The sequence below is a fragment of the Cnephaeus nilssonii genome (assembly GCF_951640355.1).
Source record: "Cnephaeus nilssonii genome assembly, chromosome: 16".
Classification (NCBI taxonomy): domain Eukaryota; kingdom Metazoa; phylum Chordata; class Mammalia; order Chiroptera; family Vespertilionidae; genus Cnephaeus; species Cnephaeus nilssonii.
In genome coordinates this window covers 870797-942885 of record NC_137087.1, presented here as the reverse complement: position 1 = coordinate 942885, position 72089 = coordinate 870797, and positions in this window count along the sequence as shown.

The window sequence follows — 72089 nt, the reverse complement described above, 5'->3', positions numbered from 1 at the left end:
AAATATTTAGAAATGTGCTTCACACAATAGGAATACATATTCCAATAGACTGAATATCTGAACAGCACAATTTTGTCACTGGGAAATCTTGTTCAAACAGCTGAGAAGCGAGTGTGACACTGTTTACATTTATTTTTCCCGCCAAAAGGAGTTGGCGTTTTCGGGAAAAGGTTTTGGTGAAATACTGAAAAACTCATTTTCCTAGAGATATCGAACAGTATGAAAGTATTGAGAACACTATGAAATAAAAATGTTAGTTAGGCTAGGGTTCCAAGTAATGTGTTACTGTGCCTTTAAAAAGCCGGTATGACACCCGTGTTAAAATGAAAAGTCTCATTGCTCAAAACAACAGACCAGGGCAATGGCAGAGTGTCTCTAGAAATCCTGGAATACCTTTCAGAACCCGAACATCTCTACTGAATTTTAAAATACTGAGTATTTGTATCCAAAGCACTGTGAAAGGTAGGATAGACTGTCAATTGTAATAATGTTGAAAGTGCTGGTATATTTGTAAAAAAAGGTTGTTTTACCAAATTAGAATTCACAATGAAAAAGCTTGAGACACTGGAAGAGAGAGACTCCAACTCGGGAAATTCACAATGATAACCTAGGTTAATATCAAGAAAGTGCTTCAAACACTAGGAATACGTGAATAAAGGGCCTTAATATCTGTAACACATTGTTTCCTGACAAGGAAATCGTGTTCAAAGAATATAGAACCGAGTTGGATAATGGTTACATTTATTATTCCGGGACAATGAGTTGGCGATTTTGAAAGAAGCCTGGTTAGGCCATTAAACCGGATGTGATGACGTCACCAAGGGGGAGGGGCCACGTGGGCAGGCTTAATTGATCCCAGGTGATAATGATTTGGCCAGGGGACCAGCTGGGAGTGATGACGTCATCGAGATTAGTTCTGGTATTAGGGTTAGAGAATTGGGGCTCTGTTCATGGTTAGGGTTAGGATAAGGTTTTGGGCTAGGTAGGGTCCAGGCTCAGGTGTGGGCTAGGTTTAGGGTTTGGCTTTTAGTGTTAGGGACAGCGTTATGGTCACAGTGTAGTAATGTTGGCTATTCACAATGAATGAGCTTCAAACACTCGACAATTTGGTGTGTAGCACTCAGAACTTACGACTCCAGACAAGGGAAATATTTAGAAATGTGCTTCACACAATAGGAATACATAATCCAATAGACTGAATATCTGAACAGCACAATTTTGTCACTGGGAAATCTTGTTCAAACAGCTGAGAAGCGAGTGTGACACTGTTTACATTTATTTTTCCCGCCAAAAGGAGTTGGCGTTTTCGGGAAAAGGTTTTGGTGAAATACTGAAAAACTCATTTTCCTAGAGATATCGAACAGTATGAAAGTATTGAGAACACTATGAAATAAAAATGTTAGTTAGGCTAGGGTTCCAAGTAATGTTTTACTGTGCCTTTAAAAAGCCAGTATGACACCCGTGTTAAAATGAAAAGTCTCATTGCTCAAAACAACAGACCAGGGGAATGGCAGAGTGTCTCTAGAACTCCTGGAATACGTTTTAGAACCCGAACATCTCTACGGAATTTTGAAATACTGAGAATTTGTATCCAAAGCGCTGTGAAAGGTAGGATAGACTGTCAAGTGGTAATAATGTTGAAAGTGCTGGTATATTTTTTAAAAAGTTTGTTTTACCAAATTAGAATTCACAATGAAAAAGCCTGAGACACGGGAAGAGAGAGACTCCAACTCTGGAAATTCACAATGATTACCTAAGTTAATATCTAAGAAAGTGCTTCAAACACTAGGAATACGTGAATAAAGGGCCTTAATATCTGTAACACATTGTTTCCTGACAGGAAATCGTGTTCAAAGAACATAGAACCGAGTTGGATACTGGATACAATTATTATTCCGGGAAAATGAGTTGGCGATTTTGAAAGAAGCCTGGTTAGGCCATTAAACCGGATATGATGACATCACCAAGGGGGAGGGGCCACGTGGGCAGGCTTAATTGATCCCAGGTGATAATGATTTGTCCAGGGGTCCAGCTGGGAGTGATGACATCATCGAGATTAGTTCTGGTATTAGTGTTAGAGAATTGGGGCTCTGTTCATGGTTAGGGTTAGCATAAGGTTTTGGGCTAGGTAGCATTCAGGCTCAGGTGTGGGCTAGGTTTAGGGTTTGGGTTAGAATGATAGGGACAGGATTACGGTCACACTGTAGTAATGTTGGCTATTCACAATGAATGAGCTTCAAGCACTCGACAATTTGGTGTGTAGCACTCAGAACTTACGACTCCAGACTAGGGAAATATTTAGAAATGTGCTTCACACAATAGGAATACATATTCCAATAGACTGTATATCTGAACAGCACAAGTTTGTCACTGGGAAATCTTGTTCAAACAGCTGAGAAGCAAGTGTGACACTGTTTACATTTATTTTTCCCGTCAAAAGGAGTTGGCGTTTTCGGGAAAAAGTTTTGGTGAAACACTGAAAAACTCATTTTCCTAGAGCTATCGAACAGTATGAAAGTATAGAGAACACTATGAAATAAAAATGTTAGTTAGGCTAGGGTTCCAAGTAATGTTTTACTGTGCTTTTAAAAAGCCAGTATGACACCCGTGTTAAAATGAAAAGTCTCATTGCTCAAAACAACAGACCAGGGGAATGGCAGAGTGTCCCTAGAACTCCTGGAATACGTTTTAGAACCCGAACATCTCTACGGAATTTTGAAATACTGAGAATTTGTATCCAAAGCGCTGTGAAAGGTAGGATAGACTGTCAAGTGGTAATAATGTTGAAAGTGCTGGTATATTTGTAAAAAAGGTTGTTTTACCAAATTAGAATTCACAATGAAAAAGCTTGAGACACTGGAAGAGAGAGTCCAACTCGGGAAATTCACAATGATAACCTAGGTTAATATCTAAGAAAGTGCTTCAAACTCTAGGAATACGTGAATAAATGGCCTTAATATTTGTAACACATTGTTTCCTGACAAGGAAATCGTGTTCAAAGAACATAGAACCTAGTTGGATACTGGTTACATTTATTATTCCCGGAAAATGAGTTGGCGATTTTGAAAGAAGCCTGGTTAGGCCATTAAACCGGATGTGATGACGTCACCAAGGGGGATGGGCCACGTGGGCAGCCTTAATTGATCCCAGGTGATAATGATTTGGCCAGGGGTCCAGCTGGGAGTGATGACATCATAGAGATTAGTTCTGGTATTAGGGTTAGAGAATTGGGGCTCTGTTCATGGTTAGGGTTAGGATAAGGTTTTGGGCTAGGTAGGGTCCAGGCTCAGGTGTGGGCTAGGTTTATGGTTTGGCTTAGAGGGTTAGGGACAGGCTGACAGTCACAGTGTAGTAATGTTGGCTATTCACAATGAATGAGCTTCAATCACTGGACAATTTGGTTTGTAGCACACAGAACTTACGACTCCAGACTAGGGAAATATTTAGAAATGTGCTTCACACAATAGGAATACATATTCCAATAGACTGAATATCTGAACAGCACAAGTTTGTCACTGGGAAATCTTGTTCACACAGCTGAGAAGCGAGTGTGACACTGTTTACATTTATTTTTCCCCTCAAAAGGAGTTGGCGTTTTCGGGAAAAGGTTTTGGTGAAACACTGAAAAACTCATTTTCCTAGAGCTATCGAACAGTATGAAAGTATTGAGAACACTATGAAATAAAAATGTTAGTTAGGCTAGGGTTCCAAGTAATGTTTTACTGTGCCTTTAAAAAGCCGGTATGACACCCGTGTTAAAATGAATAGTCTCATTGCTCAAAACAACAGACCAGGGGAATGGCAGAGTGTCTCTAGAACTCCTGGAATACGTTTCAGTACCCGAACATCTCTACTGAATTTTAAAATACTGAGAATTTGTATCCAAAGCGGTGTGAAAGGTAGGATAGACTGTCAAGTGGTAATAATGTTGAAAGTGCTGGTATATTTGTAAAAAAAGGTTGTTTTAACAAATTAGAAATCACAATGAAAAAGCGTAAGACACCGGAAGAGAGAGTATCCAACTCGGGAAATTCACAATGATAACCTAGGTTAATATCTAAGAAAGTGCTTCAAACACTAGGAATACGTGAATAAAGGGCCTTAATATCTGTAACACATTGTTTCCTGACAAGGAAATCGTGTTCGAAGAACATAGAACCGAGTTGGATACTGGTTACATTTATTATTCCGGGACAATGAGTTGGCTATTTTGAAAGAAGCCTGGTTAGGCTATTAAACCGGATGTGATGATGTCACCAAGGGGGAGGGGCCACGTGGGCAGGCTTAATTGATCCCAGGTGATAATGATTTGGCCAGGGGACCAGCTGGGAGTGATGACGTCATCGAGGTTAGTTCTGGTATTAGGGTTAGAGAATTGGGGCTCTGTTCATGGTTAGGCTTAGGACAAGGTTTTGGGCTAGGTAGCTTTCAGGCACAGGTGTGGGCTAGGTTTAGGGTTTGGGTTAGAGGGTTAGGGACATGGTTAAGGTCACAGTTTAGTAATGTTGGCTATTCACAATGAATGAGCTTCAATCACTGGACAATTTGGTGTGTAGCACTCAGAACTTACGACTCCAGACTAGGGAAATATTTAGAAATGTGCTTCACACAATAGGAATACATATTCCAATAGACTGAATATCTGAACAGCACAATTTTGTCACTGGGAAATCTTGTTCAAACAGCTGAGAACCGAGTGTGACACTGTTTACATTTATTTTTCCCGTCAAAAGAAGTTGGCGTTTTCGGGAAAAGGTTTTGGTGAAACACTGAAAAACTCATTTTCCTAGAGCTATCGAACAGTATGAAAGTATTGAGAACACTATGAAATAAAAATGTTAGTTAGGCTAGGGTTCCAAGTAATGTTTTACTGTGCCTTTAAAAAGCCGGTATGACACCCGTGTTAAAATGAAAAGTCTCATTGCTCAAAACAACAGACCAGGGGAATGGCAGAGTGTCTCTAGAACTCCTGGAATATGTTTTAGAACCCGAACATCTCTACTGAATTTTGAAATACTGTGAATTTGTATCCAAAGCGCTGTTAAAGGTAGGATAGACTGTCAAGTGGTAATAATGTTGAAAGTGCTGGTATATTTGTAAAAAAGGTTGTTTTACCAAATTAGAATTCACAATGAAAAAGCTTGAGACACTGGAAGAGAGAGACTCCAACTCGGGAAATTCACAATGATAACGTAGGTTAATATCTAAGAAAGTGCTTCAAACACTAGGAATATGTGAATAAAGGGCCTTAATATCTGTAACACATTGTTTCCTGACAAGGAAATCGTGTTCAAAGAACATAGAACCGAGTTGGATACTGGTTACATTTATTATTCCCGGAAAATGAGTTGGCGATTTTGAAAGAAGCCTGGTTAGGCCATTAAACCGGATATGATGACGTCACCAAGGGGTGGGGCCACGTGGGCATGCTTAATTGATACCAGGTGATAATGATTTGGCCAGGGGTCCAGCTGGGAGTGATGACACCATCGAGATTACTTCTGGCATTAGGGTTAGAGAATTGGGGCTCTGTTCATGCTTAGGGTTAGGATAAGGTTTTGGGCTAGGTAAGGTCCAGGCTCAGGTGTGGGCTAGGTTTAGGGTTTGGGTTAGAGTGATAGGGACAGGATTATGGTCTCAGTTTAGTAATGTTGGCTATTCACAATGAATGAGCTTCAATCACTGGACAATTTGGTGTGTAGCACTCAGAACTTACGAATCCAGACTAGGGAAATATTTAGAAATCTCCTTCACACAATAGGAATACATATTCCAATAGACTGAATATCTGAACAGCACAATTTTGTCACTGGGAAATCTTGTTCAAACAGTTGAGAACCGAGTGTGACACTGTTTACATTTATTTTTCCCGTCAAAAGGAGTTGGCGTTTTCGGGAAAAGGTTTTGGTGAAACACTGAAAAACTCATTTTCCTAGAGCTATCGAACAGTATGAAAGTATTGAGAACACTATGAAATAAAAATGTTAGTTAGGCTAGGGTTCCAAGTAATGTGTTACTGTGCCTTTAAAAAGCCGGTATGACACCAGTGTTAAAATGAAAAGTCTCATTGCTAAAAACAACAGACCAGGGGAATGGCAGAGTGTCTCTAGAAATCCTGGAATACCTTTCAGAACCCGAACATCTCTACTGAATTTTAAAATACTGAGAATTTGTATCCAAAGCGGTGTGAAAGGTAGGATAGACTGTCAATAGTAATAATGTTGAAAGTGCTGGTATATTTGTAAAAAAGGTTGTTTTACCAAATTAAAATTCACAATGAAAAAGCTTGAGACACTGGAAGAGAGAGACACCAACTCGGGAAATTCACAATGATAACCTAGGTTAATATCTAAGAAAGTGCTTCAAACTCTAGGAATACGTGAATAAATGGCCTTAATATTTGTAACACATTGTTTCCTGACAAGGAAATCGTGTTCAAAGAACATAGAACCTAGTTGGATACTGGTTACATTTATTATTCCCGGAAAATGAGTTGGCGATTTTGAAAGAAGCCTGGTTAGGCCATTAAACCGGATGTGATGACGTCACCAAGGGGGATGGGCCACGTGGGGAGGCTTAATTGATCCCAGGTGATAATGATTTGGCCAGGGGTCCAGCTGGGAGTGATGACATCATAGAGATTAGTTCTGGTATTAGGTTTAGAGATTTGGGGCTCTGTTCATGGTTAGGGTTAGGATAAGGTTTTGGGCTAGGTAGGGTTCAGGCTCAGGTGTGGGCTAGGTTTATGGTTTGGCTTAGAGGGTTAGGGACAGGCTGACAGTCACAGTGTAGTAATGTTGGCTATTCACAATGAATGAGCTTCAATCACTGGACAATTTGGTGTGTAGCACACAGAACTTACGACTCCAGACTAGGGAAATATTTAGAAATGTGCTTCACACAATAGGAATACATATTCCAATAGACTGAATATCTGAACAGCACAATTTTGTCACTGGGAAATCTTGTTCACACAGCTGAGAAGCGAGTGTGACACTGTTTACATTTATTTTTCCCGTCAAAAGGAGTTGGCGTTTTCGGGAAAAGGTTTTGGTGAAACACTGAAAAACTCATTTTCCTAGAGCTATCGAACAGTATGAAAGTATTGAGAACACTATGAAATAAAAATGTTAGTTAGGCTAGGGTTCCAAGTAATGTTTTACTGTGCCTTTAAAAAGCCGGTATGACACCCGTGTTAAAATGAATAGTCTCATTGCTCAAAACAACATTCCAGGGGAATGGCAGAGTGTCTCTAGAACTCCTGGAATACGTTTCAGAACCCGAACATCTCTACTGAATTTTAAAATACTGAGAATTTGTATCCAAAGCGCTGTGAAAGGTAGGATAGACTGTCAAGTGGTAATAATGTTGAAAGTGCTGGTATATTTGTAAAAAACGTTGTTTTAACAAATTAGAATTCACAATGAAAAAGCGTAAGACACCGGAAGAGAGAGTATCCAACTCGGGAAATTCACAATGATAACGTAGGTTAATATCTAAGAAAGTGCTTCAAACACTAGGAATACGTGAATAAAGGGCCTTAATATCTGTAACACATTGTTTCCTGACAAGGAAATCGTGTTCAAAGAACATAGAACCGAGTTGGATACTGGTTACATTTATTATTCCGGGACAATGAGTTGGCTATTTTGAAAGAAGCCTGGTTAGGCTATTAAACCGGATGTGATGATGTCACCAAGGGGGAGGGGCCACGTGGGCAGGCTTAATTGATCTCAGGTGATAATGATTTGGCCAGGGGTCCAGCTGGGAGTGATGACGTCATCGAGGTTAGTTCTGGTATTAGGGTTAGAGAATTGGGGCTCTGTTCATGGTTAGGGTTAGGATAAGGTTTTGGGCTAGGTAGGGTCCAGGCTCAGGTGTGGGCTAGGTTTAGGGTTTGGGTTAGAGGGTTAGGGACAGGCTGTCGGTCACAGTGTAGTAATGTTGGCTATTCACAATGAATGAGCTTCAATCACTGGACAATTTGGTGTGTAGCACTCAGAACTTACGACTCCAGACTAGGGAAATATTTAGAAATGTGCTTCACACAATAGGAATACATATTCCAATAGACTGAATATCTGAACAGCACAATTTTGTCACTGGGAAATCTTGTTCAAACAGCTGAGAAGCGAGTGTGACACTGTTTACATTTATTTTTCCAGTCAAAAGGAGTTGGCGTGGATTCGGAAAAAAGATGGCGACCGGCAGGAAGGTAGGGAGAGAGAGAGTGTGAGTGAGGAACCCATAGAGGAGAGTGTAGATGTGTGTGGTGTGTGTGTGTGTATGAGATAGGGTCAGTTAGATTCTGCAGGTCTTCCAAGGGGCTCCCGAACAGGGCAGCCCTAGACGGCGGAGCCCCGCGCACAAAGCGGACACTTCTCGGGGGCTGGTGCGGACACAGAGACCACGCCATCTTGGGAAACAGAGCTTCCCGAGACTAGGATCCTGGCTTCTGACACAAACCAGGACCCTGCAGCCACTGGGAACAGAGAACTGCTATCACAGCTTCAGACAAACAAACAAGAATCCAGACTTCCAGGCAGATTTCCGTGAGTCAAAGAGCCTATCCCCCTCCTCGCAGGCGCTGATAGCGCCATAGTAACTGATAGACGCGCCCCTCCCCCAAGCTGCTGAGCGCCCACAGGCGTGCTGAAAGCGCCATAGAAACTGATAGACGCGCCCCTCGCCCAAGCTGCTCACAGGCGCGAGCACAGACAGTGCCATAGTAACTGATAGACCTGCCCCTGGCCCAAGCTGCCGAGCTTTGCGCAGGGATGCGCTCCCTCTTAGGGAATTTGGCGCGCACTCGCGCACGGGACAGAAGCAGCTCCCCGTCGGGGAAATCTGTCAGTGCGCACAGAGGGCTCCCCTTCGGGGAATTTGGGGGAATTTGGCTCGCTGGAAACAGCGCCCCTTTCGGAGATTCTTAAAAGCGTGCACAGAGGGGCTTCCCTTTGGGGAATTTGGCGCGCAGGACGGACTCCGCCCCCCTTCTGGGACTTTGGGAGAGTGCACTGAGCCGGCTCACCTTCAGGTTTTTAAGAATGTGCGCTCTAGCCGGTTTGGCTCAGTAGAGAGAGCACACACAGGACGCAGCCCCACTTCAGGGAATTTGGCACGCCGGACACAGCTGCCTGGGATCCCTGACTCACAGCGCATTCACACTAAGAGCCAGCGACCCCAATTGTTGGTGCGTGCACACACAGGGACCCTGATTCTCAACGAGAAACCGCACAAGGCAACAGAGACTTTGACACTCGAGTCTTGGTGCAGACACAGGGAAACTCTGACTCCTGGCACATGCTAAGGATCTCATTCTCGGCACATACCAACAGTGTGGTGCAGACAGGGCCCCTGATTCTAAATGTGCACACGAGACCACACGGAACACTGGGGACACTGATCCTGGGCAAGTTTGGTTCCCACCAACCAAAGACAGTCACACGTCCTAGTGTCAGAGCACTTCAGTGAAACTAGGGTGGAGCGAAGTCCCCACAGCACACGGCCCAGGTCCACGCAAACAGAAGCTTGAGCTTTCTGGTAATAGCCAGAATGGGGAAACGAAATAACTCACAGAGGAAAGAAAATGTGGAGTCGCCAAGAAAGGAAATTAGTGAAAATGAAGCTTGCAACATGACCAAAAAGGAGTTCAGAGTAATGGTCATGGAATTTATACATCGGATGGATGAGAAAATCAACAACTTATGCAAGAATCAGGAAGAAATGAAAAGTGATATAGCTACAATCAAAAACACCATGGAAAGTTTCAACAGTAGATTACAAGAAGCAGAGGACCGAATTAGTGAGTTAGAAGATCAGGTACAGAAACAAGCTCAAGCTGAACAGCAATTGGAGAAAAAAATTAAAAAGCAGGAGGAAAGCCTAAGGGAGCTTCGGGACAACATGAAACGAAGTAACATGCGTATAATAGGGCTGCCAGAAGGACAAGAAGAGCAGCAGGGATTAGAAAATCTATTTGAAGAAATAATGACAGAAAACTTCCCGGATATGGGAAAGATAAAAGTTACGCAAGTAAAGAGAGTCCCAAGCAGGATCAACCCCAAAAGACCCACACCAAGACATGTCATAATTTCAATGGCAAATATAAATGATAAAGAGAGAATCCTAAAGGCGGCAAGAGAGAGACAGAGAGTTACCTACAAAGGAACACCCATCAGATTGTCAAATGATTACTCATCAGAAACACAACAAGCTAGAAGTGAATGGAAGGAGGTATACAAAGTGTTGCAAAGCAAAGGACTGAATCCAAGAATACTATATCCAGCAAGACTATCAATCAAAATTGAAGGGGAAATCAGGAGCTTTGCAGACAAAAAAAGCCTCAGGGAGTTTATCACCACCAAACCAGCAATGCAAGAATTGCTAAAGGGAATACTGTAAAAAGAAGAAATAAACAGGTAAGAAGGAATACAGACACAAAAATAGATATGACTGCAAACAAATACCTTTCAGTAATAACTTTAAATGTAAACGGACTAAATGCTCCAATCAAAAGACATCGAGTAGCTGAATGGATAAAAAAACATGACCCATATATATGCTGTCTACAAGAGACCCACCTCAGAACAAGAGACTCACACAGATTGAAAGTGAAGGGATGGAAAAATATCTTTCAGGCAAATGGAAATGAAAAAAAAGCTGGGGTAGCAATACTTATATCTGACAAAATAGACCTCAAAGTAAATGCCATAACAAGAGATAAGGAAGGCCACTTCATAATACTAAAGGGAGAAATCCAACAAGAAGAAATAATTCTGGTAAACATATACGCTCCCAATATAGGAGCACCCAAATACATAAAAAAACTCCTGGAGGATATCAAGGGAGAGATTAATAGCAACACAATCATAGTAGGAGACTTTAATACCCCACTATCACCACTGGACAAATCCTCTAAACAAAAAATCAGCAAAGAAACAGCAATCCTAAATGACTCACTAGACCAGATGGAATTAATTGACATCTTCAGAACATTTCACCCCAAAGCCACAGAATATACATTCTTCTCAAGTGCACATGGGTCATTTTCAAAGATAGACCATATGCTGGGTCACAGGCAAAGTCTCTTCAAATTCAAGAAGATAGAAATTATATCAAGCATCTTCTCAGATCACAGTGGCATAAAACTGGAAATCAACTACAATAAAAACAATCCAAAGAAATCAAACACATGGAGACTAAACAGCATGCTATTAAACAAGGACTGGGTCACCAGAGAGATCAAGGAAGAAATAAAAAACATCATGGCAACAAATGACAATGAAAACACAACAATCCAAAATCTATGGGACACAGCGAAAGCAGTCTTGAGAGGGAAGTTCATAGCTCTACAGGCCTATTGCAAAAAACAAGAAACAATGGTAATAAATTACTTAACCCTACAACTCAAAGAGCTAGAAAAAGAGCAGCAAGAAAAGCCCAGTGTAACCAGAAGGAAGGAAATAACAAAGATCAGAGCGGAGATAAATGACATAGAGACCAAAGAAACAATACATAAGATCAACAAAACCAAGAGCTGGTTCTTAGAAAGGATAAACAAGATTGATGGACCTCTAGCCAGGCTCACCAAGAAGCAAAGAGAGAGGACCCAAATAAACAAAATCAGAAATGAAAGAGGTGAAATAACAACAGACCCCGCTGAGATACAAAGGATTGTTACAAAATACTACGAACAACTCTATTCCAACAAACTGGACAATCTGGAGGAAATGGACATATTCCTAGAAAAATATAACCATCCAAAAATCAATCAAGAAGAATCTAAACAGCTCAATAGGCCAATAACTATGGACGAAATTGAAGCAGTCATCAAAAAGCTTCCAGCAAACAAAAGCCCGGGGCCTGATGGCTTCACAGGAGAGTTTTACCAAACATTCAAGGAAGAACTAAAACCTATCCTCCTCAGACTATTCCAAAAAATTCAAGTGGAAGGAACACTTCCAAACTCCTTCTATGAAGCCAGCATCACCCTAATACCAAAACCAGATAAAGACAGCACAATGAAAGAGAACTACAGACCAATATCCCTCATGAACATAGATACCAAAATCCTCAACAAAATTCTAGCAAATCGGCTCCAGCAGTACATCAGAAAGATCATACACCATGACCAAGTAGGATTTATCCCAGGAATGCAAGGATGGTACAATATCCGCAAATCAATAAACGTGATACATCACATAAACAAATTGAAAGATAAAAATCACATAGTCATATCAATTGATGCAGAAAAAGCATTTGACAAAATCCAACACCCTTTCTTGATAAAAGCTCTCAACAAGGTGGGAATAGATGGCTCATACCTCAACATAATAAAAGCTATATATGATAAACCCACAGCAAACATCATACTCAATGGACAAAAACTAAAGACATTTCCCCTAAGAACAGGAACAAGAAAGGGATGCCCACTCTCACCACTCCTGTTTGACATAGTACTGGAAGTATTAGCCATTGCAATTAGACAAGAAGAAGAAATAAAAGGCATCCAGATTGGAAAAGAACAAGTAAAGCTGTCTTTATTTGCAGACGACATGATATTGTACATAAAAAATCCGAAAGACTCCGTCAAAAAACTAATAGACTTAATAAATGAATTCGGCAATGTAGCAGGATACAAAATTAACGCCAAGAAATCTATGGCCTTTCTATACACCAATAGTGAACTTACAGACAGAGAGACTAAAAAGGCAATCCCATTTACCATCGCACCAAAAAAATTAAGATACCTAGGAATAAACTTAACTAAGGAGGTAAAAGACCTATACACGGAAAACTACAGGACACTGAAAAAAGAGATAGAGGAAGACGTAAACAGATGGAAGAACATACCATGTTCATGGATTGGTAGAATCAACATCATTAAAATGTCCATACTACCCAAAGCAATCTATAGATTCAATGCACTCCCCATTAAAATACCAACGGCATATTTCACAGACCTTGAAAGAACTCTCCAAAAATTCATCTGGAATAAAAAAAGACCCCGAATAGCCACAGCAATCCTGAGAAAGAAGAATAAAGTAGGAGGGATCTCAATACCAGATTTCAAGCTGTATTACAAAGCCACTGTTCTCAAAACAGCCTGGTACTGGCACAAGAACAGACATATAGATCAATGGAACAGAATAGAGAATCCAGATATTGACCCAAACCACTATGCTCAATTAATATTTGACAAAGGAGGCATGAACATACAATGGAATAAAGACAGTCTCTTCAATAAATGGTGTTGGGAAAATTGGACAGATACATACAAAAAAATGAAGCTTGATCACCAACTTACGCCATACACAAAAATAAACTCAAAATGGATACAGGACTTAAACATAAGACGGGAAACCATAAAAATACTAGAGCAATCCACAGGCAGCAAAATGTCAGACATATGCCAAAAGAAATTCTTCACTGACACTGCCCCTAGGGCAATGGAAGCTAAAGAGAAAATTAACAAATGGGACTACATCAAAATAAAAAGCTTTTTCACAGCAAAAGAAACCATCAACAAAACAACAAGAAGGCCCACTGCATGGGAGAACATATTTGCAAATGGCATCACTGATAAAGGTTTAATCTCCAACATCTACAGGCAGCTTATACAACTTAATAAAAGGAAGATAAATGATCAAATAAAAAAATGGGCAACAGACCTAAATAGAATCTTTTCAAAAGAAGACAGAAGGAAGGCCAAGAGACACATGAAAACATGCTCAACATCACTAATTATCCGAGAGATGCAAATTAAAACAACAATGCGGTACCATCTCACACCTGTCAGAATGGCTATCATCAACAAATCAACAAACGACAAGTGTTGGCGAGGATGCGGAGAAAAAGGAACCCTCGTGCACTGCTGGTGGGATTGCAGACTGGTGCAGCCACTGTGGAGAACAGTATGGAGTTTCCTCAAAAAACTGAAAATGGAACTCCCATTTGACCCAGTAATCCCACTCCTGGGAATATATCCGAAGAAACTAGAAACACCAATTAGAAAGGATATATGCACCCCTATGTTCATAGCAGCACAATTCACCATAGCTAAGATTTGGAAACAGCCTAGGTGCCCGTCAGCAGATGACTGGATCAGAAAACTGTGGTACATCTACACAATGGAATACTATGATGCCATAAAAAAGAAGGAATTCTCATCATTTGCAGCAACCTGGGAGGAATTGGAGAACATTATGTTAAGTGAAATAAGTCAGTCAATGAAAGAAAAATACCACATGATCTCACTCATATATGGATAATAAAGAACATTATAAACTTGAACAAAAAGATAGATACAGAGACAGTAAAGCATCAAACAGACTGTCAAATTACAAGGGGAAGGTTAGGGAGAGGTGGGGGAGATAAGAGATCAATCAAAGGACTTGTATGCATGCATATAAGCATAACCAATGGATGCAAAACTCTGGGGGGTGGAGGCATATATGGGAGTGGAGTGTGGGGAGGGTAATGGTAAGATATGTACACATATAATACCTTAATAAAAAAATTGAAAAAAAAAAAAAAAAGGAGTTGGCGTTTTCGGGAAAAGGTTTTGGTGAAACACTGAAAAACTCATTTTCCTAGAGCTATCGAACAGTATGAAAGTATTGAGAACACTATGAAATAAAAATGTTAGTTAGGCTAGGGTTCCAAGTAATGTGTTACCGTGCCTTTAAAAAGCCGGTATGACACCCGTGTTAAAATGAAAAGTCTCATTGCTCAAAACAACAGACCAGGGGAATGGCAGAGTGTCTCTAGAAATCCTGGAATACCTTTCAGAACCCGAACATCTCTACTGAATTTTAAAATACTGAGAATTTGTATCCAAAGCGCTGTGAAAGGTAGGATAGACTGTCAATTTTAATAATGTTGAAAGTGCTGGTATATTTGTAAAAAAGGTTGTTTTACCAAATTAAAATTCACAATGAAAAAGCTTGAGACACTGGAAGAGAGAGACACCAACGCGGGAAATTCACAATGATAACCTAGGTTAATATCTAAGAAAGTGCTTCAAACTCTAGGAATACGTGAATAAAAGGCCTTAATATTTGTAACACATTGTTTCCTGACAAGGAAATCGTGTTCAAAGAACATAGAACCTAGTTGGATACTGGTTACAATTATTATTCCCGGAAAATGAGTTGGCGATTTTGAAAGAAGCCTGGTTAGGCCATTAAACCGGATGTGATGACGTCACCAAGGGGGATGGGCCACGTGGGCAGGCTTAATTGATCCCAGGTGATAATGATTTGGCCAGGGGTCCAGCTGGGAGTGATGACATCATAGAGATTAGTTCTGGTATTAGGTTTAGAGATTTGGGGCTCTGTTCATGGTTAGGGTTAGGATAAGGTTTTGGGCTAGGTAGGGTCCAGGCTCAGGTGTGGGCTAGGTTTAGGGTTTGGCTTAGAGGGTTAGGGACAGGCTGACAGTCACAGTGTAGTAATGTTGGCTATTCACAATGAATGAGCTTCAATCACTGGACAATTTGGTGTGTAGCACACAGAACTTACGACTCCAGACTAGGGAAATATTTAGAAATGTGCTTCACACAATAGGAATACATATTCCAATAGACTGAATATCTGAACAGCACAATTTTGTCAATGGGAAATCTTGTTCACACAGCTGAGAAGCGAGTGTGACACTGTTTACATTTATTTTTCCCGTCAAAAGGAGTTGGCGTTTTCGGGAAAAGGTTTTGGTGAAACACTGAAAAACTCATTTTCCTAGAGCTATCGAACAGTATGAAAGTATTGAGAACACTATGAAATAAAAATGTTAGTTAGGCTAGGGTTCCAAGTAATGTTTTACTGTGCCTTTAAAAAGCCGGTATGACACCCGTGTTAAAATGAATAGTCTCATTGCTCAAAACAACAAACCAGGGGAATGGCAGAGTGTCTCTAGAACTCCTGGAATACGTTTCAGAACCCGAACATCTCTACTGAATTTTAAAATACTGAGAATTTGTATCCAAAGCGGTGTGAAAGGTAGGATAGACTGTCAAGTGGTAATAATGTTGAAAGTGCTGGTATATTTGTAAAAAAGGTTGTTTTAACAAATTAGAATTCACAATGAAAAAGCGTAAGACACCGGAAGAGAGAGTATCCAACTCGGGAAATTCACAATGATAACCTAGGTTAATATCTAAGAAAGTGCTTCAAACACTAGGAATACGTGAATAAAGAGCCTTAATATCTGTAACACATTGTTTCCTGACAAGGAAATCGTGTTCAAAGAACATAGAACCGAGTTGGATACTGGTTACATTTATTATTCCGGGACAATGAGTTGGCTATTATGAAAGAAGCCTGGTTAGGCTATTAAACCGGATGTGATGATGTCACCAAGGAGGAGGGGCCACGTGGGCAGGCTTAATTGATCCCAGGTGATAATGATTTGGCCAGGGGATCAGCTGGGAGTGATGACGTCATCGAGGTTAGTTCTGGTATTAGGGTTAGAGAATTGGGGCTCTGTTCATGGTTAGGGTTAGGATAAGGTTTTGGGCTAGGTAGGGTCCAGGCTCAGGTGTGGGCTAGGTTTAGGGTTTGGGTTAGAGGGTTAGGGACAGGGTTACGGTCACAGTGTAGTAATGTTGGCTATTCACAATGAATGAGCTTCAATCACTGGACAATTTGGTGTGTAGCACTCAGAACTTACGACTCCAGACTAGGGAAATATTTAGAAACGTGCTTCACACAATAGGAATACATATTCCAGTAGACTGAATATCTGAACAGCACAATTTTGTCAGTGGGAAATCTTGTTCAAAGAGCTGAGAAGCGAGTGTGACACTGTTTACATTTATTTATCCCGTCAAAAGGAGTTGGCGTTTTTGGGAAAAGGTTTTGGTGAAACACTGAAAAACTCATTTTCCTAGAGCTATCGAACAGTATGAAAGTATTGAGAAATGTATGAAATAAAAATGTTAGTTAGGCTAGGGTTTCAAGTAATGTTTTACTGTGCCTTTAAAAAGCCGGTATGCCACCCGTTTAAAATGAAAAGTCTCATTGCTCAAAAGAACAGAGCAGGGGAATGGCAGAGTGTCTGTAGCACTCCTGGAATACGTTTTAGAACCCGAACATCTCCACTGAATTTTGAAATACTGAGAATTTGTATCCAAAGCGCTGTGAAAGGTAGGATAGACTGTCAAGTGGTAATAATGTTGAAAGTGCTGGTATATTTGTAAAGAAGGTTGTTTTACCAAATTAGAATTCACAATGAAAAAGCTTGAGACACTGCAAGAGAGAGACTCCAACTCGGGCAATTCACAATGATAACCTAGGTTAATATCTAAGAAAGTGCTTCAAACACTAGGAATACGTGAATAAAGGGCTTTAATATCTGTAACACATTGTTTAATGACAAGGAAATCGTGTTCAAAGAACATAGAACCGAGTTGGATACTGGTTACATTTATTATTCCGGGACAATGAGTTGGCGATTTTGAAATAAGCCTGGTTAGGCCATTAAACAGGATGTGATGACGTCACCAAGGGGGAGGGGCCACGTGGGCAGGCTTAATTGATCCCAGGTGATAATGATTTGGCCAGGGAACCAGCTGGGAGTGATGACGTCATGGAGATTAGTTCTGGTATTAGGGTTAGAGAATTGGGGCTCTGTTCATGGTTAGGGTTAGGATAAGGTTTTGGGCTAGGTAGGGTTCAGGCTCAGGTGTGGGCTAGGTTTAGGGTTTGGGTTAGAGGGTTAGGGACAGGCTCACAGTCACAGTGTAGTAATGTTGGCTATTCACAATGAATGAACTTCAATCACTCGACAATTTGTTGTGTAGCACTCAGAACTTACGACTCCAGACCAGGGAAATATTTAGAAATGTGCTTCTCACAATAGGAATACATATTCCAATAGACTGAATATCTGAACAGCACAATTTTGTCACTGGGAAATCTTGTTCAAACAGCTGAGAAGCGAGTGTGACACTGTTTACATTTATTTTTCCCGTCAAAAGGAATTGGCGTTTTCGGGAAAAGGTTTTGGTGAAACACTGAAAAACTCATTTTCCTAGAGCTATCGAACAGTATGAAAGTATTGAGAACACTATGAAATAAAAATGTTAGTTAGGCTAGGGTTCCAAGTAATGTTTTACTGGGCCTTTAAAAAGCCGGTATGACACCCGTGTTAAAATGAAAAGTCTCATTGCTCAAAACAACAGACCAGGGGAATGGCAGTGTGTCTCTAGAACTCCTGGAATACGTTTTAGAACCCGAACATCTCTACTGAATTTTGAAATACTGAGAATTTGTATCCAAAGCGCTGTGAAAGGTAGGATAGACTGTCAAGTGGTAATAATGTTGAAAGTGCTGGTATATTTGTAAAAAAGGTTGTTTTACCAAATTAGAATTCACAATGAAAAAGCTTGAGACACTGGAAGAGAGAGACTCCAACTCGGGAAATTCACAATGATAACCTTGGTTAATATCTAAGAAAGTGCTTCAAACACTAGGAATACGTGAATAAATGGCCTAAATATCTGTAACACATTGTTTCCTGACAAGGAAATCGTGTTCAAAGAACATAGAACCCAGTTGGATACTGGTTACATTTATTATTCCGGGACAATGAGTTGGCGATTTTGAAAGAAGCCCGGTTAGGCCATTAAACCGGATGTGATGACGTCACCAAGGGGGAGGGGCCACGTGGGCAGGCTTAATTGATCCCAGGTGATAATGATTTGGCCAGGGGACCAGCTGGGAGTGATGACGTCATGGAGATTAGTTCTGGTATTAGGGTTAGAGAATTGGGGCTCTGTTCATGTTTAGGGTTAGTATAAGGTTTTGGGCTAGGTAGGGTTCAGGCTCAGGTGTGGGTTAGGTTTAGGGTTTGGGTTAGAGGGTTAGGGACAGGGTTACGGTCACAGTGTAGTAATGTTGGCTATTCACAATGAATGAACTTCAATCACTCGACAATTTGGTGTGTAGCACTCAGAACTTACGACTCCAGACCAGGGAAATATTTAGAAATGTGCTTCACACAATAGGAATACATATTCCAGTAGACTGAATATCTGAACAGCACAATTTTGTCACTGGGAAATCTTCTTCAAACAGCTGAGAAGCGAGTGTGACACTGTTTACATTTATTTTTCCCGTCAAAAGGAATTGGCGTTTTCGGGAAAAGGTTTTGGTGAAACACTGAAAAACTCATTTTCCTAGAGCTATCGAACAGTATGAAAGTATTGAGAACACTATGAAATAAAAATGTTAGTTAGGCTAGGGTTCCAAGTAATGTTTTACTGGGCCTTTAAAAAGCCGGTATGACACCCGTGTTAAAATGAAAAGTCTCATTGCTCAAAACAACAGACCAGGGGAATGGCAGAGTGTCTCTAGAACTCCTGGAATACGTTTCAGAACCCGAACATCTCTACTGAATTTTAAAATACTGAGAATTTGTATCCAAAGCGGTGTGAAAGGTAGGATAGACTGTCAAGTGGTAATAATGTTGAAAGTGCTGGTATATTTGTAAAAAAGGTTGTTTTACCAAATTAGAATTCACAATGAAAAAGCTTGAGACACTGGAAGAGAGAGACTCCAACTCGGGAAATTCACAATGATAACCTTGGTTAATATCTAAGAAAGTGCTTCAAACACTAGGAATACGTGAATAAATGGCCTAAATATCTGTAACACATTGTTACCTGACAAGGAAATCGTGTTCAAAGAACATAGAACCGAGTTGGATACTGGTTACATTTATTATTCCGGGACAATGAGTTGGCGATTTTGTAAGAAGCCTGGTTAGGCCATTAAACCGGATGTGATGACGTCACCAAGGGGGAGGGGCCACGTGGGCAGGCTTAATTGATCCCAGGTGATAATGATTTGGCCAGGGGACCAGCTGGGAGTGATGATGTCATGGAGATTAGTTCTGGTATTAGGGTTAGAGAATTGGGGCTCTATTCATGGTTAGGGTTAGGATAAGGTTTTGGGCTAGGTAGGGTTCAGGCTCAGGTGTGTGCTAGGTTTATGGTTTGGGTTAGAGGGTTAGGGACAGGGTTATGGTCACAGTGTAGTAATGTTGGCTATTCACAATGAATGAACTTCAATCACTCGACAATTTGGTGTGTAGAACTCAGAACTTACGACTCCAGACCAGGGAAATATTTAGAAATGTGCTTCACACAATAGGAATACATATTCCAGTAGACTGAATATCTGAACAGCACAATTTTGTCACTGGGAAATCTTGTAAAAACAGCTGAGAAGCGAGTGTGACACTGTTTACATTTATTTTTCCCGTCAAAAGGAATTGGCATTTTCGGGAAAAGGTTTTGGTGAAACACTGAAAAACTCATTTTCCTAGAGCTATCGAACAGTATGAAAGTATTGAGAACACTATGAAATAAAAATGTTAGTTAGGCTAGGGTTCCAAGTAATGTTTTACTGGGCCTTTAAAAAGCCGGTATGACACCCGTGTTAAAATGAAAAGTCTCATTGCTCAAAACAACAGACCAGGGGAATGGCAATGTGTCTCTAGAACTCCTGGAATACGTTTTAGAACCCGAACATCTCTACTGAATTTTGAAATACTGAGAATTTGTATCCAAAGCGCTGTGAAAGGTAGGATAGACTGTCAAGTGGTAATAATGTTGAAAGTGCTGGTATATTTGTAAAAAAGGTTGTTTTACCAAATTAGAATTCACAATGAAAAAGCTTGAGACACTGGAAGAGAGAGACTCCAACTTGGGAAATTCACAATGATAACCTAGGTTAATATCTAAGAAAGTGTTCAAACACTAGGAATACATGAATAAAGGGCCTTAATATCTGTAACACATTGTTTCCTGACAAGGAAATCGTGTTCAAAGAACATAGAACCGAGTTGGATACTGGTTACATTTATTATTCCGGGACAATGAGTTGGCGATTTTGAAAGAAGCCTGGTTAGGCCATTAAACCGGATGTGATGGCGTAACCAAGGGGGAGGGGCCACATGGGCAGGCTTAATTGATCCCAGGTGATAATGATTTGGCCAGGGGACCAGCTGGGAGTGATGACGTCATCGAGATTAGTTCTGGTATTAGGGTTAGAGAAATGGGGCTCTGTTCATGGTTAGGGTTAGGATAAGGTTTTGGGCTAGGTAGGGTTCAGGCTCACGTGTGGGCTAGGTTTAGGGTTTGGGTTAGAGGGTTAGGGAGAGGGTTACGGTCACAGTGTAGTAATGTTGGCTATTCACAATGAATGAGCTTCAATCACTGGACAATTTGGTGTGTAGCACTCAGAACTTACAACTCCAGACTAGGGAAATATTTAGAAATGTGCTTCACACAATAGGAATACATATTCCAATAGACTGAATATCTGAACAGCACAATTTTGTCACGGGGAAATGTTGTTCAAACAGCTGAGAACCAAGTGTGACACTGTTTACATTTATTTTTCCCATCAAAAGGAGTTGGCGTTTTCGGGAAAAGGTTTTGGTGAAACACTGAAAAACTCATTTTCCGAGAGCTATTGAACAGTATGAAAGTATTGAGAACACTATGAAATAAAAATGTTAGTTAGGCTAGGGTTCCAAGTAATGTTTTACTGTGCCTTTAAAAAGCCGGTATGACACCCGTGTTAAAATGAAAATTCTCATTGCTCAAAACAACAGACCAGGGGAATGGCAGAGTGTCTCTAGAACTCCTGGAATACGTTTTAGAACCCAAACATCTCTACGGAATTTTGAAATACTGAGTATTTGTATCCAAAGCGCTGTGAAAGGTAGGATAGACGTTCAAGTGGTCATAATGTTGAAAGTGCTGGTATATTTGTAAAAAAGGTTCTTTTACCAAATTAGAATTCACAATGGAAAAGCTTGAGACACTTGAAGAGAGAGACTCCAACTCGGGAAATTCACAATGATAACCTAGGTTAATATCTAAGAAAGTGCTTCAAACACTAGGAATACGTGAATAAAGGGCCTTAATATCTGTAACACATTGTTTCCTGACAAGGAAATCGTGTTCAAAGAACATAGAACCGAGTTGGATACTGGTTACATTTATTATTCCGGGACAATGAGTTGGCGATTTTGAAAGAAGCCTGGTTAGGCCATTAAACCAGATGTGATGGCCTCACCAAGGGGGAGGGGCCACGTGGGCAGGCTTAATTGATCCCAGGTGATAATGATTTGGCCAGGGGACCAGCTGGGAGTGATGACGTCATGGAGATTAGTTCTGTTATTAGGGTTAGAGAATTGGGGCTCTGTTCATGGATAGGGTTAGGATAAGGTTTTGGGCTAGGTAGGGTTCAGGCTCAGGTGTGGGCTAGGTTTAGGGTTTGGGTTAGAGGGTTAGGGACAAGGTTACGGTCACAGTGTAGTAATGTTGGCTATTCACAATGAATGAGCTTCAATCACTGGACAATTTGGTGTGTAGCACTCAGAACTTACGACTCCAGACTAGGGAAATATTTAGAAATGTGCTTCACACAATAGGAATATATATTCCAGTAGAATGAATATCTGATCAGCTCAATTTGGTCACTGGGAATTCTTGTTCAAACAGCTGAGAAGCGAGTGTGACACTGTTTACATTTATTTTTCCCGTCAAAAGGAGTTGGCGTTTTCGGGAAAAGGTTTTGGTGAAACACTGAAAAACTCATTTTCCTAGAGCTATCGAACAGTATGAAAGTATTGAGAACACTATGAAATAAAAATGTTAGTTAGGCTAGGGTTCCAAGTAATGCTTTAATGTGCCTTTAAAAAGCCGGTATGACACCCGTGTTAAAATGAAAAGTCTCATTGCTCCAAACAACAGACCAGGGGAATGGCAGAGTGTCTCTAGAACTCCTGGAATACGTTTTAGAACCCGAACATCTCTTCTGAATTTTGAAATACTGAGAATTTGTATCCAAAGTGCTGTGAAAGGTAGGATAGACGTTCAAGTTGTCATAATGTTGAAAGTGCTGGTATATTTGTAAAAAAGGTTGTTTTACCAAATTAGAATTCACAATGAAAAAGCTTGAGACACTGGAAGAGAGAGACTCCAACTCGGGAAATTCACAGTGATAACCTAGGTTAATATCTAAGAAAGTGCTTCAAACATTAGGAATACGTGAATAAAGGGCCTTAATATCTGTAACACATTGTTTCCTGACAAGGAAATCGTGTTCAAAGAACATAGAACCGAGTTGGATACTGGTTACATTTATTATTCCGGGACAATGAGTTGGCGATTATGAAAGAAGCCTGGTTAGGCCACTAAACCGGATGTGATGACCTCACCAAGGGTGAGGGGCCACGTGGGCAGGCTTAATTGATCCCAGGTGATAATGATTTGGCCAGGGGACCAGCTGGGAGTGATGAGGTCATCGAGATTAGTTCTGGTATTAGGATTAGAGAATTGGGGCTCTGTTCATGGTTAGGGTTAGGATAAGGTTTTGGGCTAGGTAGGGTTCAGGCTCAGGTGTGGGCTAGGTTTAGGGTTTGGGTTAAAGGGTTAGGGACATGGTTAAGGTCACAGTGTAGTAATGTTGGCTATTCACAATGAATGAGCTTCAATCACTGGACAATTTGGTGTGTAGCACTCAGAACTTAGGACTCCAGACTAGGGAAATATTTAGAAATGTGCTTCACACAATAGGAATACATATTCCAGTAGACTGAATATCTGAACAGCACAATTTTGTCAGTGGGAAATCTTGTTCAAACAGCTGAGAAGCGAGTGTGACACTGTTTACATTTATTTTTCCCGTCAAAAGGAGTTGGCGTTTTTGGGAAAAGGTTTTGGTGAAACACTGAAAAACACATTTTCCTAGAGCTATCGAACAGTATGAAAGTATTGAGAAATGTATGAAATAAAAATGTTAGTTAGGCTAGGGTTTCAAGTAATGTTTTACTGTGCCTTTAAAAAGCCGGTATGCCACCCGTTTAAAATGAAAAGTCTCATTGCTCAAAAGAACAGACCAGGGGAATGGCAGAGTGTCTGTAGCACTCCTGGAATACGTTTTAGAACCCGAACATCTCTACTGAATTTTGAAATACTGAGAATTTGTATCCAAAGCGCTGTGAAAGGTAGGATAGACTGTCAAGTGGTAATAATGTTGAAAGTGCTGGTATATTTGTAAAAAAGGTTGTTTTACCAAATTAGAATTCACAATGAAAAAGCTTGAGACACTGCAAGAGAGAGACTCCAACTCGGGCAATTCACAATGATAACCTAGGTTAATATCTAAGAAAGTGCTTCAAACACTAGGAATACGTGAATAAAGGGCTTTAATATCTGTAACACATTGTTTAATGACAAGGAAATCGTGTTCAAAGAACATAGAATCGAGTTGGATACTGGTTACATTTATAATTTCGGGACAATGAGTTGGCGATTTTGAAAGAAGCCTGGTTAGGCCATTAAACCGGATGTGATGACGTCACCAAGGGGGAGGGGCCACGTGGGCAGGCTTAATTGATCCCAGGTGATAATGATTTGGCCAGGGGACCAGCTGGGAGTGATGACGTCATGGAGATTAGTTCTGGTATTAGGGTTAGAGAATTGGGGCTCTGTTCATGGTTAGGGTTAGGATAAGGTTTTGGGCTAGGTAGGGTTCAGGCTCAGGTGTGGGCTAGGTTTAGGGTTTGGGTTAGAGGGTTAGGGACAGGGTTACGGTCACAGTGTAGTAATGTTGGCTATTCACAATGAATGAACTTCAATCACTCGACAATTTGTTGTGTAGCACTCAGAACTTACGACTCCAGACCAGGGAAATATTTAGAAATGTGCTTCACACAATAGGAATACATATTCCAGTAGACTGAATATCTGAACAGCACAATTTTGTCACTGGGAAATCTTGTTCAAACAGCTGAGAAGCGAGTGTGACACTGTTTACATTTATTTTTCCCGTCAAAAGGAATTGGCATTTTCGGGAAAAGGTTTTGGTGAAACACTGAAAAACTCATTTTCCTAGAGCTATCGAACAGTATGAAAGTATTGAGAACACTATGAAATAAAAATGTTAGTTAGGCTAGGGTTCCAAGTAATGTTTTACTGGGCCTTTAAAAAGCCGGTATGACACCCGTGTTAAAATGAAAAGTCTCATTGCTCAAAACAACAGACCAGGGGAATGGCAGTGTGTCTCTAGAACTCCTGGAATACGTTTTAGAACCCGAACATCTCTACTGAATTTTGAAATACTGAGAATTTGTATCCAAAGCGCTGTGAAAGGTAGGATAGACTGTCAAGTGGTAATAATGTTGAAAGTGCTGGTATATTTGTAAAAAAGGTTGTTTTACCAAATTAGAATTCACAATGAAAAAGCTTGAGACACTGGAAGAGAGAGACTCCAACTCAGGAAATTCACAATGATAACCTTGGTTAATATCTAAGAAAGTGCTTCAAACACTAGGAATACGTGAATAAATGGCCTAAATATCTGTAACACATGTTTCCTGACAAGGAAATCGTGTTCAAAGAACATAGAACCGAGTTGGATACTGGTTACATTTATAATTCCGGGACAATGAGTTGGCGATTTTGAAAGAAGCCTGGTTAGGCCATTAAACCGGATGTGATGACGTCACCAAGGGGGAGGGGCCACGTGGGCAGGCTTAATTGATCCCAGGTGATAATGATTTGGCCAGGGGACCAGCTGGGAGTGATGATGTCATGGAGATTAGTTCTGGTATTAGGGTTAGAGAATTGGGGCTCTGTTCATGGTTAGGGTTAGGATAAGGTTTTGGGCTAGGTAGGGTTCAGGCTCAGGTGTGGGCTACGTTTATGGTTTGGGTTAGAGGGTTAGGGACAGGGTTACGGTCACAGTGTAGTAATGTTGGCTATTCACAATGAATGAACTTCAATCACTCGACAATTTGGTGTGTAGCACTCAGAACTTACGACTCCAGACCAGGGAAATATTTAGAAATGTGCTTCACACAATAGGAATATATATTCCAGTAGAATGAATATCTGATCAGCTCAATTTGGTCACTGGGAATTCTTGTTCAAACAGCTGAGAAGCGAGTGTGACACTGTTTACATTTATTTTTCCCGTCAAAAGGAGTTGGCGTTTTCGGGAAAAGGTTTTGGTGAAACACTGAAAAACTCATTTTCCTAGAGCTATCGAACAGTATGAAAGTATTGAGAACACTATGAAATAAAAATGTTAGTTAGGCTAGGGTTCCAAGTAATGCTTTAATGTGCCTTTAAAAAGCCGATATGACACCCGTGTTAAAATGAAAAGTCTCATTGCTCCAAACAACAGACCAGGGGAATGGCAGAGTGTCTCTAGAACTCCTGGAATACGTTTTAGAACCCGAACATCTCTACTGAATTTTGAAATACTGAGAATTTGTATCCAAAGTGCTGTGAAAGGTAGGATAGACGTTCAAGTTGTCATAATGTTGAAAGTGCTGGTATATTTGTAAAAAAGGTTGTTTTACCAAATTAGAATTCACAATGAAAAAGCTTGAGACACTGGAAGAGAGAGACTCCAACTCGGGAAATTCACAGTGATAACCTAGGTTAATATCTAAGAAAGTGCTTCAAACATTAGGAATACGTGAATAAAGGGCCTTAATATCTGTAACACATTGTTTCCTGACAAGGAAATCGTGTTCAAAGAACATAGAACCGAGTTGGATACTGGTTACATTTATTATTCCGGGACAATGAGTTGGCGATTTTGAAAGAAGCCTGGTTAGGCCACTAAACCGGATGTGATGACCTCACCAAGGGTGAGGGGCCACGTGGGCAGGCTTAATTGATCCCAGGTGATAATGATTTGGCCAGGGGACCAGCTGGGAGTGATGAGGTCATCGAGATTAGTTCTGGTATTAGGATTAGAGAATTGGGGCTCTGTTCATGGTTAGGGTTAGGATAAGGTTTTGGGCTAGGTAGGGTTCAGGCTCAGGTGTGGGCTAGGTTTAGGGTTTGGGTTAAAGGGTTAGGGACATGGTTAAGGTCACAGTGTAGTAATGTTGGCTATTCACAATGAATGAGCTTCAATCACTCGACAATTTGGTGTGTAGCACTCAGAACTTACGACTCCAGACTAGGGAAATATTTAGAAATGTGCTTCACACAATAGGAATACATATTCCAGTAGACTGAATATCTGAACAGCACAATTTTGTCAGTGGGAAATCTTGTTCAAACAGCTGAGAAGCGAGTGTGACACTGTTTACATTTATTTTTCCCGTCAAAAGGAGTTGGCGTTTTTGGGAAAAGGTTTTGGTGAAACACTGAAAAACACATTTTCCTAGAGCTATCGAACAGTATGAAAGTATTGAGAAATGTATGAAATAAAAATGTTAGTTAGGCTAGGGTTTCAAGTAATGTTTTACTGTGCCTTTAAAAAGCCGGTATGCCACCCGTTTAAAATGAAAAGTCTCATTGCTCAAAAGAACAGACCAGGGGAATGGCAGAGTGTCTGTAGCACTCCTGGAATACGTTTTAGAACCCGAACATCTCTACTGAATTTTGAAATACTGAGAATTTGTATCCAAAGCGCTGTGAAAGGTAGGATAGACTGTCAAGTGGTAATAATGTTGAAAGTGCTGGTATATTTGTAAAAAAGGTTGTTTTACCAAATTAGAATTCACAATGAAAAAGCTTGAGACACTGCAAGAGAGAGACTCCAACTCGGGCAATTCACAATGATAACCTAGGTTAATATCTAAGAAAGTGCTTCAAACACTAGGAATACGTGAATAAAGGGCTTTAATATCTGTAACACATTGTTTAATGACAAGGAAATCGTGTTCAAAGAACATAGAACCGAGTTGGATACTGGTTACATTTATAATTCCGGGACAATGAGTTGGCGATTTTGAAAGAAGCCTGGTTAGGCCATTAAACCGGATGTGATGACGTCACCAAGGGGGAGGGGCCACGTGGGCAGGCTTAATTGATCCCAGGTGATAATGATTTGGCCAGGGGACCAGCTGGGAGTGATGACGTCATGGAGATTAGTTCTGGTATTAGGGTTAGAGAATTGGGGCTCTGTTCATGGTTAGGGTTAGGATAAGGTTTTGGGCTAGGTAGGGTTCAGGCTCAGGTGTGGGCTAGGTTTAGGGTTTGGGTTAGAGGGTTAGGGACAGGGTTACGGTCACAGTGTAGTAATGTTGGCTATTCACAATGAATGAACTTCAATCACTCGACAATTTGTTGTGTAGCACTCAGAACTTACGACTCCAGACCAGGGAAATATTTAGAAATGTGCTTCACACAATAGGAATACATATTCCAGTAGACTGAATATCTGAACAGCACAATTTTGTCACTGGGAAATCTTGTTCAAACAGCTGAGAAGCGAGTGTGACACTGTTTACATTTATTTTTCCCGTCAAAAGGAATTGGCATTTTCGGGAAAAGGTTTTGGTGAAACACTGAAAAACTCATTTTCCTAGAGCTATCGAACAGTATGAAAGTATTGAGAACACTATGAAATAAAAATGTTAGTTAGGCTAGGGTTCCAAGTAATGTTTTACTGGGCCTTTAAAAAGCCGGTATGACACCCGTGTTAAAATGAAAAGTCTCATTGCTCAAAACAACAGACCAGGGGAATGGCAGTGTGTCTCTAGAACTCCTGGAATACGTTTTAGAACCCGAACATCTCTACTGAATTTTGAAATACTGAGAATTTGTATCCAAAGCGCTGTGAAAGGTAGGATAGACTGTCAAGTGGTAATAATGTTGAAAGTGCTGGTATATTTGTAAAAAAGGTTGTTTTACCAAATTAGAATTCACAATGAAAAAGCTTGAGACACTGGAAGAGAGAGACTCCAACTCGGGAAATTCACAATGATAACCTTGGTTAATATCTAAGAAAGTGCTTCAAACACTAGGAATACGTGAATAAATGGCCTAAATATCTGTAACACATTGTTTCCTGACAAGGAAATCGTGTTCAAAGAACATAGAACCGAGTTGGATACTGGTTACATTTATTATTCCGGGACAATGAGTTGGCGATTTTGAAAGAAGCCTGGTTAGGCCATTAAACCGGATGTGATGACGTCACCAAGGGGGAGGGGCCACGTGGGCAGGCTTAATTGATCCCAGGTGATAATGATTTGGCCAGGGGACCAGCTGGGAGTGATGATGTCATGGAGATTAGTTCTGGTATTAGGGTTAGAGAATTGGGGCTCTGTTCATGGTTAGGGTTAGGATAAGGTTTTGGGCTAGGTAGGGTTCAGGCTCAGGTGTGGGCTACGTTTATGGTTTGGGTTAGAGGGTTAGGGACAGGGTTACGGTCACAGTGTAGTAATGTTGGCTATTCACAATGAATGAACTTCAATCACTCGACAATTTGGTGTGTAGCACTCAGAACTTACGACTCCAGACCAGGGAAATATTTAGAAATGTGCTTCACACAATAGGAATACATATTCAGGAAAACTGAATATCTGAACAGCACAATTTTGTCACTGGGAAATCTTGTAAAAACAGCTGAGAAGCGAGTGTGACACTGTTTACATTTATTTTTCCCGTCAAAAGGAATTGGCGTTTTCGGGAAAAGATTTTGGTGAAACACTGAAAAACTCATTTTCCTAGAGCTATCGAACAGTATGAAAGTATTGTGAACACTATGAAATAAAAATGTTAGTTAGGCTAGGGTTCCAAGTAATGTTTTACTGGGCCTTTAAAAAGCCGGTATGACACCCGTGTTAAAATGAAAAGTCTCATTGCTCAAAACAACAGACCAGGGGAATGGCAGTGTGTCTCTAGAACTTCTGGAATACGTTTTAGAACCCGAACATCTCTACTGAATTTTGAAATACTGAGAATTTGTATCCAAAGCGCTGTGAAAGGTAGGATAGACTGTCAAGTGGTCATAATGTTGAAAGTGCTGGTATATTTGTAAAAAAGGTTGTTTTACCAAATTAGAATTCACAATGAAAAAGCTTGAGACACTGGAAGAGAGAGACTCCAACTCGAGAAATTCACAATGATAACCTAGGTTAATATCTAAGAAAGTGCTTCAAACACTAGGAATACGTGAATAAAGGGCCTTAATATCTGTAACACATTGTTTCCTGACAAGGAAATCGTGTTCAAAGAACATACAACCGAGTTGGATACTGTTTACATTTATTATTCCGGGACAATGAGTTGGCGATTTTGAAAGAAGCCTGGTTAGGCCATTAAACCAGATGTGATGGCGTCACCAAGGGGGAGGGGCCACGTGGGCAGGCTTAATTGATCCCAGGAGATAATGATTTGGCCAGGGGACCAGCTGGGAGTGATGACGTCATGGAGATTAGTTCTGTTATTAGGGTTAGAGAATTGGGGCTCTGTTCATGGTTAGGGTTAGGATAAGGTTTTGGGCTAGGTAGGGTTCAGGCTCAGGTGTGGGCTAGGTTTAGGGTTTGGGTTAGAGCGTTAGGGACAGGGTTACGGTCACAGTGTAGTAATGTTGGCTATTCACAATGAATGAGCTTCAATCACTCGACAATTTGGTGTGTAGCACTCAGAACTTACAACTCCAGACTAGGGAAATATTTAGAAATGTGCTTCACACAATAGGAATACATATTCCAGTAGACTGAATATCTGAACAGCACAATTTTGTCACTGGGAAATCTTGTTCAAACAGCTGAGAACCGAGTGTGACACTGTTTACATTTATTTTTCCCTTCAAAAGGAGTTGGCGTTTTCGGGAAAAGGTTTTGGTGAAACACTGAAAAACTCATTTTCCTAGAGCTATCGAACAGTATGAAAGTATTGAGAACACTATGAAATAAAAATGTTAGTTAGGCTAGGGTTCCAAGTAATGTTTTACTGTGACTTTAAAAAGCCGGTATGGCACGCGTGTTAAAATGAAAAGTCTCATTGCTCCAAACAACAGACCCGGGGAATGGCAGAGTGTATCTAGAACTCCTGGAATACGTTTTAGAACCCGAACATCTCTACTGAATTTTGAAATACTGAGAATTTGTATCGAAAGTGCTGTGAAAGGTAGGATAGACTGTCAAGTGGTCATAATGTTGAAAGTGCTGGTATATTTGTAAAAAAGGTTGTTTTACCAAATTAGAATTCACAATGAGAAAGCTTGAGACACTGGAAGAGAGAGACTCCAACTCGAGAAATTCACAATGATAACCTAGGTTAATATCTAAGAAAGTGCTTCAAACACTAGGAATACTTGAATAAACGGCCTTAATATCTGTAACACATTGTTTCCTGACAAGGAAATCGTGTTCAAAGAACATACAACCGAGTTGGATACTGGTTACATTTATTATTCCGGGACAATGAGTTGGCGATTTTGAAAGAAGCCTGGTTAGTCCATTAAACCGGATGTGATGACGTCACCAAGGGGGAAGGGCCACTTGGGCAGGCTTAATTGATCCCAGGTGATAATGATTTGCCCAGGGGATCAGCTGGGAGTGATGACGTCATTGAGATTAGTTCTGGTATTAGGGTTAGAGAATTGGGGCTCTGTTCATGGTTAGGGATAGGATAAGGTTTTGGGCTAGGTAGGGTTCAGGCTCAGGTGTGGGCTAGGTTTAGGGTTTGGGTTAGAGGGTTAGGGACAGGGTTACGGTCACAGTGAAGTAATGTTGGCTATTCACAATGAATGAGCTTCAATCACTCGACAATTTGGTGTGTACACTCAGAACTTAGGTCTCCAGACTAGGGAAATATTTAGAAATGTGCTTCACACAATAGGAATACATATTCCAGTAGATTGAATATCTGAACAGCACAATTTTCTGACTGGGAAATCTTGTTCAAACAGCTCAGAACCGAGTGTGACACTGTTTACATTTATTTTTCCCGTCAAAAGGAGTTGGCGTTTTCGGGAAAAGGTTTTGGTGAAACACTGAAAAACTCATTTTCCTAGAGCTATCGAACAGTATGAAAGTATTGAGAACACTATGAAATAAAAATGTTAGTTAGGCTAGGGTTCCAAGTAATGTTTTACTGTGCCTTTAAAAAGCCGGTATGACACCCGTGTTAAAATGAAAAGTCTCATTGCTCCAAACAACAGACCAGGGGAATGGCAGAGTGTCTCTAGATCTCCTGGAATACGTTTTAGAACCCGAACATCTCTACTGAATTTTGAAATACTGAGAATTTGTATCCAAAGCGCTGTGAAAGGTAGGATAGACGTTCAAGTGGTCATGATGTTGAAACTGCTGGTATATTTGTAAAAAAGGTTGTTTTACCAAATTAGAATTCACAATGAAAAAGCTTGAGACACTGGAAGAGAGAGACTCCAACTCGGGAAATTCACAATGATAACCTAGGTTAATATCTAAATAAGTGCTTCAAACACTAGGAATACGTGAATAAAGGGCCTTAATATCTGTAACACATTGTTTCCTGACAAGGAAATCGTGTTCAAAGAACATAGAACCGAGTTGAATACTGATTACATTTATTATTCGGGACAATGAGTTGGTGATTTTGAAAGAAGCCTGGTTAGGCCATTAAACCGGATGTGATGACGTCACCAAGGGGGAGGGGCCACGTGGGCAGGCTTAATTGATCCCAGGTGATAATGATTTGGCCTGGGGACCAGCTGGGAGTGATGACGTCATGGAGATTAGTTCTGGTATTAGGGTTAGAGAATTGGGGCTCTGTTCATGGTTAGGGTTAGGATAAGGTTTTGGGCTAGGTAGGGTTCAGGCTCAGGTGTGGGCTAGGTTTAGGGTTTGGGTTAGAGCGTTAGGGACAGGGTTATGGTCACAGTGTAGTAATGTTGGCTATTCACAATGAATGAGCTTCAATCACTCGACAATTTGGTGTGTAGCACTCAGAACTTACAACTCCAGACTAGGGAAATATTTAGAAATGTGCTTCACACAATAGGAATACATATTCCAGTAGACTGAATATCTGAACAGCACAATTTTGTCACTGGGAAATCTTGTTCAAACAGCTGAGAACCGATTGTGACACTGTTTACATTTATTTTTCCCTTGAAAAGGAGTTGGCGTTTTGGGGAAAAGGTTTTGGTGAAACAATGAAAAACTCATTTTCCTAGAGCTATCGAACAGTATGAAAGTATTGAGAAAACTATGAAATAAAAATGTTACTTAGGCTAGGGTTCCAAGTAATGTTTTACTGGGCCTTTAAAAAGCCGGTATGACACCCGTGTTAAAATGAAAAGTCTCATTGCTCAAAACAAAAGACCAGGGGAATGGCAGAGTGTCTCTAGATCTCCTGGAATACGTTTTAGAACCCGAACATCTCTACTGAATTTTGAAATACTGAGAATTTGTATCCAAAGCACTGTGAAAGGTAGGATATACTGTCAAGTGGTAATAATGTTGAAAGTGCTGGTATATTTGTAAAAAAGGTTGTTTTACCAAATTAGAATTCACAATGAAAAAGCTTGAGACACTGGAAGAGAGAGACTCCAACTCGGGAAATTCACAATGATAACCTAGGTTAATATCTAAGAAAGTGCTTCAAACACTAGGAATACGTGAATAAAGGGCCTTAATATCTGTAACACATTGTTTCCTGACAAGGAAATCGTGTTCAAAGAACATAGAACCGAGTTGAATACTGGTTACATTTATTATTCGGGACAATGAGTTGGTGATTTTGAAAGAAGCCTGGTTAGGCCATTAAACCGGATGTGATGACGTCACCAAGGGGGAGGGGCCACGTGGGCAGGCTTAATTGATCCCAGGTGATAATGATTTGGCCAGGGGACCAGCTGGGAGTGATGACGTCATGGAGATTAGTTCTGGTATTAGGGTTAGAGAATTGGGGCTCTGTTCATGGTTAGGGTTAGGATAATGTTTTGGGCTAGGTAGGGTTCAGGCTCAGGTGTGGGCTAGGTTTAGGGTTTGGGTTAGAGCGTTAGGGACAGGGTTACGGTCACAGTGTAGTAATGTTGGCTATTCACAATGAATGAGCTTCAATCACTCGACAATTTGGTGTGTAGCATTCAGAACTTACAACTCCAGACTAGGGAAATATTTAGAAATGTGCTTCACACAATAGGAATACATATTCCAGTAGACTGAATATCTGAACAGCACAATTTTGTCACTGGGAAATCTTGTTCAAACAGCTGAGAACCGAGTGTGACACTGTTTACATTTATTTTTCCCTTCAAAAGGAGTTGGCGTTTTCGGGAAAAGGTTTTGGTGAAACACTGAAAAACTCATTTTCCTAGAGCTATCGAACAGTATGAAAGTATTGAGAACACTATGAAATAAAAATGTTACTTAGGCTAGGGTTCCAAGTAATGTTTTACTGTGCCTTTAAAAAGCCTGTATGACACCCGTGTTAAAATGAAGAGTCTCATAGCTCAAAACAGCAGACCAGGGGAATGGCAGAATGTCTCTAGAACTCCTGGAATACGTTTTAGAACCCGATCGTCTCTACTGAATTTTGAAATACTGAGAATTTGTATCCAAAGCGCTGTGAAAGGAAGGATAGACTTTCAAGTGGTAATAATGTTGAAAGTGCTGGTATATTTGTAAAAAAGGTTGTTTTACCAAATTAGAATTCACAATGAAAAAGCTTGAGACACTGGAAGAGAGAGACTCCAACTCGGGAAATTCACAATGATAACCTAGGTTAATATCTAAGAAAGTGCTTCAAACACTAGGAATACGTGAATAAAGGACCTTAATATATGTAACACATTGTTTGCTGACAAGGAAATCGTGTTCAAAGACCATAAAACCGAGTTGGATACTGGTTACATTTATTATTCCGGGACAATGAGTTGGAGATTTTGAAAGAAGCCTGCTTAGGCCATTAAACCGGATGTGTTGATGTCACCAAGGGGGAGGGGCCACGTGGGCAGGCTTAATTGATGCCAGGTGATAATGATTTGGCCAGGGGACCAGCTGGGAGTGATGACGTCATCGACATTAGTTCTGGTAATAGGGTTAGAGAATTGGGTATCTGTTCATGGTTAGGGTTAGGATAAGGATTTGGGCTAGGTAGGGTTCAGGCTCAGGTTAGGGCTCGGTTTAGGGTTTGGGTTAGAAGGGTAGGGGTAGGTTTACGGTCACAGTGTGGTAATGTTGGCTATTCACAATGAATGAGCTTCAATCACTGGACAATTTGGTGTGTAGCACTCAGAACTTACGACTCCAGACTAGGGAAATATTTAGAAATGTGCTTCACACAATAGGAATACATATTCCAATAGACTGAATATCTGAACAGCACAATTTTGTCACTGGGAAATCTTGTTCAAACAGCTGAGAACCGAGTGTGACACTGTTTACATTTATTTTTCCCGTCAAAAGGAGTTGGCGTTTTCGGGAAAAGGTTTTGGTGAAACACGGAAAAACTCATTTTCCTAGAGCTATCGAACAGTATGAAAGTATTGAGAACACTATGAAATAGAAATGTTAGTTAGGCTAGGGTTCCAAGTAATATGTTAATGTGCCTTTAAAAAGCCGCTATGACACCCGTGTTAAAATGAAAAGTCTCATAGCTCAAAACAACAGACCAGGGGAATGGCAGAGTGTCTCTAGAACTCCTGGAATACGTTTTAGAACCCGAAAATCTCTACTGAATTTTGAAATACTGAGAATTTGTATCCAAAGTGCTGTGAAAGGTAGGATAGACTTTCAAGTGGTAATAATGTTGAAAGTGCTGGTATATTTGTAAAAAAGGTTGTTTTACCAAATTAGAATTCACAATTAAAAACCGTGAGACACTGGAAGAGAGAGACCCCAACTCGGGAAATTCACAATGATAACCTAGGTTAATATCGAAGAAAGTGCTTGAAACACTAGGAATACGTGAATAAAGGGCCTTAATATCTGTAACACATTGTTTCCTGACAAGGAAATTGTGTTCAAAGAATATAGAACCGAGTTGGATACTGGTTACATTTATTATTCCAGGAAAATGAGTTGGCGATTTTGAAAGAAGCCTGCTTAGGCCATTAAACCGGAAGTGATGACGTCACCAAGGGGGAGGGGCTACGTGGGCAGACTTAATTGTTCCCAGGTGATAATGATTTGGCCAGGGAACCAGCTGGGAGTGATGACGTCATCGAGATTAGTTCTGGTATTAGGGTTAGAGAATTGGGGCTCTGTTCATGGTTAGGGTTAGGATAAGGTTTTGGGCTAGGTAGGGTTCAGGCTCAGGTGTGGGCTAGGTTTAGGGTTTGGGTTAGAGGGCTAGGGACAAGGTTAGGGTAACAGTGTAGTAATGTTGGCTATTCATAATGAATGAGCTTCAATCACTGGACAATTTGGTGTGTAGCACTCAGAACTTACGACTCCAGACTAGGGAAATATTTAGAAATGAGCTTCACAATAGGAATACATATTCCAATAGACTGAATATCTGAACAGCACTATTTTGTCACTGGGAAATCATGTTCAAACAGCTGAGAACCGAGTGTGACACTGTTTACATTTATTTTTCCCTTCAAAAGTAGTTGGCGTTTTCGGGAAAAGGTTTTGGTGTAACACTGAAAAACTCATTTTCCTAGAGCTATAGAACAGTATGAAAGTATTGAGAACACTATGAAATAAAAATGTTAGTTAGGCTAGGGTTCCAAGTAATGTTTTACTGTGCCTTTAAAAAGCCGGTATGACACCCGTGTTAAAATGAAAATTCTCATAGCTCTAAACAACAGACCAGGGGAATGGCAGAGTGTCTCTAGAACTCCTGGAATACGTTTTAGAACCCGAACATCTCTACTGAATTTTAAAATACTGAGAATTTTTATCCAAAGCGCTGTGAAAGGTAGGATAGACTTTCAAGTGGTAATAATGTTGAAAGTGCTGGTATATTTTAAAAAAGGTTGTTTTACCAAATTAGATTTCACAATGAAAAAGCTTGAGACACGGGAAGAGAGAGACTCCAACTCGGGAAATTCACAATGATAACCTAGGTTAATATCTAAGAAAGTGCTTCAAACACTAGGAATACGTGAATAAAGGACCTTAATATATGTAATACATTGTTTGCTGACAAGGAAATCGTGTTCAAAGACCATAGAACCGAGTTGGATACTGGTTACATTTATTATTCCGGGACAATGAGTTGGAGATTTTGAAAGAAGCCTGCTTAGGCCATTAAACCGGATGTGTTGATGTCACCAAGGGGGAGGGGCCACGTGGGCAGGCTTAATTGATCCCAGGTGATAATGATTTGGCCAGGGGACCAGCTGGGAGTGATGACGTCATCGAGATAAGTTCTGGTATTAGGGTTAGAGAATTGGGGCTCTGTTCATGGTTAGGGTTAGGATAACGTTTTGGGCTAGGTAGGGTTCAGGCTCAGGTGTGGGCTAGGTTTAGGGTTTGGGTTAGAGGGCTAGGGACAGGGCTACGGTCACAGTGTAGTAATGTTGGCTATTCACAATGAATGAGCTTCAATCACTGGACAATTTGGTGTGTAGCACTCAGAACTTACGACTCCAGACTAGGGAAATATTTAGAAATGTGCTTCACACAATAGGAATACATATTCCAATAGACTGAATATCTGAACAGCACAATTTTGTCACTGGGAAATCTTGTAAAAACAGCTGAGAACCGAGTGTGACACTGTTTATATTTATTTTTCCCTTCAAAAGTAGTTGGCGTTTTCGGGAAAAGTTTTTGGTGTAACACTGAAAAACTCATTTTCCTAGAGCTATAGAACAGTATGAAAGTATTGAGAACACTATGAAATAAAAATGTTAGTTAGGCCAGGGTTCCAAGTAATGTTTTACTGTGCCTTTAAAAAGCCGGTATGACACCCGTGTTAAAATGAAAAGTCTCATAGCTCTAAACAACAGACCAGGGGAATGGCAGAGTGTCTCTAGAACTCCTGGAATACGTTTAAGAACACGAACATCTCTACTGAATTTTGAATTACTGAGAATTTGTATCCAAAGCGCTGTGAAAGGTAGGATACACTTTCAAGTGGTAATAATGTTGAAAGTGCTGGTATATTTGTAAAAAAGGTTGTTTTACCAAATTAGAATTCACAATGAAAAAGCTTGAGACACTGGAAGAGAGAGACTCCAACTCGGGAAATTCACAATGATAACCTAGGTTAATATCTAAGAAAGTGCTTCAAACACTAGGAATACGTGAATAAAGGGCCTTAATATCTGTAACACATTGTTTCCTGACAAGGAATTCGTGTTCAAAGAAAATAGAACCGAGTTGTATACTGGTTACATTTATTATTCCGGGACAATGAGTTGGCGATTTTGAAAGAAGCCTGGTTAGGTCATTAAATTGGAGGTGATGACGTCACCAACGGGTGGGGCCACCTGGGCAGGCTTAATTGATCCCTGGTGATAATGATTTGGCCAGGGAACCAGCTGGGAGTGATGACGTCATCGAGATTAGTTCTGGTATTAGGGTTAGAGAATTGGGTCTCTGTTCATGGTTAGGGTTAGGATAAGTTTTTGGGCTAGGTAGGGTTCAGGCTCAGGTTAGGGCTCGGTTTAGGGTTTGGGTTAGAAGGTTAGGGACAGGGTTACTGTCACAGTGTGGTAATGTTGGCTATTCACAATGAATGAGCTTCAATCACTGGACAATTTGGTGTGTAGCACTCAGAACTTACGACTCCAGACTAGGGAAATATTTAGAAATGTGCTTCACACTATAGGAATATATATTCCAATAGACTGAATATCTTGACAGCACAATTTTGTCACTGGGAAATCTTGTTCAAACAGCTGAGAACCGAGTGTGACACTGTTTACATTTATTTTTCCCTTCAAAAGGAGTTGGCGTTTTCGGGAAAAGGTTTTGGTGAAACACTGAAAAACTCATTTTCCTAGAGCTATCGAACAGTATGAAAGTATTGAGAACAATATGAAATAAAAATGTTAGTTAGGCTAGGGTTCCAAGTAATGTTTTACTGTGCCTTTAAAAGGCCGGTATGACACCCGTGTTAAAATGAAAAGTCTCATAGCTCAAAACAACAGACCAGGGGAATGGCAGAGTGTCTCTAGAACTCCTGGAATACGTTTTAGAACACGAACATCTCTACTGAATTTTGAATTACTGAGAATTTGTATCCAAAGCGCTGTGAAAGGTAGGATAGACTTTCAAGTGGTAATAATGTTGAAAGTGCTGGTATATTTGTAAAAAAGGTTGTTTTACCAAATTAGAATTCACAATGAAAAAGCTTGAGACACTGGAAGAGAGAGACTCCAACTCGGGAAATTCACAATGATAACCTAGGTTAATATCTAAGAAAGTGCTTCAAACACTAGGAATACGTGAATAAACGGCCTTAATATCTGTAACACATTGTTTCCTGACAAGGAATTCATGTTCAAAGAAAATAGAACCGAGTTGGATACTGGTTACATTTATTATTCTGGGACAATGAGTTGGCGATTTTGAAAGAAGCCTGGTTAGGCCATTAAACCGGAAGTGATGACGTCACCAAGGGGGGAGGGGCCACGTGGGCAAGCTTAATTGATGCCAGGTGATAATGATTTCGCCAGGGGACCAGCTGGGAGTGATGACGTCATCGACATTAGTTCTGGTAATAGGGTTAGAGAATTGGGTATCTGTTCATGGTTAGGGTTAGGATAAGGATTTGGGCTAGGTAGGGTTCAGGCTCAGGTTAGGGCTCGGTTTAGGGTTTGGGTTAGAAGGGTAGGGGTAGGTTTACGGTCACAGTGTGGTAATATTGGCTATTCACAATGAATGAGCTTCAATCACTGGACAATTTGGTGTGTAGCACTCAGAACTTACGACTCCAGACTAGGGAAATATTTAGAAATGTGCTTCACACAATAGGAATACATATTCCAATAGACTGAATATCTGAACAGCACAATTTTGTCACTGGGAAATCTTGTTCAAACAGCTGAGAACCGAGTGTGACACTGTTTACATTTATTTTTCCCGTCAAAAGGAGTTGGCGTTTTCGGGAAAAGGTTTTGGTGAAACACGGAAAAACTCATTTTCCTAGAGCTATCGAACAGTATGAAAGTATTGAGAACACTATGAAATAGAAATGTTAGTTAGGCTAGGGTTCCAAGTAATATGTTAATGTGCCTTTAAAAAGCCGCTATGACACCCGTGTTAAAATGAAAACTATCATAGCTCAAAACAACAGACCAGGGGAATGGCAGAATGTCTCTAGAACTCCTGGAATACGTTTTAGAACCCGAACATCTCTACTGAATTTTGAAATACTGAGAATTTGTATCCAAAGTGCTGTGAAAGGTAGGATAGACTTTCAAGTGGTAATAATTTTGAAAGTGCTTGTATATTTGTAAAAAAGGTTGTTTTACCAAATTAGAATTCACAATAAAAAACCGGGAGACACTGGAAGAGAGAGACCCCAACTCGGGAAATTCACAATGATAACCTAGGTTAATATCGAGGAAAGTGCTTGAAACACTAGGAATACGTGAATAAAGGGCCTTAATATCTGTAACACATTGTTTCCTGACAAGGAAATTGTGTTCAAAGAATATAGAACCGAGTTGGATACTGGTTACATTTATTATTCCAGGAAAATGAGTTGGCGATTTTGAAAGAAGCCTGCTTAGGCCATTAAACCGGAAGTGATGACGTCACCAAGGGAGAGGGGCTACGTGGGCAGACTTAATTGTTCCCAGGTGATAATGATTTGGCCAGGGAACCAGCTGGGAGTGATGACGTCATCGAGATTAGTTCTGGTATTAGGGTTAGAGAATTGGGGCTCTGTTCATGGTTAGGGTTAGGATAAGGTTTTGGGCTAGGTAGGGTTCAGGCTCAGGTGTGGGCTAGGTTTAGGGTTTGGGTTAGAGGGCTAGGGACAAGGTTAGGGTAACAGTGTAGTAATGTTGGCTATTCATAATGAATGAGCTTCAATCACTGGACAATTTGGTGTGTAGCACTCAGAACTTACGACTCCAGACTAGGGAAATATTTAGAAATGAGCTTCACAATAGGAATACATATTCCAATAGACTGAATATCTGAACAGCACTATTTTGTCACTGGGAAATCATGTTCAAACAGCTGAGAACCGAGTGTGACACTGTTTACATTTATTTTTCCCTTCAAAAGTAGTTGGCGTTTTCGGGAAAAGGTTTTGGTGTAACACTGAAAAACTCATTTTCCTAGAGCTATAGAACAGTATGAAAGTATTGAGAACACTATGAAATAAAAATGTTAGTTAGGCTAGGGTTCCAAGTAATGTTTTACTGTGCCTTTAAAAAGCCGGTATGACACCCGTGTTAAAATGAAAATTCTCATAGCTCTAAACAACAGACCAGGGGAATGGCAGAGTGTCTCTAGAACTCCTGGAATACGTTTTAGAACCCGAACACCTCTACTGAATTTTAAAATACTGAGAATTTGTATCCAAAGCGCTGTGAAAGGTAGGATAGACTTTCAAGTGGTAATAATGTTGAAAGTGCTGGTATATTTGTAAAAAAGGTTGTTTTACCAAATTAGATTTCACAATGAAAAAGCTTGAGACACGGGAAGAGAGAGACTCCAACTCGGGAAATTCACAATGATAACCTAGGTTAATATCTAAGAATGTGCTTCAAACACTAGGAATACGTGAATAAAGGGCCTTAATATCTGTAACACATTGTTTCCTGACAAGGAAATCGTGTTCAAAGAACATAGAACCGAGTAGGATACTGGTTACATTTATTATTCCGGGACAATGAGTTGGCGATTTTGAAAGAAGCCTGGTTAAGCCATTAAACCGGAGGTGATGAGATCTCCAATTGGGAGGGTCCAAGTGGGCAGGCTTAATTGATCCCAGGTGATAATGATTTGGCCAGGGGACCAGTTGCGAGTGATGACGTCATCGAGATTAGTTCTGGTATTAGGGTTAGAGAATTGGGGCTCTGTTCAGGGTTAGGGTTAGGATAAGGTTTCGGGCTAGGTCGGGTTCAGGCTCAGGTGTGGGCTAGGTTTAGGGTTTGGGTTAGAGGGCTAGGGACAAGGTTAAGGTAACAGTGTAGTAATGTTGGCTATTCATAATGAATGAGCTTCAATCACTGGACAATTTGGTGTGTAGCACTCAGAACTTACGACTCCAGACTAGGGAAATATTTAGAAATGTGCTTCACACAATAGGAATACATATTCCAATAGACTGAATATCTGAACAGCACAATTTTGTCACAGGGAAATCTTGTTCAAACAGCTGAGAACCGAGTGTGACACTGTTTACATTTATTTTTCCCGTGAAAGGAGTTGGCGTTTTCGGGAAACGGTTTTGGTGAAACACTGAAAATCTCATTTTCCTAGAGCTATAGAATAGTATGAAAGTATTGAGAACACTATTAAATAAAAATATTACTTAGGCTAGGGTTCCAAGTAATGTATTAATATGCCTTTAAAAAGCCGGTATGCCACCTATGTTAAAATGAAAAGTCTCATAGCTCAAAACAACAGACCAGGGGAATGGCAGAGTGTCTCTAGAACTCCTGGAATACGTTTTAGAACCCGACCATCTCTACTGAATTTTGAAATACTGAGAATTTGTATCCAAAGCGCTTTGAAAGGTAGGATATACTTTCAAGTGGTAATAATGTTGTAAGTGCTGGTATATTTGTAAAAAAGGTTGTTTTACCAAATTAGAATTCACAATGAAAAAGCTTGAGACACTGGAAGACAGACACTCCAACTCGGGAAATTCACAATGATAACCTAGGTTAATATCTAAGACAGTGCTTCAAACACTAGGAATACGTGCATAGAGGGCCATATTCAAACACTAGGAATACGTGAATAAAGGGGGTAAAGGGGGAGATCAAACAAAGGACTTGCGTGCAGGTATATGAGCCTAACCAGCGGTTAAGGACAACAGGGGGGTGGGGGCATGTGTGGGGAGGGGTGTGGGATGGGAAGGGGGGGACGTGGGCAAATATGTGATAACTTAATCAATAAAGAAATTTAAAAAAAGAAAGAATTGGGGCTCTGTTCAGGGTTAGGGTTAGGATAAGCTTTCGGGCTAGGTAGGGTTCAGGCTCAGGTTAGGGCTAGGTTTATGGTTAGGGTTAGAGGGTTAGGGACAGGGTTCCGGTCACAGTGTAGTAATGTTGGCTATTCACAATGAATCAGATTCAATCACTAATGATTTCTAGCTGTGTCTTATAATGGGCCATCTGCTCTATTTGTGGGACTTCACCACATGTACAAACAACTTTATACACTCTTCTCTGAACTGGAGAAGCTATATAAACTTGTCTTTCAACTGTTTTACAGTTGAGTACTACTTTTCAGTGACTTATGGTGGATTCAAACACTGGTTTCATGTGAACTAACTCTATTTCAAGGATTTCCGCAGTGTACAACATCCTTTCTATTCTAGACACTTACATTTTGATGGTTTTCCAGTTGTTCTAACAAAATTCTATGATATTTATTAGTATTTGCTCTGAATTACTATGCTTTCTTGCAGTGTCCTTTAATGGGCCTTCTGCTCTACTTGTGGGACTTCACCACTTGTAGCAACATCTTTATACATTCTTCTCTGAACTTGAGAAGCTATATACACTTGTTTCCCAACTGTTTTACAGTTGAATACTACTTTTCAGTGAATTCTGGTGGTTTCAAACACTGGTTTCATGTGATCTAACTCTATTTCAAGGATTTCCGCAGTGTACAACATCCTTTCTAGACTAGACACTTACATTTTGATGGTTTTCTACTTGTTCTCACACAATTCCATGATATTCATTAATATTTGCTTTGTGTTACTACAGATTTCTAGCTGTGTCCTATAATGGGCCTTCTGCTCTACTTGTGGGACTTCACCACATGTAAAAACAACTTCATACACTCTTCTCTGAATTTGACAAGCTATATACACTTGTCTCTCAACTGTTGTACTGTTGAATGCTACTTTTCAGTGAATTCTAGTGGGTTGAAACACTGGTTTCTTGTGAACTAACTCTATTTCAAGGATTTCCGCAGTGTACAACATCCTTTCTAGACTATACACTTATATTTTGATGGTTTTCCACTTGTTCTCACACAATTCTATGATATTCATTAGAATTTGCTCTGAAATACTAGTGATTTCTAGCTGTGTCTTATACTAGGCCTGCTGCTCTATTTGTGGGACTTCACCACATGTAGAAACAACTTCATACACTCTTCTCTGACCGTGAGAAGGTATATACACTTGTCTTTCAACAGTTTTACAGTTGAATGCTAATTTTCATTGTATTCTAGGGGTTTCAAACACTGGTTTCATGTGAACTAACTATATTTCCAGGATTTCTGCAGTGTACAACATCATTTCTAGACTAGACACTTACATTTTGATGTCTTTTCCACTGGGTCTGTCACAATTCTGTGATACTCATTAGTATTTGCTCTGAATTACTACTGCTTTCTTGCAGTGTCCTATACTGGAACTTCTGCTCTACTTCTGGGACTTCACCACTTGTAGAAACAACTTTATATATTCTTATTTGAATTAGAGAAGCTATATACACTTGTCCTTCAACGGTTTTCCTGTTGAATACTACTTTTCAGTGAATTCTGATGGTTTCAAACACTGGTTTCATGTGAACTAACTCTATTTCAAGGATTTCTGCAGTGTACAACATCCTTTCTAGACTAGACACTTACATTTTGATGTCTTTTCCACTTGGTCTCTCACAATTCTGTGATACTCATTAGTATTTGCTCTGAATTACTACTGCTTTCATGCAGTGTCCTATAATAGCCCTTCTGCTCTACTTGTGGGACTTCACCACATGTAGAAACAACTTCATACACTCTTCTCTGAACTTGAGAAGCTATATATACTTGTCTTTCAACTATTTTACAGTTGAAAACTACTTTCAGTGACTTCTGGTGGTTTCAAACACTGGTTTCATGTGAACTAACTCTATTTCAAGGATTTCTGCAGTGTACAACATCCTTTCTAGACTAGACACTTACATTTTGATGGTTTTCCACTTGTTCTCACACAATTCTATGATATTCATTAATATATGCTCTGAAACACTACTGATTTCTAGCTGTGTCTTATAATAGGTCTTCTGCTCTAATTGTGGGACTTCACCACATGTAAAAACAACTTCTTACATTCTTCTCTGAACTTGAGAAGCTATATACACTTGTCTTTCAACAGTTTTACAGTTGAATGTTAATTTTCATTGTATTCTAGGGGTTTCAAACAGTGGTTTCATGTGAACTAACTCTATTTCCAGGATTTGTGCAGTGTACAACATCCTTTCTAGACTAGACACTTACATTTTGATGTCTTTTGCACCTGGTCTCTCACAATTCTGTGATACTCATTAGTATTTGCTCTGAATTACTACTGCTTTCTTGTAGTGTCCTATAATGAAACTTCTGCTCTACTTGTGGGACTTCACCACTTGTAGAATCAACTTTATACATTCTTATTTGAATTACAGAAGCTATATACACTTGTCCTTCAACTGTTTTCCTGTTGAATACTACTTTTTAGTGAATTCTGATGGTTTCAAACACTGGTTTCATGTGAACTAACTCTATTTCAAGGATTTCTGAAGTGTACAATATCCTTTCTAGACTAGACACTTACATTTTGATGTCTTTTCCACTTGGTCTCTCCCAATTCTGTGATACTCATTAGTATTTGCTCTGAATTACTACTGCTTTCATGCAGTGTCCTATAATAGCCCTTCTGCTCTACTTGTGGGACTTCACCACATGTAGAAACAACTTCATACACTCTTCTATGAACTTGAGAAGCTATATACACTTGTCTTTCAACTGTTTTACAGTTGAAAACTACTTTTCAGTGACTTCTGGAGGTTTCAAACACTGGTTTTATGTGAACTAACTCTATTTCAAGGATTTCCGCAGTGTACAACATCCTTTCTATTCTAGACACTTACATTTTGATGGCTTTCCAGTTGTTCTAACACAATTCTATGATATTTATTAGTATTTGCTCTGAATTACTATGCTTTCTTGCAGTGTCCTTTAATGGGCCTTCTGCTCTACTTGTGGGACTTCACCACTTGTAGCAACATCTTTATACATTCTTCTCTGAACCTGAGAAGCTATATACACTTGTTTCCCAACTGTTTTACAGTTGAATACTACTTTTCAGTGAATTCTGGTGGTTTCAAACACTGGTTTCATGTGATCTAACTCTATTTCAAGGATTTCCGCAGTGTACAACATCCTTTCTAGACTAGACACTTACATTTTGATGGTTTTCTACTTGTTCTCACACAATTCCATGATATTCATTAATATTTGCTTTGTGTTACTACAGATTTCTAGCTGTGTCCTATAATGGGCCTTCTGCTCTACTTGTGGGACTTCACCACATGTAAAAACAACTTCATACACTCTTCTCTGAATTTGACAAGCTATATACACTTGTCTCTCAACTGTTGTACTGTTGAATGCTACTTTTCAGTGAATTCTAGTGGGTTGAAACACTGGTTTCTTGTGAACTAACTCTATTTCAAGGATTTCCGCAGTGTACAACATCCTTTCTAGACTATACACTTATATTTTGATGGTTTTCCACTTGTTCTCACACAATTCTATGATATTCATTAGAATTTGCTCTGAAATACTAGTGATTTCTAGCTGTGTCTTATACTAGGCCTGCTGCTCTATTTGTGGGACTTCACCACATGTAGAAACAACTTCATACACTCTTCTCTGACCTTGAGAAGGTATATACACTTGTCTTTCAACAGTTTTACAGTTGAATGCTAATTTTCATTGTATTCTAGTGGTTTCAAACACTGGTTTCATGTGAACTAACTATATTTCCAGGATTTCTGCAGTGTACAACATCAATTCTAGACTAGACACTTACATTTTGATGTCTTTTCCACTGGGTCTGTCACAATTCTGTGATACTCATTAGTATTTGCTCTGAATTACTACTGCTTTCTTGCAGTGTCCTATACTGGAACTTCTGCTCTACTTCTGGGACTTCACCACTTGTAGAAACAACTTTATATATTCTTATTTGAATTAGAGAAGCTATATACACTTGTCCTTCAACGGTTTTCCTGTTGAATACTACTTTTCAGTGAATTCTGATGGTTTCAAACACTGGTTTCATGTGAACTAACTCTATTTCAAGGATTTCTGCAGTGTACAACATCCTTTCTAGACTAGACACTTACATTTTGATGTCTTTTCCACTTGGTCTCTCACAATTCTGTGATACTCATTAGTATTTGCTCTGAATTACTACTGCTTTCATGCAGTGTCCTATAATAGCCCTTCTGCTCTACTTGTGGGACTTCACCACATATAGAAACAACTTCATACACTCTTCTCTGAACTTGAGAAGCTATATATACTTGTCTTTCAACTATTTTACAGTTGAAAACTACTTTCAGTGACTTCTGGTGGTTTCAAACACTGGTTTCATGTGAACTAACTCTATTTCAAGGATTTCTGCAGTGTACAACATCCTTTCTAGACTAGACACTTACATTTTGATGGTTTTCCACTTGTTCTCACACAATTCTATGATATTCATTAATATATGCTCTGAAACACTACTGATTTCTAGCTGTGTCTTATAATAGGTCTTCTGCTCTAATTGTGGGACTTCACCACATGTAAAAACAACTTCTTACATTCTTCTCTGAACTTGAGAAGCTATATACACTTGTCTTTCAACAGTTTTACAGTTGAATGTTAATTTTCATTGTATTCTAGGGGTTTCAAACAGTGGTTTCATGTGAACTAACTCTATTTCCAGGATTTGTGCAGTGTACAACATCCTTTCTAGACTAGACACTTACATTTTGATGTCTTTTGCACCTGGTCTCTCACAATTCTGTGATACTCATTAGTATTTGCTCTGAATTACTACTGCTTTCTTGTAGTGTCCTATAATGAAACTTCTGCTCTACTTGTGGGACTTCACCACTTGTAGAATCAACTTTATACATTCTTATTTGAATTACAGAAGCTATATACACTTGTCCTTCAACTGTTTTCCTGTTGAATACTACTTTTTAGTGAATTCTGATGGTTTCAAACACTGGTTTCATGTGAACTAACTCTATTTCAAGGATTTCTGAAGTGTACAATATCCTTTCTAGACTAGACACTTACATTTTGATGTCTTTTCCACTTGGTCTCTCCCAATTCTGTGATACTCATTAGTATTTGCTCTGAATTACTACTGCTTTCATGCAGTGTCCTATAATAGCCCTTCTGCTCTACTTGTGGGACTTCACCACATGTAGAAACAACTTCATACACTCTTCTATGAACTTGAGAAGCTATATACACTTGTCTTTCAACTGTTTTACAGTTGAAAACTACTTTTCAGTGACTTCTGGAGGTTTCAAACACTGGTTTTATGTGAACTAACTCTATTTCAAGGATTTCCGCAGTGTACAACATCCTTTCTATTCTAGACACTTACATTTTGATGGCTTTCCAGTTGTTCTAACACAATTCTATGATATTTATTAGTATTTGCTCTGAATTACTATGCTTTCTTGCAGTGTCCTTTAATGGGCCTTCTGCTCTACTTGTGGGACTTCACCACTTGTAGCAACATCTTTATACATTCTTCTCTGAACCTGAGAAGCTATATACACTTGTTTCCCAACTGTTTTACAGTTGAATACTACTTTTCAGTGAATTCTGGTGGTTTCAAACACTGGTTTCATGTGATCTAACTCTATTTCAAGGATTTCCGCAGTGTACAACATCCTTTCTAGACTAGACACTTACATTTTGATGGTTTTCTACTTGTTCTCACACAATTCCATGATATTCATTAATATTTGCTTTGTGTTACTACAGATTTCTAGCTGTGTCCTATAATAGGCCTTCTGCTCTACTTGTGGGACTTCACCACATGTAAAAACAACTTCATACACTCTTCTCTGAATTTGACAAGCTATATACACTTGTCTCTCAACTGTTGTACTGTTGAATGCTACTTTTCAGTGAATTCTAGTGGGTTGAAACACTGGTTTCTTGTGAACTAACTCTATTTCAAGGATTTCCGCAGTGTACAACATCCTTTCTAGACTATACACTTATATTTTGATGGTTTTCCACTTGTTCTCACACAATTCTATGATATTCATTAGAATTTGCTCTGAAATACTAGTGATTTCTAGCTGTGTCTTATACTAGGCCTGCTGCTCTATTTGTGGGACTTCACCACATGTAGAAACAACTTCATACACTCTTCTCTGACCTTGAGAAGGTATATACACTTGTCTTTCAACAGTTTTATAGTTGAATGCTAATTTTCATTGTATTCTAGGGGTTTCAAACACTGGTTTCATGTGAACTAACTATATTTCCAGGATTTCTGCAGTGTACAACATCATTTCTAGACTAGACACTTACATTTTGATGTCTTTTCCACTGGGTCTGTCACAATTCTGTGATACTCATTAGTATTTGCTCTGAATTACTACTGCTTTCTTGCAGTGTCCTATACTGGAACTTCTGCTCTACTTCTGGGACTTCACCACTTGTAGAAACAACTTTATATATTCTTATTTGAATTAGAGAAGCTATATACACTTGTCCTTCAACGGTTTTCCTGTTGAATACTACTTTTCAGTGAATTCTGATGGTTTCAAACACTGGTTTCATGTGAACTAACTCTATTTCAAGGATTACTGCAGTGTACAACATCCTTTCTAGACTAGACACTTACATTTTGATGTCTTTTCCACTTGGTCTCTCACAATTCTGTGATACTCATTAGTATTTGCATTGAATTACTACTGCTTTCATGCAGTGTCCTATAATAGCCCTTCTGCTCTACTTGTGGGACTTCACCACATGTAGAAACAACTTCATACACTCTTCTCTGAACTTGAGAAGCTATATATACTTGTCTTTCAACTATTTTACAGTTGAAAACTACTTTCAGTGACTTCTGGTGGTTTCAAACACTGGTTTCATGTGAACTAACTCTATTTCAAGGATTTCTGCAGTGTACAACATCCTTTCTAGACTAGACACATTTTGATTTTTTTCCACTTGTTCTCACACAATTCTATGACATTCATTAGTATTTGCTCTGAATTACTACTGATTTCTAGCTGTGTACTCTAATGGGCCTTCTGCTCTACTTGTGGGACTTCACCACATGTAGAAACAACTTTATACACTCTTCTGTGAACTTGAGAAGCTATATACACTTGTTTCCCAACTGTTTCACAGTTGAATACTACTTTTTAGTTAATTTTGGTGGTTTCAAACACTGGTTTCATGTGAACTAACTCTATTTCAAGGATTTCTGCAGTGTACAACATCCTTTCTAGACTAGACACTTACATTTTGATGGTTTTCTACTTATTCTCACACAGTTCCATGCTATTCATTAGTATTTGCTCTGAATTCCTACTGATTTCTAGCTGTATCCTATAATGGACCTTCTGCTCTACTTGTGGGACTTCACCACATGTAGAAACAACTTTAAACACTCTTCTCTGAACTTGAGAAGCTATATTAACTTGTCTTTCAGCAGTTTTACAGTTGAATGCTAATTTTCATTGTATTCTAGGGGTTTCAAACACTGTTTTCATGTGAACTATGTCTATATCCAGGATTTCTGCAGTGTACCACATCCTTTCTAGATCAGACACTTACATTTTGATCTACTTTCCACCTGGTCTCTCACAATTCTGTGATACTCATTAGTATTTGCTCTGAATTACTACTGCTTTCTTGCAGTGTCCTATAATGGACCTTCTGCTCTACTTGTGGGACTTCACCACTTGTAGAAACAACTTTATACATTCTTATCTGAATTAGAGAAGCTATATACACTTGTCCTTCAACTGTTTTCCTGTTGAATACTACTTTTCAGTGAATTCTGATGGTTTCAAACACTGGTTTCATGTGAACTAACTCTATTTCAAGGATTTCTGCAGTGTACAACATCCTTTCTAGACTAGACACTTACATTTTGATGTCTTTTTTACTTGGTCTCTCACAATTCTGTGATACTCATTAGTATTTGCTCTGAATTACTACTGCTTTCATGCAGTGCCCTATAATAGCCCTTCTGCTCTACTTGTGGGACTTCACCACATGTAGAAACAACTTCATACACTCTTCTCTGAACTTGAGAAGCTATATACATTTGTCTTTCAACTGTTTTACAGTTGAAAACTACTTTTCAGTGACTTCTGGTGGTTTCAAACACTGGTTTCATGTGAACTAACTCTATTTGAAGGATTTCTGCAGTGTACAACATCCCTTCTAGACTAGACACTTACATTTTGATGGTTTTCCACTTGTTCTCACACAATTCTATGATATTCATTAGTATTTGCTCTGAATTACTACTGATTTCTAGCTGTGTCCTATTTTGGGCTTTCTACTCTACTTGTTGATCTTCTCCACAAGTACAAACTATATTATACACTCTTCTCTGAGCTTGAGAATCTATATACACTTGTCTTTCAACTGTTTTACAGTTGAATACTATTATTCAGTGACTTCTGGTTGTTTCAAACACTGGTTTCATGTGAACTAACTCTATTTCAAGGATTTCTGCAGTGTAAAACATCCTTTCTATACTAGACACTTACATTTTATGGTTTTCCACTTGTTCTCAAACAATTCTATGATATTCATTAGTATTTGCTCTGAATTACTACTGCTTTCTTGCAGTGTCCTATAATAGCCCTTCTGCTCTACTTGTGGGACTTCACCACATGTAGAAACAACTTTATACACTCTTCTCTGAACTTGTGTAGCTATATAAACTTGTCTTTCAACTGTTTTACAGTAGAATACTACTTTAAATTGAATTCTGTTGTTTTCAAACACTGGTTTCATGTGAACTAACTCTATTTCAAGGATTTCTGCAGTGTACAACATCCTTTCTAGACTAGACACTTACATTTTGATGGTTTTCCACTTGTTCTCACACAATTCTATGATATTCATTAATATTTGCTCTGAAATCCTACTGATTTCTAGCTGTGTCTTATAATAGGCCTTCTGCTCTATTTGTGGGACTTCACCACATGTAGAAACAACTTTATACACTCTTCTCTGAACTTGAGAAGCTATATACACTTGTCTTTCAACAGTTTTACAGTTGAATGCTAATTTTCATTGTATTCTAGGGGTTTCAAACACTGGTTTCATGTGAACTAACTCTATTTCAAGAATTTCTACAGTGTACAACATCCCTTCTAGACTAGACACTTACATTTTGATGTCTTTTCCACCTGGTCTCTCACAATTCTGTGATACTCATTAGTATTTCCTCTGAATTACTACTGCTTTCTTGCAGTGTCCTTTAATGGGCCTTCTGCTCTACTTGTGGGACTTCACCACTTGTAAAAACAACTTTATACATTCTTCTCTGAATTATAGAAGCTATATACACTTGTCTTTCAACTGTTTTGCTGTTGAATACTACTTTTCAGTGAATTCTGATGGTTTCAAACACTGGTTTCATGTGAACTAACTCTATTTCAAGGATTTCCTCAGTGTACAACATCCTTTCTAGACTAGACACAATTACATTTTGATTGTTTTCCACTTGTTCTCACACAATTCTATGATATTCATTAGTATTTGCTCTGAATTACTACTGATTTCTAGCTGTGTCCTATTTTGGGCTTTCTACTCTACTTGTTGATCTTCTCCACAAGTACAAACTATATTATACACTCTTCTCTGAGCTTGAGAATCTATATACACTTGTCTTTCATCTTTTTTACAGTTGAATACTATTATTCAGTGACTTCTGGTTGTTTCAAACACTGGTTTCATGTGAACTAACTCTATTTCAAGGATTTCTGCAGTGTAAAACATCCTTTCTATACTAGACACTTACATTTTATGGTTTTCCACTTGTTCTCAAACAATTCTATGATATTCATTAGTATTAGCTCTGAATTACTACTGCTTTCTTGCAGTGTCCTATAATAGCCCTTCTGCTCTACTTGTGGGACTTCACCACATGTAGAAACAACTTTATACACTCTTCTCTGAACTTGTGTAGCTATATAAACTTGTCTTTCAACTGTTTTACAGTAGAATACTACTTTAAATTGAATTCTGTTGTTTTCAAACACTGGTTTCATGTGAACTAACTCTATTTCAAGGATTTCTGCAGTGTACAACATCCTTTCTAGACTAGACACATTTTGATTTTTTTCCACTTGTTCTCACACAACTCTATGATATTCATTAGTATTTGCTCTGAATTACTACTGATTTCTAGCTGTGTCCTCTAATGGGCCTTCTGCTCTACTTGTGGGACTTCACCACATGTAGAAACAACTTTATACACTCTTCTCTGAACTTGAGAAGCTATATACACTTGTCTTTCTACTGTTTTACAGTTGAATACTACTTTTCAGTGACTTCTGGTGGTTTCAAACACTGGTTTCATGTGAACTAACTCTATTTCAAGGATTTCCTCAGTGTACAACATCCTTTCTAGACTAGACACAATTACATTTTGATTGTTTTCCACTTGTTCTCACACAATTCTATGATATTTATTAGTATTTGCTCTGAATTACTACTGATTTCTAGCTGTGTCCTATTTTGGGCTTTCTACTCTACTTTTTGGACTTCTCTACAAGTACAAACTACATTATACACTCTTCTCTGAGCTTGAGAATCTATATACACTTGTCTTTCAACTGTTTTACAGTTGAATACTATTATTCAGTGAATTCTGGTTATTTCAAACACTGGTTTCATGTGAACTAACTCTATTTCAAGGATTTCTGCAGTGTACAACATCCTTTCTAGACTAGACACTTCCATTTTATGGTTTTCCACTTGTTCTCACACAATTCTATGATATTCATTAGTATTAGCTCTGAATTACTACTGCTTTCTTGCAGTGTCCTATAATAGCCCTTCTGCTCTACTTGTGGGACTTCACCACATGTAGAAACAACTTTATACACTCTTCTCTGAACTTGTGTAGCTATATAAACTTGTCTTTCAACTGTTTTACAGTAGAATACTACTTTAAATTGAATTCTGTTGTTTTCAAACACTGGTTTCATGTGAACTAACTCTATTTCAAGGATTTCTGCAGTGTACAACATCCTTTCTAGACTAGACACATTTTGATTTTTTTCCACTTGTTCTCACACAACTCTATGATATTCATTAGTATTTGCTCTGAATTACTACTGATTTCTAGCTGTGTCCTCTAATGGGCCTTCTGCTCTACTTGTGGGACTTCACCACATGTAGAAACAACTTTATACACTCTTCTCTGAACTTGAGAAGCTATATACACTTGTCTTTCTACTGTTTTACAGTTGAATACTATTATGCAGTGAATTCTGGTTATTTCAAACACTGGTTTCATGTGAACTAACTCTATTTCAAGGATTTCTGCAGTGTACAACATCCTTTCTAGACTAGACACTTCCATTTTATGGTTTTCCACTTGTTCTCACACAATTCTATGATATTCATTAGTATTTGCTCTGTATTACTACTGCTTTCTTGCAGTGTCCTCTAATAGCCCTTCTGCTCTACTTGTGGGACCTCACCACATGTAGAAACAACTTTATACACTCTACTCTGAACTTGAGTAGCTATATAAACTTTTCTTTCAACTGTTTTACAGTAGAATACTACTTTTCATTGAATTCTGGTTGTTTCAAACCCTGGTTTCATGTGAACTAACTCTATTTCAAGGATTTCTGCAGTGTACAACATCCTTTCTAGACTAGACACATTTTGATTTTTTTTTACTTGTTCTCACACAATTCTATGACATTCATTAGTATTTGCTCTGAATTACTACTGATTTCTAGCTGTGTACTCTAATGGGCCTTCTGCTCTACTTGTGGGACTTCACCACATGTAGAAACAACTTTATACACTCTTCTGTGAACTTGAGAAGCTATATACACTTGTTTCCCAACTGTTTCACAGTTGAATACTACTTTTTAGTTAATTTTGGTGGTTTCAAACACTGGTTTCATGTGAACTAACTCTATTTCAAGGATTTCTGCAGTGTACAACATCCTTTCTAGACTAGACACTTACATTTTGATGGTTTTCTACTTATTCTCACACAGTTCCATGCTATTCATTAGTATTTGCTCTGAATTCCTACTGATTTCTAGCTGTATCCTATAATGGACCTTCTGCTCTACTTGTGGGACTTCACCACATGTAGAAACAACTTTAAACACTCTTCTCTGAACTTGAGAAGCTATATTAACTTGTCTTTCAGCAGTTTTACAGTTGAATGCTAATTTTCATTGTATTCTAGGGGTTTCAAACACTGTTTTCATGTGAACTATGTCTATATCCAGGATTTCTGCAGTGTACTACAACCTTTCTAGATCAGACACTTACATTTTGATCTACTTTCCACCTGGTCTCTCACAATTCTGTGATACTCATTAGTATTTGCTCTGAATTACTACTGCTTTCTTGCAGTGTCCTATAATGGACCTTCTGCTCTACTTGTGGGACTTCACCACTTGTAGAAACAACTTTATACATTCTTATCTGAATTAGAGAAGCTATATACACTTGTCCTTCAACTGTTTTCCTGTTGAATACTACTTTTCAGTGAATTCTGATGGTTTCAAACACTGGTTTCATGTGAACTAACTCTATTTCAAGGATTTCTGCAGTGTACAACATCCTTTCTAGACTAGACACTTACATTTTGATGTCTTTTTTACTTGGTCTCTCACAATTCTGTGATACTCATTAGTATTTGCTCTGAATTACTACTGCTTTCATGCAGTGCCCTATAATAGCCCTTCTGCTCTACTTGTGGGACTTCACCACATGTAGAAACAACTTCATACACTCTTCTCTGAACTTGAGAAGCTATATACATTTGTCTTTCAACTGTTTTACAGTTGAAAACTACTTTTCAGTGACTTCTGGTGGTTTCAAACACTGGTTTCATGTGAACTAACTCTATTTGAAGGATTTCTGCAGTGTACAACATCCCTTCTAGACTAGACACAATTACATTTTGATTGTTTTCCACTTGTTCTCACACAATTCTATGATATTCATTAGTATTTGCTCTGAATTACTACTGATTTCTAGCTGTGTCCTATTTTGGGCTTTCTACTCTACTTGTTGATCTTCTCCACAAGTACAAACTATATTATACACTCTTCTCTGAGCTTGAGAATCTATATACACTTGTCTTTCATCTTTTTTACAGTTGAATACTATTATTCAGTGACTTCTGGTTGTTTCAAACACTGGTTTCATGTGAACTAACTCTATTTCAAGGATTTCTGCAGTGTAAAACATCCTTTCTATACTAGACACTTACATTTTATGGTTTTCCACTTGTTCTCAAACAATTCTATGATATTCATTAGTATTAGCTCTGAATTACTACTGCTTTCTTGCAGTGTCCTATAATAGCCCTTCTGCTCTACTTGTGGGACTTCACCACATGTAGAAACAACTTTATACACTCTTCTCTGAACTTGTGTAGCTATATAAACTTGTCTTTCAACTGTTTTACAGTAGAATACTACTTTAAATTGAATTCTGTTGTTTTCAAACACTGGTTTCATGTGAACTAACTCTATTTCAAGGATTTCTGCAGTGTACAACATCCTTTCTAGACTAGACACATTTTGATTTTTTTCCACTTGTTCTCACACAACTCTATGATATTCATTAGTATTTGCTCTGAATTACTACTGATTTCTAGCTGTGTCCTCTAATGGGCCTTCTGCTCTACTTGTGGGACTTCACCACATGTAGAAACAACTTTATACACTCTTCTCTGAACTTGAGAAGCTATATACACTTGTCTTTCTACTGTTTTACAGTTGAATACTACTTTTCAGTGACTTCTGGTGGTTTCAAACACTGGTTTCATGTGAACTAACTCTATTTCAAGGATTTCCTCAGTGTACAACATCCTTTCTAGACTAGACACAATTACATTTTGATTGTTTTCCACTTGTTCTCACACAATTCTATGATATTTATTAGTATTTGCTCTGAATTACTACTGATTTCTAGCTGTGTCCTATTTTGGGCTTTCTACTCTACTTTTTGGACTTCTCTACAAGTACAAACTACATTATACACTCTTCTCTGAGCTTGAGAATCTATATACACTTGTCTTTCAACTGTTTTACAGTTGAATACTATTATGCAGTGAATTCTGGTTATTTCAAACACTGGTTTCATGTGAACTAACTCTATTTCAAGGATTTCTGCAGTGTACAACATCCTTTCTAGACTAGACACTTCCATTTTATGGTTTTCCACTTGTTCTCACACAATTCTATGATATTCATTAGTATTAGCTCTGAATTACTACTGCTTTCTTGCAGTGTCCTATAATAGCCCTTCTGCTCTACTTGTGGGACTTCACCACATGTAGAAACAACTTTATACACTCTTCTCTGAACTTGTGTAGCTATATAAACTTGTCTTTCAACTGTTTTACAGTAGAATACTACTTTAAATTGAATTCTGTTGTTTTCAAACACTGGTTTCATGTGAACTAACTCTATTTCAAGGATTTCTGCAGTGTACAACATCCTTTCTAGACTAGACACATTTTGATTTTTTTCCACTTGTTCTCACACAACTCTATGATATTCATTAGTATTTGCTCTGAATTACTACTGATTTCTAGCTGTGTCCTCTAATGGGCCTTCTGCTCTACTTGTGGGACTTCACCACATGTAGAAACAACTTTATACACTCTTCTCTGAACTTGAGAAGCTATATACACTTGTCTTTCTACTGTTTTACAGTTGAATACTACTTTTCAGTGACTTCTGGTGGTTTCAAACACTGGTTTCATGTGAACTAACTCTATTTCAAGGATTTCCTCAGTGTACAACATCCTTTCTAGACTAGACACAATTACATTTTGATTGTTTTCCACTTGTTCTCACACAATTCTATGATATTTATTAGTATTTGCTCTGAATTACTACTGATTTCTAGCTGTGTCCTATTTTGGGCTTTCTACTCTACTTGTTGGACTTCTCTACAAGTACAAACTACATTATACACTCTTCTCTGAGCTTGAGAATCTATATACACTTGTCTTTCAACTGTTTTACAGTTGAATACTATTATGCAGTGAATTCTGGTTATTTCAAACACTGGTTTCATGTGAACTAACTCTATTTCAAGGATTTCTGCAGTGTACAACATCCTTTCTAGACTAGACACTTCCATTTTATGGTTTTCCACTTGTTCTCACACAATTCTATGATATTCATTAGTATTTGCTCTGTATTACTACTGCTTTCTTGCAGTGTCCTCTAATAGCCCTTCTGCTCTACTTGTGGGACCTCACCACATGTAGAAACAACTTTATACACTCTACTCTGAACTTGAGTAGCTATATAAACTTTTCTTTCAACTGTTTTACAGTAGAATACTACTTTTCATTGAATTCTGGTTGTTTCAAACCCTGGTTTCATGTGAACTAACTCTATTTCAAGGATTTCTGCAGTGTACAACATCCTTTCTAGACTAGACACATTTTGATTTTTTTCCACTTGTTCTCACACAATTCTATGACATTCATTAGTATTTGCTCTGAATTACTACTGATTTCTAGCTGTGTACTCTAATGGGCCTTCTGCTCTACTTGTGGGACTTCACCACATGTAGAAACAACTTTATACACTCTTCTGTGAACTTGAGAAGCTATATACACTTGTTTCCCAACTGTTTCACAGTTGAATACTACTTTTTAGTTAATTTTGGTGGTTTCAAACACTGGTTTCATGTGAACTAACTCTATTTCAAGGATTTCTGCAGTGTACAACATCCTTTCTAGACTAGACACTTACATTTTGATGGTTTTCCACTTGTTCTCACACAACTCTATGATATTCATTAGTATTTGCTCTGAATTACTACTGATTTCTAGCTGTGTCCTCTAATGGGCCTTCTGCTCTACTTGTGGGACTTCACCACATGTAGAAACAACTTTATACACTCTTCTCTGAACTTGAGAAGCTATATACACTTGTCTTTCTACTGTTTTACACTTGAATACTACTTTTCAGTGACTTCTGGTGGTTTCAAACACTGGTTTCATGTGAACTAACTCTATTTCAAGGATTTCCTCAGTGTACAACATCCTTTCTAGACTAGACACAATTACATTTTGATTGTTTTCCACTTGTTCTCACACAATTCTATGATATTTATTAGTATTTGCTCTGAATTACTACTGATTTCTAGCTGTGTCCTATTTTGGGCTTTCTACTCTACTTGTTGGACTTCTCTACAAGTACAAACTACATTATACACTCTTCTCTGAGCTTGAGAATCTATATACACTTGTCTTTCAACTGTTTTACAGTTGAATACTATTATTCAGTGAATTCTGGTTATTTCAAACACTGGTTTCATGTGAACTAACTCTATTTCAAGGATTTCTGCAGTGTACAACATCCTTTCTAGACTAGACACTTCCATTTTATGGTTTTCCACTTGTTCTCACACAATTCTATGATATTCATTAGTATTTGCTCTGTATTACTACTGCTTTCTTGCAGTGTCCTCTAATAGCCCTTCTGCTCTACTTGTGGGACCTCACCACATGTAGAAACAACTTTATACACTCTACTCTGAACTTGAGTAGCTATATAAACTTTTCTTTCAACTGTTTTACAGTAGAATACTACTTTTCATTGAATTCTGGTTGTTTCAAACCCTGGTTTCATGTGAACTAACTCTATTTCAAGGATTTCTGCAGTGTACAACATCCTTTCTAGACTAGACACATTTTGATTTTTTTCCACTTGTTCTCACACAATTCTATGACATTCATTAGTATTTGCTCTGAATTACTACTGATTTCTAGCTGTGTACTCTAATGGGCCTTCTGCTCTACTTGTGGGACTTCACCACATGTAGAAACAACTTTATACACTCTTCTGTGAACTTGAGAAGCTATATACACTTGTTTCCCAACTGTTTCACAGTTGAATACTACTTTTTAGTTAATTTTGGTGGTTTCAAACACTGGTTTCATGTGAACTAACTCTATTTCAAGGATTTCTGCAGTGTACAACATCCTTTCTAGACTAGACACTTACATTTTGATGGTTTTCTACTTATTCTCACACAGTTCCATGCTATTCATTAGTATTTGCTCTGAATTCCTACTGATTTCTAGCTGTATCCTATAATGGACCTTCTGCTCTACTTGTGGGACTTCACCACATGTAGAAACAACTTTAAACACTCTTCTCTGAACTTGAGAAGCTATATTAACTTGTCTTTCAGCAGTTTTTCAGTTGAATGCTAATTTTCATTGTATTCTAGGGGTTTCAAACACTGTTTTCATGTGAACTATGTCTATATCCAGGATTTCTGCAGTGTACTACATCCTTTCTAGATCAGACACTTACATTTTGATCTACTTTCCACCTGGTCTCTCACAATTCTGTGATACTCATTAGTATTTGCTCTGAATTACTACTGCTTTCTTGCAGTGTCCTATACTGGACCTTCTGCTCTACTTGTGGGACTTCACCACTTGTAGAAACAACTTTATACATTCTTATCTGAATTAGAGAAGCTATATACACTTGTCCTTCAACTGTTTTCCTGTTGAATACTACTTTTCAGTGAATTCTGATGGTTTCAAACACTGGTTTCATGTGAACTAACTCTATTTCAAGGATTTCTGCAGTGTACAACATCCTTTCTAGACTAGACACTTACATTTTGATGTCTTTTTTACTTGGTCTCTCACAATTCTGTGATACTCATTAGTATTTGCTCTAAATTACTACTGCTTTCATGCAGTGCCCTATAATAGCCCTTCTGCTCTACTTGTGGGACTTCACCACATGTAGAAACAACGTCATACACTCTTCTCTGAACTTGAGAAGCTATATACATTTGTCTTTCAACTGTTTTACAGTTGAAAACTACTTTTCAGTGACTTCTGGTGGTTTCAAACACTGGTTTCATGTGAACTAACTCTATTTGAAGGATTTCTGCAGTGTACAACATCCCTTCTAGACTAGACACTTACATTTTGATGGTTTTCCACTTGTTCTCACACAATTCTATGATATTCATTAGTATTTGCTCTGAATTACTACTGATTTCTAGCTGTGTCCTATTTTGGGCTTTCTACTCTACTTGTTGATCTTCTCCACAAGTACAAACTATATTATACACTTCTCTGAGCTTGAGAATCTATATACACTTGTCTTTCAACTGTTTTACAGTTGAATACTATTATTCAGTGACTTCTGGTTGTTTCAAACACTGGTTTCATGTGAACTAACTCTATTTCAAGGATTTCTGCAGTGTAAAACATCCTTTCTATACTAGACACTTACATTTTATGGTTTTCCACTTGTTCTCAAACAATTCTATGATATTCATTAGTATTTGCTCTGAATTACTACTGCTTTCTTGCAGTGTCCTATAATAGCCCTTCTGCTCTACTTGTGGGACTTCACCACATGTAGAAACAACTTTATACACTCTTCTCTGAACTTGTGTAGCTATATAAACTTGTCTTTCAACTGTTTTACAGTAGAATACTACTTTAAATTGAATTCTGTTGTTTTCAAACACTGGTTTCATGGGAACTAACTCTATTTCAAGGATTTCTGCAGTGTACAACATCCTTTCTAGACTAGACACTTACATTTTGATGGTTTTCCACTTGTTCTCACACAATTCTATGATATTCATTAATATTTGCTCTGAAATCCTACTGATTTCTAGCTGTGTCTTATAATAGGCCTTCTGCTCTATTTGTGGGACTTCACCACATGTAGAAACAACTTTATACACTCTTCTCTGAACTTGAGAAGCTATATACACTTATTTCCCTACTGTTTTACAGTTGAATCCTAATTTTCATTGTATTCTAGGGGTTTCAAACACTGGTTTCATATAAACTAACTCTTTTTCCACGATTTCTGCAGTGTACAACATCCTTTCTAGACTAGACACTTACATTTTGATGTCTTTTCCACTTGGTCTCTCACAATTCTGTGATACTCATTAGTATTTGCTCTGAATTACTACTGCTTTCTTGCAGTGTGCTATAATTGGCCTTCTGCTCTACTTGTGGGACTTCACCACTTGTAGAAACAACTTTATACATTCTTATCTGAATTAGAGAAGCTATATACACTTGTCCTTCAACTGTTTTCCTGTTAAATACTACTTTTCAGTGAATTCTGATGGTTTCAAACACTGGTTTCATGTGAACTAACTCTATTTCAAGGATTTCTACAGTGTACAACATCCCTTCTATACTAGACACTTACATTTTGATGGTTTTCTACTTGTTCTCACACAATCCCATGATATTCATTAATATTTGCTCTGAATTACTACTGATTTCTAGCTGTGTCCTGTAATGGGCCTTCTGCTCTACTTGTGGGACTTCTCCACAAGTACAAACAATATTATACACTTTTTTCTGAACTTGAGGAGCTATATACACTTGTCTTTCAACTGTTTAAAAGTTGAAAACTACTTTTCAGTGACTTCTGGTGGTTTCAAACACTGGTTTCATGTGAGCTAACTCTATTTCAAGGATTTCCGCAGTGTACAATATCCCTTCTAGACTAGACACTTACATTTTGATGTCTTTTCCACCTGGTCTCTCACAATTCTGTGATACTCATTAGTATTTGCTCTGAATTACTACTGCTTTCTTGCAGTGTCCTATAATGGACCTTCTGCTCTACTTGTGGGACTTCACCAATTGTATAAACAAATTTATACATTCTTATCTGAATTAGAGAAGTTATATACACTTGTCCTTCAACTGTTTTACTGTTGAATAATACTTTTCAGTGAATTCTGATGGTTTCAAACACTGGTTTCATGTGAACTAACTCTATTTCAAGGATTTCTGCAGTGTACAACATCCTTTCTAGACTAGACACATTTTGATTATTTTCCACTGGTTCTCACACAATTTTATGATATTCATTAGTATTTGCTCTGAATTACTACTGATTTCTAACTGTATCCTATAATGGGCCTTCTACTCTACTTGTGGGACTTCACCACATGTAGAAACAACTTTAAACACTCTTCTCTGATCTTGAGAAGCTATATTAACTCGTATTTCAACTGTTTTACAGTTGAATACTACTTTTCAGTGACTTCTGGTGGTTTCAAACACTGGTTTCATGTGAACTAACTCTATTTCAAGGATTTCCGCAGTGTACAACATCCCTTCTAGACTAGACACTTACATTTTGATGGTTTTCCACTTGTTCTCACACAATTCTATGATATTTATTAGTATTTGCTCTGAATTACTACTGATTTCTAGCTGTGTCCTATTTTGGGCTTTCTACTCTACTTGTTGGACTTCTCCAAAAGTACAAACTACATTATACACTCTTCTCTGAGCTTGAGAATCTATATACACTTGTCTTTCAACTGTTTTACAGGTGAATACTATTATTCAGTCAATTCTGGTTGTTTCAAACACTGGTTTCATGTGAACTAACTCTATTTCAAGGATTTCTGCAGTGTACAACATCCCTTCTAGACTAGACACTTACATTTTATGGTTTTCCACTTGTTCTCACACAATTCTATGATATTCATTAATATTCGCTCTGAATTACTACTGCTTTCTTGCAGTGTCCTATAATAGCCCTTCTGCTCTATTGTGAGACTTCACCACATGTAGAAACAACTTTATACACTCTTCTCTGAACTTGAGTAGCTATATAAACTTGTCTTTCAACTGTTTTACAGTAGAATACTACTTTTCATTGAATTCTGTTGTTTTCAAACAATGGTCTCATGTGAACTATCTCTATTTCAAGGATTTCTGCAGTGTACAACATCCTTTATGAACTAGACACTTACATTTTGATGGTTTTCCACTTGTTCTCACACAATTCTATGATATTCATTAGTATTTGCTCTCAATTACTGCTAATTTCTATCCGTGTCGTATAATGGGCCTTCTGCTCTACTTGTGGGACTTCTCCACAAGTACAAACAACATTACACACTCTTCTCTGAACTTGGTAAGCTATATAGACTTGTCTTTCAACTGTTTTACAGTTGAAAACTTTCTTTTCTGTGACTTCTGGTGGTTTTAAACACTGGTTTCATGTGAACTAACTCTATTTCAAGGATTTCTGCAGTGTACAACATCCCTTCTAGATTAGACACTTACATTTTGATGGTTTTCCACTTGTTCTCACACAATTCTGTGATACTCATTAGTATTTGCTCCGAATTAATACTGCTTTTTTTTTAAATTCTTTATTGATTAAGGTGTCACATATTTGTCCTCATCCCCCCATTCCCATCCCACACCCCTCCCCATGGATGCCCCAACCCCCTGTTGAACTTAACCATTGGTTAGGCTCATATGCATGCACACAAGACCTTTGGTTGATCTCTCCCCCCTCCCCCCACCCTTCCCTATCCTCCCTCTGAGGCCCGATAGTCCGATCGATGCCTCCTTGTTTCTGGTTCTTTTCTTGTTCATCAGTCTATGTTGTTCATCTTTTCCCCTAGATGAGCGAAATCATGTGTCACTAGAGATATACTTATAAGAATTGAATTTGAGATGAGCAATAATAGTTATGCTGACAGGCAAATGAATCAGCCTGTAGTGAGTTTCTTTCTGGACCAATAGTTCTTTTGAGACCCAATATCAATGTCCACCAGTTCCTTATGAGTACATGTCGGCACTTACCCCTCAGCTCTGGATGGTGGAGAAATGGTGGTAATGCAGGTCCGACTCCCTCTGGTTTGGTCTCGGCCAGACCCAGGGGCACGCCTTCACCCGGATCCAGGGGCCCATGGCCTCACCCGGACCCGGGACCCAGTCTCACCCGGATCCAGGTGCACATGGCCTCGCCCAGACCCAGGATTCAGCTTCACCCGGACCCAGGGGCGCATGGCCTCACCCGGACCCAGGGGCGCGTGGCTTCTCCCCGGCCCGGGACTCAGCCTCACCTGGATCCAGGGGCACACGTCCTCGCCCGGACCCGGGATCTAGCTTCCCCCGGACCCAGGGGCACGTGGCCTCACCCGGACCCAGGGGCGCGTGGCCTCTCCCAGACCCAGGGTCGCGTGACCTCACCCGGATCCAGGGGCCTACGGCCTCACGCAGACCTGGGACCCAGGCTCACCCGGATGCAGGGGCCCACGGCTTCACCCGGACCTGGGACCCAGCCTCACCCGGATCCAGGGGCACACGGCCTCGCCCAGACCCAGGATTCAGCTTCCCCCGGACCCAGGGGCATGTGGCCTCACCCGGACCCAGGGGCGCGTGGCCTCTCCCAGACACAGGGTCGCGTGGCCTCACCCGGATGCAGGGGCACACGGCTTCACCCGGACCCGGGACCCAGCCTCACCCGGATCCAGGGGCACACGGCCTCGCCCAGACCCAGGATTCAGTTTAACCTAGGTTAATATCTAAGAAAGTGTTTCAAACACTAGAAATACGTGAAAAAAGGGCCTTAATATCTGTCACACATTGTTTCCTGACAAGCAAATCGTGTTAAAAGAACATAGAACCCAGTTGGATGCTGTTTACATTTATAATTAAGAGACAATGAGTTGGCGTTTTTGAAAGAGGCCTGGTTAGGCCATTAAACAAGAAGTGATGACGTCACCAAGAGGGAGGGGCCATGAGGGCAGGTTTAATTGATCCCAGGAGATAATGATTTAGCCTGGGGCCCAGCTGGGTTTGATGACATCATTCAGGTTAGTTCTGGTGTTAGGGTTAGAGAATTGGGGTTCTGGGTAGGGTTATGGTTAGGATAAGGGTTCGGGCTAGGTAGGGTTCAGGCTCAGGTTAGGGCTAGGTTTAGGGTTAGGGTTAGAGGGTTAGGGACAGGGTTAAGGTCACGGTGTAGTAAGGTTGTGTATTCACAATGAATGAGCTTCAACCACTGGACAAATTGGAGTGTAGCACTGAGAATTTACAACTCCAGACTAGGGAAATATTTAGAAATGTGCTTCACACACTAGGAATACATATTCCAATAGACTGAATATCTGAACAGCACAATTTTGTCACTGGGAAATCTTGTTCACACAGCTGAGAAGCGAGTGTGACACTGTTAACATTTATTTTTCCCGTTAAAAGGAGTTGGCGTTTTCGGTAAAAGGAGTTGGTGAAACACTGAAAAATTCATTTTCCTAGAACTATAGAATAGTATGAAAGTATTGAGAACACTATGAAATCAAAATGTTAGTTAGGCTAGGGTTCCAAGTAGTGTTTTCAAGTACCTTTAAAAAGCCGGTATGACACCCGTGTTAAAATGAAAACTGTCAGAGCTCAAAACAACAGAACAGGGGGATGTCTCAGAGTGTCTCTAGAACTCTTGGAATACATTTTAGAACACGAACATCTCTACTGAATTTTGAAATACTGAGAATTTGTATCCAAAGCGCTGTGAAAAGTAGGGTACACTATCAAGTGGTAATAATGGTTAAAGTACTGGTATATTTGTAAAATACGCTATTTCAGCAAATTGGAACTCACAATGAAGGAGCTTGAGACACTGGAAGAGAGAGACTCCAACTCGGACAATTCACAATGAAAACCCAGGTTAATATCTAAGACAGTGTTTCAAACACTAGAAATACGTGAATAAAGGGCCTTAATATCTGTCACACATTGTTTCCTGACAAGCAAATCGTGTTTAAAGAACATAGAACCGAGTTGGAAGCTGTTTACATTTATAATTAAGAGACAATGAGTTGCCCTTTTTGAAAGAGGCCTGGTTAGGCCATTAAACAGGAAGTGATGAGGTCACCTAAGCGGAGGGGCCACAAGGGCAGGTTTAATTGATCCCAGGAGATAATGATTTAGCAGGGGGCCCAGCTGGGAGTGATGACGTCATTGAGGTTAGTTCTGGTGTTAGGGTTAGAGAATTGGCGTTCTGGCTCTGGTTAGGGTTAGGATAAGGGTTCGGGCTAGGTAGGGTTCAGGCTCAGGTTATGGCTAGGTTTAGCGTTAGGGTTAGAGGGTTAGGGACAGGGTTAAGGTAAAGGTGCAGTAAGGTTGGGTATTCACAATGAATGAGCTTCAACCACTGGACAAATTGGAGTGTAGCACTGTTATAGTAATAGTGATAAGAATAATATAGAATAAGTATCAAAATGTGGAATTACAGTGTGATATTAAAATATGATGTTAAAAAATATTGAATGTAATGTAAACAGGTTGATTAAACACCCCTGAGTGGCCTGTATGTAGGAAAAAAAAAGTAAAGTGATCTGTTCCCCATATGTAAAACCAGATATGCAAGGCTCCTGGGACCCGCTGATAAGACACACTGAAGACGCCCATCTAGGCACATAAAAAGAGGAAGCACCAGAGGAAGATTAGAGAGGCCTGCTCTGCTCCTCCACAGACGGTCACTCTCCACCCCCCCTTTCTGCATCTGCCCAAGCTCTGCCGTGGACCGTGAGTCCAAACAGTGAGCCGGAAAGTGAGGCCTCAAGCAAGACGCCGAGCCGCAGCTGCAATGTCCAATGTCCAGTGTGTGTGTCTGTCGGCGCGGATCCCCAGGTGGCCTGCCGAGGTCTGGAAACCACCAGGACTCTGATAAATAAACCGTGTGTGATTCGTGCATTGCATGTCTGTCTCCTGTGTAATTTATGCTCGGTCAATATTAAGTAAGTACCTTGGGTTGTACGTGTCAGTTTAGAGACTGGCTGAGGCACCCTTGGTCACCTGTGCTTACGTCCCTGAAGGAGAAAGTGGGACAATTGGCGTAGTCTGCAGTTGCTAAATTAAAATTGGACTTTAAGGGGGTAAGTGAAACCAAATTTCCTAAATTAATTTTTCTAAATTGCTCCGGGCACAGTGGAGATCAATTTGAATAAGAGAGAAAAGGGGAAGCTTCTAGCCAAATCTGACGTCAAGTGTTGGGCCTGCTAAGAGCAGATAATGTCGTCCACCCAAACCCGAAAGTAATCAGGCATAGAGAACCGATCGGTGTCACTTCTGAAAAACCTTGAGCTTGCTTCAAACTAAAAGTTGTCCACCGTAAGGGCACGCCCAGGAGAGGCTGACTCCCAAAGGCAAACGCCGGAGGGTCCTAGCAGTTTCTCTGCCCAAGCGGAGCCGTGCAGAAGGTTTATATCTGCCAACCGTTTACGCAAACAAGGGGCTGTGGAGGCAGCCAAGAGGAAGGACACGCTAAAGGGGAAACTAGGCTTGAGAAATCGGTGGAGGGACCCAAGTTGGCGGATTATACCAACCGACAGCTTACGTAGGCAGCACAACCGTGGCATAAACGGGACGGAGGAATTGTGGCTGGAAGGAATAATTCTCTCATTGCAAATTACGGAAAGAAAGAGGAATATATATATAAATATAGATTTTATAAATGAATGGCAGAGCATAAATTACAAAACAGGATCCTGAATTTCTTAAGAAAGGCTCACAATTATCTCTTTCTTTGCAATATATACCTGACTGAAGTCCAGAGGGAAACTTCCCCTTGTGCCATCTATCCCTTTGGGAGAGCAGGTCCTAAAATAATAATTTGTCCGGACTGCCTTCAAGATAGGAAGGAAGATTAAAATGGAATAACTCAGAAGCTTCTAGCAGAAACTAAGGAGGAATAAAGAACGACTAACTAACATACCGGCCGAAAGTAAATGGTGCACCCTAGAGGACAGCCTCAGGGAGAAATGCAAGGTCAGATACACTCCCAGATTGGGAGAGAAAGTAATCAATAACCCTGATACATTAATACCAGTAATTCAAAGGGCTTCACCTGAAGAGGTGATCCCAATACTTCTACATACAATTCATAATCTTCAGGAAGATAATGATAAAGGCAAAAGATTAGCACAAAAGGTGATAGGACAATATTCTAGCAAGCCAGCCATAGTAAGAAAAAAGGTGGTGAGGAAGGAAGGAACAGAAGGTGAAGGAGAGACAGTAGAATTTTCCTCCTTCACCACACAAGAAATGAATTAACTTAGAGGCCTATTAATAAAGGGAGAACTGACAGACATTGATTGGTTGCTACATCTGTATGAGAAGAGAGGCCACACCGTTATGATCAGTGCAGATGAATTATCACAAGTAATTGATGCAATAGAACACCCAAAACTAAGAGAACAACTACTAAAAGACATAGAACAGCAAGGAAGACAGGCACTGGCGTCTATATGGCACTGGGTGTCTAAGGCTTGGAAAAAGTCTTTTCCCCATATAGATTTCTCCTCATCACAATTTTCAAAACCATGGAATAATATAGGCCAGCTCCAACATCAATTGAGGAAATTAACTATCCTTAATGGAATATACCATGGAGATAATCCCTGGGAAGCCACTAATGTGGATGGCATCATAAGCTGTCTAATTAAAAATGCACCCGAGGGATATAAAATACAAATGCAAAATTTATTAGCAGGGTCAAGAACCCCAAATGAGATTAAGGAAAAAATCACCCTCCATCAGGACATGATTACAGATAAAAAAATTCACCTTTGTAGCAAAGGAGGAGAGAACACAAAATTACTCTTTAAAAAATAAATAAATAAATAAATAAATAAATAAATAATAAAATAAAATAAAATAAGGAAGGAAATAAGGGGACCCCAGAATATGTATAGAAATAATAATAATTTCCAGAACAAGGGAAGAAATTGGACACAACCAAAGCCATGCCTAGCACAGCAAAAACCTTATTGGAAGGTGAATAACCCTTTCTTTAAAAGGGGACCCCCACAAAACCCATTTACAAAAAATCAATCTGGAAATTCATTCAATAAAACCCAATCCAGAAACCCCTTCCCCACTTACCAATCTAAGAATAACCCATTTCAACAACAACCCAGAAATAATCCATTCAGACAACAGGGAAACTACCAAGGCCCCCGCCCCCAATGGAAGGGCAACCAAGGGGGCATAAGAAGAAACTAACCTCTCTTGCTCTAGCAGACGAGTTTTATAGGGAAAATGATAAGAGGCCATATATTACTTTGAATATAAAACCCCAAGATGATTTAATCTTACCTAAAACATTTTTAATATACACTGGATCCCAAATCTCTTTAATGGCCATAGATAATATACCCACAAAATCCTGTGAAAACACAGGATTTCTATTGAAAGAATCACAGGAAATATTATTAAGGCAAATCCAATACACTGTAAAATACTGTACAGAAATAGACAGATTAAAGAATACATTGGGATTCTACAGGAAGAACAGTACCAAATAAGGTCATCAATAAATTAGACTCACTTAAAAGCCCCACATCAAAAAAGGAAGCACAACAAGTTGTGGGATTATTTATGTTTTGGAAACAACACATACCATACCTGTCAGACATAGCAAAACCTATATACAAAGTAACTAGAAAAGCAGTAAACTTCCAATGGAATAAAGAACAGAAAGAAGCTTTCCAACAATTAAAACACTACATCCACCTCTTTTCTCAACTACAAAATATACAACCAGGTGACAAGGTAGTTCTAGATATTGCTTTTATATCAGAACATGGTAATTGGGGACTATATAAAAAAGGGAAAGATGACCATAAGCTAATGCCAGTAGGATTCTGGTCCAAGAAATTTCCATACTCTCATTTTAAATACTCATATTTTGAGAAATTGATTTGGACTTTATATGCAGCACTGCTACACACAGAACCTCTGACAGGACAACAGCCAATAACAGTCAGGAGCACCCTGCCTCTTAAGGCATGGTTAAATATGTCAGCGGAAGAGTTGGCAGGTAACCAAATTGAAGAAAAGGTACTCGCGTGGAAGTGGTACATAAACACGCGTTGTATCAGCGGCTCCGGAGAACCAGCCCTCCTCACCGAGGAGGTAAACAAACTTGAGGTGGAGCCACCCACCTGTGCCAACAAGTTTGAACCTATAGAGACATCTATAGGTGTACAGGGGCCAAAATACACCCCTGTCTTTAAAAATGCCTGGTTTACAGACGGATCAGCCCCCGTATCCGGTGACCGCAACACCTGGAGGGCAGCAGCCTTCATTCCCGCGACACAACAAGCTCTGACTGTGTCTGGTGAGTCCAATTCTGCACAACATGCAGAACTTATAGCCGCATATATGGCTATACAGGAAGCAGTGCGGACACAAAAACAAAATATATATATTTACAGACTCTTGGGCAGTATATAATGGCATTATATTATGGTCAGGAAAATGGAAACAAACTAATTGGCAAATTAATGGCAAAGATTTATGGTCTAGAGAATATTGGGAAGAGATATATATTTTATCACAAAAGATAAAAATATATGTAACACATGTCAATGCACATGCTAGTGACAGCTCTAAAACAACACTATACAACAAAATAGTAGATCAACTAGCAAAAGGACTAACACCAGGAAATAACCTCACTATCACTGACAAATCTAAATCTTTAGCAATAACATTAGCATTAAAAAAGGAAGATAACAATTCTTACTCCTTGCCACCAATTCCATCAATTAAATTAAAAAAAGGAAGATGGAAAATACAAAATACAACCTCCAGAATTAGAAATGAAATTGACCATACCATTTATCACACAAATACATCAAACATTAGGACACATAGGACAATCAGCACTTATAAACTGGTTTCTAAAAAGAAACATAAAAGCCCCAATCAGAGACATTAAATCAGCCATAAATGCATGCACTGTTTGCAAAGGAACACACATGTTCCGCACACTTCAGCCACCTAGAATGAATAAACCATATATACCCAACCAACTCTTACAGATAGATTTTATTGGACCTTTAAAAGTACCATATTCACAAAAATATGCATGCACATTAGTGGATGTAAATACAGGAATCCTTGCTGCCACAGCATTGTCACATCCAGATGCAAATACAACATTACGCTCCCTAAATACCTGGATGATGCATTTTGGCCCGCCACAAATCATAGATCAAGGATCACACTTTACTGCCACATCTGTACAAAAGTTGGCAGCAGAATATGACATAGATTGGAACTTTCACTTATCATACAACCCAACAGCAGCAGGAACAATTGAAAGGCACAATGGACTCCTCAAACATAAAATGCAAACATTATTGATGGATAATAAATATCCATCTTTACAAGTTCTTTTAAATGAAGCATGCCTTTTATTGAATTCTAGACCTAGACAGAACAGACCCTCCCCCCTAGAACAACTATATCTTCCACACATTGAAAATATCAATGAATACCAATTCATCCCTCCACCTAGAACAAATAGGAAAATTCTTTACAAAATCTTAACAAAAAACTCTAAAGATAACTCCTTGTCCTTGCAGGAAATCATAGCTGACAGCGGAGCCTCACTTTACTG